Source organism: Erythrolamprus reginae, chromosome 2, assembly GCF_031021105.1.
Source record: "Erythrolamprus reginae isolate rEryReg1 chromosome 2, rEryReg1.hap1, whole genome shotgun sequence".
NCBI classification, from domain to species: Eukaryota; Metazoa; Chordata; class Lepidosauria; order Squamata; family Dipsadidae; genus Erythrolamprus; species Erythrolamprus reginae.
Window position 1 is genome coordinate 285,217,308 of NC_091951.1, and position 72,089 is coordinate 285,289,396.

The following is a 72,089-nucleotide window of genomic DNA, read 5'->3' on the forward strand; positions in this document are numbered from 1 at the left end:
TATCAGTAATTACACCCATCGACCACACTATGTTTCACCCACAAACTCAAACATTTTGATAAATCAGGCTACCAGTATTTTTGTTTAATGGGGGAAAGGTCTGTCCTATTAGTATGCATTAATGAACAAATTATGTGTACAGGCAGCCCTCAGGTTATGACCACAACAGAATGCAAAATTTCTGTTGCTAAGACAGTTGTTAAGTGAGTTTTGCCCCATTTTATGATCTTTCTTGCCACAGTTGTTGTGAATAACTGAAGTTGTTAAGTTAGTAACATGGTTGGTAAGTGAATCTGGATTCCCCATTGATTTTGCTAGTCAGAAAATTGCAAAAACAATCACATGACCGCCGGACACAGCAACAATCATCATATATAGGGGCCAGTTGCCAAGCATCCGAATTTTCATCACGTGACCATCGGGATGCTGCAGCGGTTGTAAAATGTGAAAAATGGTCATACATCGCTTTTTTGTGTGTGCCGTTGTAACTTCAAACAAATGCTTTTAAGTCAAGGACTACCTGTATGTAAAGTATCCCTATGAATGTAATGTAGTGCTGTGGGGAGCATTGAATGTAACTAGCTTTTTTCCAGGAAAAATTGGATTTAATTCTTGGTCCATGTCAACACTGCAGGTACTGAATATCTCAGTTCTATCCATTCCTGTTATTTTTTCAGGGTGGTTTTCAATATGATCATAGGTACAATTTCGTACACAGTTGTCCAACATTATGCAGGAAAACCAGTTAATCTATCTATGGGAGTGCCCAGCATCTTCTTAACCCCACCCCAAGAGATGGAGAACCCATAATATGCCTAGATAAACTCTCCTACAATTGCAAAAATTTTAGCAACAGGAAAATGTTTCCTTATATTTACCTGAAAGTTAAGGATCTGTAATTTACACCCATTATTTCTGGTCTGACCTTCTGTGGTGAGAAAAAAAATAGCCCTTTGCCATCATTCCTGGAGTTTTCTTTTATATACCTCCATTCAGCCATGAAACCTATTGGATGATTTTATTTTTCTTCTTCTCCATAACAAAGGGAAACTGCTTGGAAACTCCCAGCATGAAAACGATGTGATTAGTGATTAGTCATGACATGATGGATTCTAAAAAAATGAAACATCAATTGAGATGTCTGTTTAGGAGATTAAGCCTTTGCTATCAAACAATTCTTCCTCTCATGAGGCACCAGGGAATATTTCTGTTGTTGAAAAAAAAAAGGTGTTCATATGCTAATTTGTTGTAAGTGGTAGGGCTGAAAAGAAAGGACCCCTCCATCCTGGTAGTCCTGATTCACTTTAATTTACTGTTTTCTGCAATGAAAAAATTAACACAGGATGTAGAAAAATATACACTGTTTTATGCATCGCCTAGTTCAGGGGTGTCAAACTCAAGGCCCACAGGCCATGGGATGCTTAATTTTGGGTCTGAAAGCAGAGCACTGTTTTCTCTGGCAGAGAGCTGCAAGAGGCTGTCGCAGGCATAAATGAAGCTGGAGATAATGGATCCTTCCAGCCTCACCTGGGCGGCCACAGGTTCCCCACACATGAGTGATGTCAAGTTGGCCACACCCACCCCAGTCACAGCCAGCCCCGAAGTCTAAAGCAACCCTAATGCGGCCCTCAATGAAATTGAGTTTGACACCCCTAGTTTAGTTTGTTGATCAGCTAGGCTGTAGGCACACCAAGAGAACATAAAATGCTATGAATTTTCTGATTTTTTTTAACCAACCCTCACCATGCAAAATATCTGAATTCTAGCCCAATGTAGCCCAGCTTTTTCAATTTTTCAACCCTTGTTTTATTTAAAATTTGAGTAAAGGTGTGTAATGGAGTGAAACCGGTCTGTATGCCTTTCTTTGCTAGCTATTTACAGGGTAACTAGCATGGCCTCAGCTTCCCTCTTGCTCATACGGGTGCTGTCCTTGTCTCCTTCCAAGGCCTTCAATTCACACAAAACAGCAAAAGGCGACAGCAAAAAAAAAGTTAACATAGTGCAACAGCCTTTTCTGCTATTAGGATGGAGACAAAGAAGAAAAACTCCACCCAAATAGAACATTCCTCACTTATAATAATTGCTATTGGAATGTCTCTCTTTCACGCACAAAACCCAACTATACTGCAGATGATCTGTTTATGTAAACTTCTAAATATAAACTTCTAGAATGCTAGTTTTGAAATAAAAAAGGCGTGGGTCATCATTGTTTTATATCCATTTTTTTAAAAATCCCTAAGCAGTTTAAACAAATCTGCATTATCTATCCATCATATTCTCCTCTCCTTCTTTTTCTTCCAAATAATTCAGGCTGTTCCATTTTCAGCTTCCTTTTGTATGTTTTCCCATCATATGGTTCTTATACAGAGGGGCCTCACAGAGTTTCCTCAAATTTTTCTTTCCTCATTGTGAGAAGGAATGCTGGTTATACCCTATAGAATTAGAGAGGCGTTGCATCAGGGTTCCTGAGGTATGAACAGCATGCTGTTTCACTCAGCAGCTTTTGATGACAAGAATGTGTTCCGCGGTACAATTTATTTGCTTCACATTTTATTTCTTGGAGCCGAAAGAGCTTGGTCCAATCTTGTCTTCTTTGTCATTTCTGGGAATCAGGTGTTTGTTTGTTTGTTTGTTTGTTTGTTTGTCTGTCTGTCTGTCTGTCTGTCTATTTGTTTGTTCTTTCATTCGTCCATTCGTCCATTCATCCATTCATCCATTCATCCATTCATCCATTCATCCATCCATCCATCCATCCATCCATTTATTTATTCATTCATTCATTCATTCATTCATTCATTTATTTATTTATTTATTTATTTATTTATTTATTTATTTATTTATTTATTTATTTATTATTAGATTTGTATGCCCCCCCTCTCCGAGGAATTGGAACGGCTTCCAACAAACAGTACAGTCTACAAATCCAATATTAAAAACAGAACACATTAAGAAAACCTTATTAGAAAACTATCACACAACTCAACAAACCATGCATTCCCCCCCTCCAAGACAGAAGTCCCCAAACTTGACAACTTTAAGAATTGTGGACTTCAACTCCCAGAATTCTCCAGCCAGCATAGCTAGCTGGAGAATTCTGGGAGTTGAAGTCCACAAGTCTTAAAGTTGCCAAGTTTGAAGAAATCTGCTCCAAGAAAACAAAAAAGAAGAGAAAAAATATGATTTTTTTTTCTTCCACTATGTTCATCATGGGCAAAGGAGCAATTATCTGTAGACCATGTAACTGATGTTCTGGGTAAGAAAGTGTGCTCTTCATTCAACACAAAGCAACCTTTCTTTTTACAAAAATAGGTTGATCTTCAATTGGTCAACCCAACCAGCTAAATCAGTAAGTGATCCTCTAACTATAATATGTTCTGTCTGGGTGCATTAATTACTAGGAATAATGACCCATTCACACTTGGATTAAAAGGCAAAGTCTCTTATTTTATCAAACAAAGATTTGAAATACAAGACTTAATTCAAAGGAATGTGATCTTGGCCTCATCTCCCTCATTAGCTGGAGATAATGATGGCCCAGTTTGGGATGCTCACCAGAATAGAGTAATAAGTTTTCTAGTAATTGTCTCTTCTGCTTTGACAAGGTACTCAGACATAATTCCAGGGAAATTTCAAGACTTTAGCAAAGCACATGAAGGAAAATCCAAAGAAACAGACACGATAGTTGTCTATTCTGAGACTATGGCATCCATGCTGAATGTTGTCTTTCACAACCCGTTTCCCATCAGCCTCTCTTATATACTGCTAAAGTGTGGTCAAATGTATCATAGAGATATTCAATGCCTAGACCCCCTTCTAGAGAGATATTCATGTCTGGCTCTCATTCTTCTAACCCTCGCATCTAAGAGAAGGTCCTCAAAGTCCCCATCATCCTCTGATTCAGACAATACCTTAACTGGGGGTTCCCCAGTCTCCAATTCCCCTTCACTCTCACTCTCAGACTCAGATGGCAAGAACACTAGCCTGCAACGCCAGTATTCCTCCATCTCCTGGTCCTTGAAATCTGTCACTAGCTGAGCTGGATGTGGACCACTCACAACATAATCCAGACTTGGTATTTATGAGATAGCCTGGGAACAATCTTCTGTATTGTGTGCTTAATCTACATTGCTCCAATCATATAATTCAAGTCTCTAATCAGGGCTCTGGGACAGAAAAAGCAGCTACGCAATTCAAACCATCTTGGTAGGTGCAGCAAAATTAAGTGCAATATTTTGAAAAGGGAGGTTTGGTTTCAAGGCTTGATAACTATGACATGGACCTTTCAAATATTCATGACTACACATAAGTTTGTTGAATGGCCATGCTCCCGTGTTCACAACTTATATAGTGCCTTTTTACACAAATGCTCCACAAAAGATGAAAAACTTGTGGCATTTCTCAAAAATCATTGAGTTGAAAGGAATTTCAGAGTGCACTTAATCAAGTCCATGATTCTCTTAAAATATTTTGGGCAGATGGCTATCTAGCTAATATTTATCTAGTGAAGAACATTTGACTTCTTCTGTCCACTGGCTAATAGATGTTATTCTTTGCAAAGTTCTTAATCTACTTTCCTATAATTTTAGCCCATTGTTGTTTGTTCTGTTTTTCTGGGCAACAGAAAACTAGGCTATTCAGCATCATACCATTCTTACCTAATGTGAACATCAAAGTATAATTTTCCACATTTCTCTTCTCTGTTCTCTGTTCCCATTTGTTCTTTGATCACCAATGTACTAGGAATTATCAGATGTTTCAATTATTGATTTAACAATAATCTTTACTACTTCTTCACTATTCTAGGATGTCTTTCATCTGCCCCTGGAAACTTGGATTTATTCAAGATAAGTTATGTTCTTTTATGGTCTTCTTGTCTATCCTAAGCTGCAGCTGCATTTTTCCACTACAAGGACAATAATGGTTTTATTTTACCTTCTGAATGTAAACAGAAGTCAAATATTTTTTAAAATGAGCATTCTCCCCCTTATCCATTACTAATCCAACCCTTTTCAATTAACCCATTAATATTTTTAGTCACCTTTACTCAATATATAGTTGGTGAATTGGTCCTGGTGTTGTTGTTTTTAATGAATATATGGATTCAAAAAAGACAAAAACAAAAAGATCTGATTAAGAAAGATGTGAGATATGATGCGGGGAAGAACTTTTTAGAGGCTTAATATGCAGCTATTTCATTGCTTGGCAAATAACAGAGATAATTCTTTTAAACTGCACTATCTTTCCAAGATTTAGCTAGTTTATCATGAAATGGGATGGGAAATTGTCTAAGATAGCAAAGGAGTAATAAACATAATTGTTGGATCCATAATTGTAACATCTGGTAATTCCTAGAGTATTGGTGAGGTCCTAGAAGACCAAAGAGCAAATGAAATATATTTAAAAGGTATTCCTACTGCACTTAAAAAAAAACCCCAATAGTAGTGACAATGGGAATGAGGAAAAGACAGTATTTTGTTGTAGTTATGATCTGTCAAGTCAACTTTGACTCCTGGTCAAAGTCCCTGCAATTTTCTTAGCAACATTTTTGGAAGTGACTTGTCAGTACCTTCCTAAGATTGAGCAACAGTGACTGGAAACACAATTCCTAGATGACTACTATACCTAAGACAGAATTCTCATTCTTTACAGTTGTGGTTAGCTCTGGCCCAACTCCTGCCCCAAGGACTGTGGATGTGGGGGAGACATCCACGTGCTGCAGGCCTGTTTTGCCCCCGGTGGAATCTGCTGATGAAGGCTCCTCTGACCAAGAAGACATGAGTGACAGGGAGGAGGAGAGGGTGGCAGACAGCTCAGAAGGAGATCAATTATCTAGCTCCTCCTTGGATTCGGAACAAGAGTTAATGATACAGCCACGCATGCGGAGAGCGATGCATAGGCAACAACAACTGAGAGATTATTATCAAAGAAAATGAGGCCACCTATGGTTGGGTGGGGCTGTGGTAATTAGTGAGGCTGCTATAAATAGCAGCCTGTGGGTTTGGCCATTGTGGAGGATTATCTGATCGTGGTGTTTCGTGACTGCTTTACTGACTTTGACCTTTTGTGTGCTGATTTTTCCCCACTTTGAAACTAAACCAGGGCAAAGTGTGTTTCACTTTGTGAAAGAAGAAGGACTGTGAATTGCCTCACAGCTGCAAGCTAAGTATCACAGAACTGATAAGGGAATTGTACAAATTACCAGTTTGTTTGGAGAGCAGTGCTCTTTGCTATACCAGAAGAGGGCTTAGTTTAAGTGAATTTTCATTACTGTATAAAGAACATTGTTTTGAATTTTCAAACGTGTGTGTGTCTGAAATTTGTACCTGTGAATTTTTGGGAGGAGTCTACCAGAGAGCCCAACAGAACACTTTACAGAGGTCAAACGAACAGTACAGTCCCCCAAAAGAAGTCATGCTTAACCATTGGAGAACATGCCTTTTCCAACTTTTTTTTCTTCCTGTTGTAGGACACCAGGTTTCACATTCTCAGTAATTTTACTTTTTAGTGGCTGAGGTTCTGTGGTGACAGGAGTAGAATAGTTCATTGGCAAGGGTCTCCCCTCCTCACTTCCATGGAATAGAAGGCTATGATGAAATGTGACCTCTTCTGGTTATGATTTATTTGTCATGATTGTGGTTTTACAGCAATCTTCTGTGTCAGCAACTTAGAAGAAGCATAAGCAAATGAACTACAATGTCATAAATCTAGCCAGACCATAGAGAAAGAGGCTGACCAAAGGAAGATGATATTGAAGAGTCTTTGGTGCTCTCTAAGTTTGGATGTTTTCTTGCAGATGTTTCATTACTCAAACTAGGTGACATCATCAATGCTGCAGAGGGTGTTGTGGTTAGGTCTTATAGGCAAGTCACTAGAAAGAAAATGAGAGTTAACCCTATTTCCTACCAACACTGATAATATTACCCGGGTTGGGTAAACATCTGCAAAAAAATGACCAAGCTCAGAGAGCACCATGTTGATCTGCACATGGAGAATGTATTTATTCTATATTATATGAATGAATAGAATTCTTTATTGGCCAAGTGTGATTGGACACACAAGGAATTTGTCATTGGTGCATATGCTCTCAGTGTACATAAAAGAAAAGAAAGTATCTTTGAATCATGAGATAAGACACTTAATAATTATCATAGAGTACAAATAAGCAATCAGAAAACTATCTATATTAATATAAATTGTAAGGATACAAGCAGCAAGTTACAGTCATACAGTCAAAAGTGGGAGGAGATGAGTAATAGGAACGATGAGAAGACTAATAGTAATAGTAATGCAATGTAAGGGAATTATTTGTTTACTGAAGTGATGGCATTCGGGAAAAAAACTGTTCTTGGGTCTAGTTGTCTTGGTGTGCAGTGATCTATAGCAGTGTTTCCCAACCTTAGCAACTTGAAGGTATTTGGACTTCAACTCCCAGAATTCCCCAGCCGGCATCCACTGGCTGGGGAATTCTGGGAGTCGAAGTCCAAATATCTTCAAGTTGCCAAAGTTGGGAAACACTGCTCTATAGCGTGGGAGTTGAAACAATTTATGTCCAGGATATGAGGAGTCAGTAAATATTTTCACGGCCCTCTTTTTGACTCGTGCGGTATATAGGTCTTCAATGAAAGACAGGTTGGCAGTACAATTGTTTTTTTCTGCAGTTCTGGTTATCCTCTGAAGTCTGTGCCTGTCTTGTTGGGTTGCAGAACCAAACCAGATAGTTATGGCTCAGCATCCTTAAATAATCTAGAACAGGGGTGTCAAACTCAAGGCCAATGGACTAGATCTGGCCTGTGTGGTGCATAGATCTGGCCTGCGGGCCCACCCTGGAAAGAGCAAAGGACTGTGGTGCCTCTGCCAGTTAAAACAGAGACTGGGTGAGCTGCACGTGGCCTCCCCAAGCTCTGTTTTGGCTGGCAGAAAGTTGCAGGGGTCCATCACGGCTGAAAACAGAGTCTCAATGAGTGACATCAAACTGGCCACACCCACCCTGGCCATGCCCATCCTATCCCCTGAGGTCAAGTCCAACTTCAAGTTGCCAAGGTTGGGAAACACTGTGTTGGACTATCCTGCTGTGAGACATAAAAAGGGAAGATGTATATATTAGAGATAATTTTAGAAAGCCAAAGTTCCTTCTTCCCTGGATAGAATGAAAGGATTCTATCTATGCAACTGGGACACCTATTTTTCTTTCTATTTTCATCCAGAAAAGAGGGAGGAAAGAAAACCTGTTGGAAAAAACTGTATACTTAAAAAGAAATCACTGACTGGCACATTTATATTTCTGGCATGTGGCTGTAAAAAAAAAGTGTTTGGATAGAGAAAGGCAATGTTAGTGAGTCTGCTTTATGGTCAGCATTCCTTTCAACTATCAGTCAGTTCCAGTTTATTATTTAACTGTAATTAGATAATACAAAGGTTGTGCTTTTTTAAAAGAAACACCCTATCCAAGCTGTGAATGAAACGTAAATGAAGCTATTTATTATAATAGTAGGAATGTGATTATTTCTATATTTGATGCAATTTGGATGGCACCTGTTCCTTGTTAATGACAACGTATTTAATTTCTCTTTTTTGTGTGCTTTGAATGCCATGACTAGTAGGATACATAAAAGGGAGAACAATAATTTGTGTTTCCCAATGGCTAAGGTTTGTTGTGAACTCTCCTCATTATGAAATACAATTTTCTCCTGATTGCGTTCATTATATCTTCTTATCTTCCATAATAACACTCAAATCAATTTGTCTTGCATATCTATCTCCTGTTATATATTACCTGTCCTTGGTTTGTATAGCTTTGCTGAGATAGAATAATTAAACAGTGCTTTGGTTTTTTTTATCATATCTGTGGATGTGGATGTTCATGATCCTTTCATTAGGGGTGCAAATAATAGCAAAACGCCACTGTTATCCATTGATCTAATATTCCATTCAGAATGCATGTTGTACATTATGTATAGTACAAATGCCCATAAAGGAATTTTGAAACTGCTTAAAAGTTAAAACTTTCTTGAGTCATTTAATTTGGGTTGCTGTCACAGTGAAGCCTGGATTTTCTTCAATTAATTTAACTGAAGCTTTCATTCTGAATTCAGTCCCATAGTGCAATCATTTTCTCTAATTGACCTATGCACATTTCCATCCCTCCGATAAAAGAATCAAGATACTGTTTCAGAAGGAGTAAGGAAAAGATTTATTTGCTAATGAAATGTCTTCTCTTGGAATGCATTTGTCTCCTATCATATACCATGTATCATGTGTAAAGCCCTTACAAATCAATAGCATTAAAACCTACTCTGCAGAATCATTTTATGGGGAAAAAAATCATAATCTTGTTTCCCTTAACAGTCAGCAAAAAAACTCCACCTAGGAGGGAAGATTTGGCTATTTTAGGGTCCTGTTGCCTTGGACATGGTACAGCATTAGATAATTTACCAAACACATTCTCTTCCAAATGTTATATTCTATGATTATATGAATAATTCAGTACATTGGGGTGGGGGGTTATATAAGAAGCAATACTTCTTATGAACCAGTACGTAACAATCAGGCTTACAAGGGGCTTCTTTGGTAATTTTAATAGCTGGCAAAATGCAAAGTATTTCCCCTTATATCACAGAGCACAAATCCATGAATAGATGACACATTGCATAGTTACTTTTAGCATAAAGTCACATGGATAATAATGCTAGAAAAGCTTTGCTTTTGAAAACAGGTTAAAAATCATATTACTGTCATGTCAGTAGGGAAAAGAGAGCCAAGTGAACAGGCAGGATTTGCATAATAAGGGACATAGGGTACTCCTACCCTCCTCTTTCATTTTTTATGATCACTTCAATATCTACACATTTGGAGGATTCCAGCTGAGTTTGATGCCTTCCATGCTACTCTAATCCCTTCTTTTACTTGAAACTCTCCATTACCATATAATACCCAATTTCTCTGTGCTTGAGAGATCAGCTTCATCTCACATATCTCTTGTTAGTTAAATCTCCATCTCGTTCCCTTTGCGTTGAGAACCAGCAATGATGAAGCTATAGCCAAGTGGACCACAGTGAATACGGAAGGCAAAGATATAGTCATAGTTGCAGTTATTTGTTTTGTTATCCGTTTTCATGCTAATTTCCAAGTAATAAGATTGTGTACATCTCACTACATGTAATATACGATTATTTAAATGCTATCCCTCTTGTATTAGACTATTTGATCCTGTGGGATTTCATAAAGCCCATTTTCATATCTTTGCTCCATATTTCCCATCTGGAAAAATGTTAGAGGCAATTTCAGAGAGGAAGAATCTCCTTGGCATTAAATGAAACCAACATGAAAGACACAACACTTGATTAGATTTAGTTTCAATGAATGAATGATGTATTTCCAAAATTGCTTAGCCGATACTCTATAGCTCAGAGATCTAACATGATTGTGCATCAAGTCCGAATGTATTGTTGTCCATCCCTGCCTTGTCACAAATTCTAAAATAGTGCTTCTGGATTTTATTCAGGCAGATCAAACATGCCTAAAGTTTGACATTTACCCACAATTTACTTACTTGCTTACTATATTTATATGTACTTAGATACGTATGTATGTGCATACATACACACACATCCTGTAGATTTGTCAAGCAGCCTCTATGCTTACACAAATGGGTTATTTATTTATTTTTTAAAAAAGCTTTGTTGAAAGGTAATTCCTTTTTGTGGTTCAATTTCCAGATGCCCTTACCTATTTTCATTTTTAAAAAGAGTTTCAGTGTAAAGGCAATTTCTTCAATCCAGCTGGGGTAAAGTCAGAATATGCAATGGAAATAACCAAACAGATTTATTCCATTTACAATTCTCCTCAAAGTATCAGCTGTAAACAAGGTATTTTGTAGTTTGTAGTTCACCCCCCAAAGCTTATAATCTACTTGTAAATTTTCATTTTTAAAAAAACAAATTGTTTTAAATTTTAAAAATAAACTTTATTTAAACACACAAAATACAAACAATAAAACTCACACAGAAAAAGAAAAGAAGACATTAAAATAAAAGGTGGACAATTTGTGACGTGCCTGTGGTACAGGTCTAATGGTGCTTATTTACTATTACATGGATTGTATTTACATATATACATCGAGTTTTGGCAAAGATCTTATTCTGGTATATGTTTTGGTTTTCCTTTTGTGACCGATTCTCTGACATTTACTTCCCATATTATCTAACTTTTATTAACTCTCTGATTTTACTTTTTTTACTTTTTTCCATCCAGTGATAAAACCTACTCCAACAGTTAGTATACTCTTGCTCATCTATATTTTTTATTTCTTTAGTTAAACTATTCATTTCTGCACACATTATGATTTTTTTTACTTGTAAACCTTTAAACCCACTTAGAAGGAATGAAACCCCATTTATTTTAAAGGACCATAATAGAAGATGTTCTTCGCTTATTGTTTCTTATACATAAGTGAAAGCAAGATCCCAACAGGAGCAGCGACTACTGTAATTTGGAGTATAAGACACACCTTAGTTTTGGGGGAGGAAAATACAGGGGGGGGGGATTTACCTACCATATATTCCTCTGGCTAGCATCCTTAGCATGGTCAGCTTCAGCACATCACTTTATCCCTAGGTTAGGGATGGAAAAAACTTTTTCTGAGAGAATGTCAATGCAAACAAGCATTCAAAGACTTAGAGCTGGAAAAAAACTTTGGAGAAGCAATGAAGAAATCCTGCAAACCAGGAAGATCATTAGCACCTCATTAGGGCTGGAGCAGAAATGCTCTGAAAAAGCTACATTTGGAGTATAAGATGCACCCAAATTTTCAGCCAGCCTCTTTTAAGGGGGGGGAAGTACGTCTTCTACTCCGAAAAATATGGGTAATTTAAAAAGTGCAAGACTGTGCCAGTTGTTGGTTGGGCACAGTGATAGGACTTAGCTGACCTTGATGGATCTCAAAAAGCTAATTAGGTTAGTAGTTGGATATGAGATCTTACCAGATTTTCCCAGAATTGCAGGCTAGACTGGAGGGTTAAAAAAATTCCAGAAGGACGCAATAGCAAACCACTTCTATGGTATTAGCAAGAAAATTACATGCATATGTCAATTAAATAATCAGGAACTGAGCCTAACCCGAAGGAGATATTATCTGCTCAGAAAGTAACAGAATCTAAATACGTATTAACTCCTTCTAAATATGTAGCTTTGTCCCATTATCCCTTTATATGGGAATGGATAAATCCGTGCCAAACATAGCAAAGAACATAACAAGAAATCATGTTAGAACAATCAAAGAACCTTAACCAGTGGTGCTGCAAAATTTGAGAAGCTCCCTCACTTATTTAGGATTTTTTCCTCTCCCCCCCCCCTCTCTCCCATCATCGCTTTTCTATTTTTCTCTACTGTTCCTCACTTATTACGAGACAATATTTTCCCTTCGCTTGTCTTCCCCAGAGAGTATTTTAATTTTCTCTGCACATTTGGGACTTCCTTGTGATGCTCTGGAGAAAATATAAATTATCTGTCAGCTTTTGCAAAATATTTCTATTCCAGAATATTTTTATGAGGATTGGAAGTGGGGAGGGAACCTGCAGATGTATCTGCCAGATCAGATTGTAACAGTCAGGGTTTGGAGTCATTTCTTTAAATGTACAATGTGGCCAAGGGATCTTTTCAGTATTTTTGCAATTTTAAAAAACCTGGTGCACTTACAGAGGTGCCAGGCTCCTTGCAAAAAGGCCTTTGCTGGAGAGACGGAGTAACGACACGGACACCAGAGCTGGATTTAAAATTGGGTCATTTTTATTAACATAAATTTGCATAATTTATTCAAATACTTTGCATAAATTAGCATAAACAACTATGACCCGGAAATGGACCTGCAGGGTCAAACAAATACTTCCGGGGCAGAAATGACGTTATGCCAGTAAACATTCCTGGGCAACTCATGGGCGTATCTCGATGCAAGGTCCAGGTGAGGGCCAGGCCGTCACCTGTGACCTTTTCTGCCATGCTGTGCATGAGGGGGGTCCCACCGGCTAACCCGAATCAGGGAATTAAAGGTGCAGGACCCAAAGACAGGTTCCCCCCAGCTGCTCAGGCAGAAACTCCCTCCATGAGCTTGCGGAGAACCTGTCAATCATCCCCAAAGATGCCCAAGGGAGAACGCGCGGTTGCTAAACCACCCAATTTTCCGCCCCTAACCTGCCTACCCAAATGACCAAAGGTAAGCCAATTAACCTAATTAATGCAAGCACCCCCTAACCGCACAGCCATCACCCCAGTGTGGAATGGGCGAAAAAACAGCTCAGCTAAGAGGCAGAACTGCAAAAAATTCCCATTCGGCCCCCTAAGGGCGACCCCGAAGCACACTGCAAAATAGTGGAGGGCGGGCGGGTGTCTGCTCAGAAGCTCAGTCCGGGCGAAAAGGGAGAGCCCCGGGCCTGCTCGCCCTTATATAGGGCAAGCAGGCCCCGCCCGGACCAATCAGGGCCTGGCCAATCAGGCCCTGATCTCCCGAGCGAAGTCTCGCATCGCGAGACTTCGCCCGGGATCCAAAATGGCGGCCGCCATGAGGGACCGTGTCTCCCGGTCCCTCCAGCAAAGCCTGCCTGCCGGGTAAGTCCGGCGCTGCCCTTGCTGGAGAGACGGAGTAACGACACGGACACCAGAGCTGGATTTAAAATTGGGTCATTTTTATTAACATAAATTTGCATAATTTATTCAAATACTTTGCATAAATTAGCATAAACAACTATGACCCGGAAATGGACCTGCAGGGTCAAACAAATACTTCCGGGGCGGAAATGACGTTATGCCAGTAAACATTCCTGGGCAACTCATGGGCGTATCTCGATGCAAGGTCCAGGTGAGGGCCAGGCCGTCACCTGTGACCTTTTCTGCCATGCTGTGCATGAGGGGGGTCCCACCGGCTAACCCGAATCGGGGAATTAAAGGTGCAGGACCCAAAGACAGGTTCCCCCCAGCTGCTCAGGCAGAAACTCCCTCCATGAGCTTGCGGAGAACCTGTCAATCATCCCCAAAGATGCCCAAGGGAGAACGCGCGGTTGCTAAACCACCCAATTTTCCGCCCCTAACCTGCCACAGGAGCGGGGGTCAGATCTCTATCTTGGCCCCCCGACTCCCCCCTCTAGCTGCGCCAGCTCACGCAGAGACCGCTGCAGGTCCTGTAAGAAGATGGCGTTCCCCTGGTCAGACAGGTGAACGCCATCATCACGGTAGAGCCATGGCTGGTCTATTGATATAAGGGGATGAGGTATTACTACTCCACCCAATTCTCTAACCGTTTTACCCATAGCCCTATTCACCCGTCGCCTAGCCCGGTGAATGGCCCTAAGGGAAGAGGCATCCCTCCACACAATCCTAGGTAATATTTCTGACCACACCACTTGCGTGGTGGGCCAGACCTCACGAAGCCTTCGCAGGTCTTCGCGTGCCTGGATGAGCAGCGCCAGGCCTCCCAGTATGCACAGGTCATTGCCACCTAAGTGCAATACCAGCCACCTGGGTGCGGCCACAGGACACTGCCCACCCAGACCCCTTTGGGCGCGACTCCAGGAGCCGCCCCCCATATTGCCGGGCGCAGCCACAGAATGCTGACCGCCCAGCAACGCCGGTAGGAGACCCTCCCACCGCATACCTCTCTGGCCCATCCAGGTAACGTTGACCCACCGCCCCAGGGACAGGTGGGTCCCGATGGCGCTCCTGGCTGCCGCGCGGCCGGCCCAGAAAATCATGCTGTGGCCACACAGCAGCGCCGTCGGTTTCGTGTTAGCCTGGGGACCTGCAAGAGGACACAGACACAGAGAGGTTACCTAGCCTAAGCCCTGCCTGGGATCCTCAGCGGGCCTAACATAACCCAAATATGCCGCTGACCGCCAGCGGCCGATCTCCCGAATCCGATGGGCCGGGAAACCAGAAAGTGCCGCGCTAGTGGCGGCGCCGATACGGAACGAATGCGTTCCATAACCGGCGGGATCCATGCCCACCTGGGCCATCGCCCTAGATACTAAAGCCCAGAATTGGAAACGGGTCAGAGGGGTACCATCACAATGCCTAAACAGGTACCCCTGACCTGACCCCCTCATACCACAATAAAGCTGTAGGGCGGCCACCGGACACACCGACTGGTCGGTGGCCGCACTAAGTTGTAAGGTAACCCCTCTGCGTAGCTGATCCGTTTTAGACCTCCTCACTACAAGGGACACCCCCCCTTGTCTAAAGGCCAGATCAGCGAACTGGAAGGCCCGGAGCGAAGTGTCAGCCTGAGACGAAGCCATGGCCTCGCTGACCCGAAGGGCCCCAAAGAACATGACACAAGCCGCTGCCCTAAAAAGACGGGCCTCGTACAATGAGGAACACAGACTGCCAAAAACCACGTTGATTAAAGACAGCTGCTCCACCGTCAGAGCCTGACGAGTGTCACCTGGGGCCCCCGCTTGCTCCCTAAGCCAGCCCTCCAGCATCTTCCGGATGCGAAAGTCACCCGAAAGATCTGCAAACCCCCCCGCCTTGGACAGAAAGGCGAGGCCGGCTAACCGGGACCGGATCGTCCTAACTGACAGGCCACGCTGCCTGAGTTGGACGCAAAACTCGGCCAAATGCTCTACAGGGACAGGCCAACTAAGCTGGTAACCCCTGCCCTGCCTAAACTCCCCAAACTCCTTACCTGCACGCTGGTATGCCCTGAGGGTGCCGGGCGCTACAGACAAGGAGATTGCCCGGGATGCCTCGCCTCTCCACCACTCTGGATCCCTCCCAGACTCCAGAGGTGGCTGGGGAACGCTTCCGGCAATTCTCGGGCCCACGGGGCCAGGGTCCGAAACCTGGACAACTGACCACGGGACAAGGCATCAGCAACCCCGTTATCTAACCCGGGGACATGCTTAGCCAAAAACAATGCGTTTAGAGACAAGGACCTGTGCACAAAATGGCGGACAAGCTGCATGACCCTGTCGCTCTTTGAGGACAGGGCATTCACCACATGGACAACCGCTAGGTTGTCACACCAAAAGTGCACGGTCTTGTCCCTAAACTGCTCCCCCCAAAGCTCTAAGGCCACTATTAAGGGGAAGAGCTCCAAGAACGTCAGGTCCTTAACCAACGAAGAGGCACTCCATTCCGGAGGCCATGCCGACCAGCACCACTGGTCACCTAACACTACCCCGAAACCACAAGTCCCCGCGGCGTCAGAGCAGAGCTGCAACTCAGCTTCCAACAGAAGCTCGTGCCTCCAGAAAGACAACCCATTAAATCTATCCAAAAAATCCCACCACACGTCGAGGTCAGCCCTGACCCCAGCGCAAAGGCGGGTACGATGATGGGGCAAACGGAGCCCCTTCATCGCATCATACAACCTCCTGGAAAAAGCCCTTCCAGGAACAACTACCCGACAGGCAAAATTAAGAATGCCTGCCAATTCCTGAAGCTGCCGTAGGGTCACCTTCCGGCAGCCCAGGACCTCATCAAGCTTCCGCTTAATCTTAACCAACTTCTCCAGGGGCAATCTAGAAGATTGCTCCTCTGAGTCCAATTCAATACCCAGAAAGGTAATCCTGGTGGCGGGGCCTTCGGTCTTCTCAGAGGCTAAAGGCACCCCCAATTGAGCACAAAGGGCTTCGAAGTCCCGCATCAAAGCAAAACATTGCTCTGAATGCGCAGGCCCCGCCAACAGGAAATCATCTAGGTAGTGAACGACCGTACCCAGACCACTTTGCCTCCTGAGCGCCCACTCCAAAAAGGTGCTAAAACTCTCAAAAAGAGAGCATGAGACAGAGCACCCCATGGGCAAAGCTCTGTCCACGTAATAACCCCCCTCAAAATGGAAGCCCAACAGCTCAAAGTCGTCTGGGTGTATGGGGAGGAGCCGGAATGCCGACTTAATGTCGCATTTACCCATAAGGGCTCCCACCCCACACTTCCTAACCATAGTCACGGCTGCATCAAAGGATGCATACCGGACTGAACACAACTCGTCAGGAATGAAATCATTCACTGACTCCCCTTTTGGAAAAGACAAATGGTGAATCAACCTAAATTCACCACTCGCCTTTTTGGGGACCACACCTAAGGGAGACACCCGAAGATTCGGGAAGGGCGGCTCCGAGAAGGGCCCGAGGACCCTGCCTTCGGCAACCTCCCTCCCAATCTTCTCCCTAACAATGTCTTCATGACCAACAACCGACCTAAGGTTGTCAGACATGAAGGCCTTCCTAACACCCTGGTAAGGGATCCTAAATCCCTCTGAAAAACCTAGCAAGAGAGCGGCCGCTCTCGAGCGAGGGTGGTAGTCGCCCAACCAACCCTCAAGCACCACTAAATTAATTGGGCTGGGCCCCTTTTCCCCCAGCAGGTGGGGGAGGCTTTGGGAGACCCGAGCCTTTCTTTTCAATCCCCTTCTTGGGGCGGGGGCACACGGCTGCGGAATGGTTTCCCCCACAACTTCCGCAGGCGTGACGAAACCTGCAAATGGGGCGGAAACACGCCCCCTTTGCAGCGAACTCGTGACATACTAAAGAGGCCCCTTTACCAACGGCACCCGCCACGGCCTTGGCCGTCGCGGGCGTCGCAGGCTCCTCTTCCATAAAGTGACCGCTATCGGTCCTATCACAGCCCTCCTTCCCTGACATATGTGTGGCCTGGAACCACAGGTCCGGTACCACCATATCCCAAGGCAAGTAGGGGTCATGGGCAATACGCATCCTGAACCCCTTGTCGTAATGCCTCCATATGGTGCCCCCATATTCGAAATGGGCCCTCGCTATAAGGTCGATGTACTTCAGCAAGGCAGCGGCCCTACCCGGCTGCCTCTGAATGACCACCGACGCAAAGGTCAGAAAGGCATACAGCCACGAGCTGAAGCATTTCGTGACCTTTGTCTTTTTAACCTTCTCCCCAGGGACCACCTCCTTGTCCTGTTTAGGGACCTCCCTGTTCAAGATGGAGAAAAGATCAACATACTCCCCCCGCCAGATTGCCTCCTTAACTGACGGGTGAAGATGGTACCCTAAAGGCGTCGCGGGCAACCCACAAGGGATGGCCCCAGGCTTGATGCTGGCGAACGGGTCCCACACCGTGGTGGCCCCCGAGCCCAGCACCCCAAGCCCCGGTGGATACATGAACGGGACCGGTGGCATGATGGCCGGTGGAGGAGGGATCCAACCCCCCACCCCCCGCCCCAGGTGGGACAGGTATCCCCGGCGCCCCCACTGGCGGAGCCGGCGGGGACCAGACCTGACCACAGGTGCCTGCAGCAGACCCCATGAAGCTGTTACCACCCCCCAAAGCTGGCGGGATGAACCCGGGACCCTGGATGGGCAGGAGCGGTGATGTGCCTACATGTGGTGCAACCTCACCTGCCCCGTAAGGGGTAGAAGCCATCCACGGTGGGCCCATCCTGGTTGGGCCCTGGAACGATGACCACTGCCCAGGCTGGGCCATCTGCCCGGCGTGGCCCGTCTGCCCGGTGCTGCCCGTCTGTCCGGTGCCAGCCATCTGCACGTCGTGGGCCACTTGCCCTGCTGGTGCCGACTCCTCTTCGGGGTCTGCACCCCATGCTGCGGTGGCAGCCGAGGAAAGCCCCTCCGGGCCTGCCCCCGACCGCCACCTCTCCAAATCGTCGAGCCGCTCCAGGACCCTGGCCCAGGAGAGAGAAGGGGACACCTCGGGTTGAGGGACTGTGGGCATAAACCCAACCACCACCCCCACCGGGATCCCCCCCGGGGGCCCCTCTGCCGCTGCCCGAGCCCGGGCAGACGGCCTGGCAGCCCTCCTAGGCCGCACCACAGGTTGGGCCGGGAGGGCCTTAGCTGGCCGCTTTTTAGGGGCCATACCACCAAATCTAATTTTATAACAAGGAATAGGGCGGGACTAAGCCCTCCACCAACGGGCCCTGCACCCCAGGAACAAGGCCTGCCCGAAACAGCAGGCCTCAGTAGTGCAAACCCACCCAGGAAGCCAATCCCCCCTTCCAATGGGCGACAAGGCCCAACACCAGGCCTTTATCCCAGGCCTGAAGCCACCCAGCGACCCCCGCGGGCCCGCGAGGCCACCAGAAGGCAGCACACACCCCCCTGTTCAAGGGACAATGAGGCTCCAAACCGGAGCGGAGCCCAGCCGATGCTGGCTCCGCTGATGCTGCAAAAAGGCTTTTCGCCACTCCTCAGGCCACAAAATGGCGCCTCGCACGAGGTCGCCAAACAAATGGCCGCCGGAGCAGAACGACCAAACGTCTGCTCAGAAGCTCAGTCCGGGCGAAAAGGGAGAGCCCCGGGCCTGCTCGCCCTTATATAGGGCAAGCAGGCCCCGCCCGGACCAATCAGGGCCTGGCCAATCAGGCCCTGATCTCCCGAGCGAAGTCTCGCATCGCGAGACTTCGCCCGGGATCCAAAATGGCGGCCGCCATGAGGGACCGTGTCTCCCGGTCCCTCCAGCAAAGCCTGCCTGCCGGGTAAGTCCGGCGCTGCCCTTCCCTTTCTGAATGATTATGTGGCCATGTGCTATACATCAAGGGTCTCCAACCTTGGCCCCTTTAAGACTTGTGAACTTCAACTCCCAGAATTCCTCAGCCAGCTTTGCTGACTGAACTCTGGGAGTTGAAGTCCAAAAGTCTTAAAGGGGCCAAGGTTGGAGACCCTTGCTATACATGATCAATTCAGGGTGAATCAAAGAAGAAACATCTACTCTGCAAAGGGAGCTACACTGCTGAAACTAAGCTGAGCTTTTGGGAAATTAAAGAACGATGGGAAAAATCTTCATGATAATCTAGTATCATTTCAGAAAGAAAGGCAATTCCTATTAGTCCCCAATAAATTTTTGAAGGGCATGAAAACTAGATTTCATTCCTTCTTGCACTCATCCTTCAGTAGAGCCACTCTGAAGTATGGGCATAGGTTGTCAATGTGCACTCAAAAGCCCGATTGAGCTTATTATCGGGGGATGTCTTTTTGGGGGGGAAACAGGGAAAGGAAGAATTGGAAGAACAGCAAGGAACTCAACAAAATCCGATTCTATGTCTCGCTCTTTCCAATGTCATTTGAAACAAAAAGACTATATGTAATATAGTCTGCCGCCTTCTGCCGCATGAATCCCAGCGACCGGTTAGGTCCCACAGAGTGGGCCTTCTCCGGGTCCCGTCAACAAAACAATGTCGTTTGGCGGGACCTAGGGGAAGAGCCTTCTCTGTGGTGGCCCCAGCCCTCTGGAACCAACTCCCCCCAGAGATTAGAATTGCCCCCACCCTCCTTGCCTTTCATAAATTCCTTAAAACCCACCTCTGTCGTCAAGCGTGGGGGAACTGAGACATCTCCCCCTGCCTATGTAGTCCTAGTGCATATAACTGTATGTATGTTTTTTATATTGGGGTTCCTTGCTTTTAGATTTTTAAATGTATAATTGTTATCTTAGATTTTAATTATTAGATTTGTCAGTATATATTGTTTTTGTCACTGCTGTGAGCCGCCCCGAGTCTGCGGAGAGGGGCGGCATACAAATCTAAATAATAATAATAATAATAATAATAATAATAATAATAATAATAATAATAATAATAATAATAATAATATGCCCATTCAGATTCCAGCTCCAAATTTGACTCTCACCTCCAAATTTGGAAAGTCAGATAGTTGCGCATTGTGTACTTCTTTACAAACTCATCTGGGCATCTTTCTAAAAGTAGCAAAACAGTCAAATGACTTTCCCTGTCTACCAGTGGATTTATAAAGGTTTATGATCAGGCCTTCAGTTAGCTGAAATGTTCAGACAAGCAGAAACTGGCAACATTCCTGTAGGCTTTGGCAGGGACACCTAGTTTTCCCAAACTAAGCCTATGTTTCTCAGGCAACAGATGCTTTGCAATTGTCAACTTATGATTATGGTGTTTTCTGGGTATGTTTGGAAAAAAAACCCCCATCAAATATGTTGGCCCATTGCACATACAGTATTGCCACAACAGTAATTATATGCATGGTACATTTGGGGGTAATTATACTGGAACACATATCCAGCTTTTTCAGAATAGAGATCATTGGGTTTAGGTTAGAGTATAATTTCTCTGTAGGAAAGTTATTTCGTGCACAAGAATACCTGCATTTTGCCATTCTCGAGTCTTCAAAAACGGCTACATTTTGAGGGAACTCTCTCTCTGCAGATTGCATTTCTTATCAGGTAGCTTAGCTAATTTGCCTTTTGTGGTCATAGGCATCCATTCTCACAGGCTTCCATAGAAAAAATATAAGAATATACACAATTACTAGCATGCCTTAGCAAATAAAATGGAAAGCCCAATACTTTGAAATGAGAGAGGAAAACTGCCACAGGGAATAGAATAATTCCTTGCTTTTTTCAATTGTCGTAAGTAAGGGATTTCCTCCCCAACCCAAAAGAAAGTTTTCCCACATTCAACTAATCATATAACAATTGTTGTTTTTGTTTTTTGACTTTGATTTGCTTGACTTTACTGCATCCTGATTGCCAGGATGCAGTAAGGTCTGAAACGCAGGCCTTTTAACCGGCTCAATTTTTCTTTGAAAATGAGTCTTGCTGCTTACAAATACATCAATTGATCTAAAAAAAAATTGAAAGTGTGTGTAACATATATCACTCCCTGGAATGATTCCTGCAATTCATCAACATTAAACTGTAAGCAATAAATGAAACAATTGAAAGTGATTACAATGACAAGAGATTTGGGTATTTTTGCATGGGTAGGTAGGGAATTCACTCTAGTTCTTTCATGTTCTTGTACAAAATGCTGAAATGCTGATTCATTTATTTGGGTTTTTATGCTGCCCTTCTCCTTAGACTTAGAGCGGCTTACAATAGCACTTTTTAACAGAGCCAGCATATTGCCCCCACAATCGGGGTCCTCTCTACTCTAATTTTAGCATACTTGCATAATATCCCAAAATAAAATAAATAAAAAGCTTGGGAAATTTAAAAATCCTTTAAACATTGGAATTGTTCATTGCCAAGGCGGCACACATTTGTCTAGGCACTGTTCTGAAACACGAAGTGACACTGTTATTCTTATATAAGAACACTTCAGGCTGATCTCCCTTATAAAGTAACAAGGGCAGGATAAAAATCTAGTAAATAACTCACGAGTACATTGGAAAGTAGCAAAAATACCCCCTCAGATTTTATGAGAAAATACACAAGGTACAGAAAAACACCTTATAATTTATTTATTTATTTGTTTATTTTTTTGCCAGTTGCAATCAGCTTCCCTCATTGCCTCCTGCTGATTTCAGCTGTATTTGTTTCCAACCTTCAGTGAGGAACTCTCCGGTATAAGCAGAAGCAGTGGACCAATGTTCTTAAACCTGGCTGATTTAGATCTGATTTGGAGCCTATCATTCTATAGATTCTCCACCCTAATTCAGGGGAGGGGGATTTATTATTTATTAGTATTATTTATTTATGAATCAGATTTGTATGCCGCCCCTCTCCTCAGACTCGGGATGGCTAACAGCAATAATAATACAATGTAGACAAATCTAACATTTAAGTTAATTTAAAACCCCAATTTAGAAACCAATCATACATACTAACATACCATGCATAAATTTTATAAGCCTAGGGGGAGAGAAAGTCCCAATTCCCCCATGCCTGATGACAGAGGTGGGTTTTAAGGAGCTTACGAAAGGCAAGGAGGGTGGGGGCAACTCTGATATCTGGGGGGAGTTGGTTCCAAAGGGTCGGGACCACCACAGAGAAGGCTCTTCCCCTGGGTCCCGCCAAACGACATTGTTTAGTTGACAGGACCCGGAGAAGGCCAACTCTGTGGGACCTAACTGGTCGCTGGGATTCGTGTGGCAGAAGGTGGTCCCGGAAATATTCTGGTCCGGTGCCATGAAGGGCTTTATGGGTCATAACCAACACTTTGAATTGTGACCGGAAACTGATCGGCAACCAATGCAGACTGCGGAGTGTTGGTGTAACATGGGCATTTTTGGGAAAGCCCATGACTGCTCTCGCAGCTGCATTCTGTACGATCTGAAGTTTCCAAACTCTTTTCAAAGGTAGCCCCATGTAGAGAGCATTACAGTAGTCGAGCCTCAAGGTGATGAGGGCATGAGTGACTGTGAGCAGTGACTCCCGGTCCAAATAGGATTTGCAACATGGTATGGTCCACCAGTCATGAATAAGAAGAATCACTCAAACCTCTGGGAAAGGGGTGATTCATCTGGTTTTTGAGTCGTCCCTGTGATGAATTCACTCATAATCACTGTGAGAACTTGTGCGTGAAGTTAAAAACGAAACAAAGCTTGCTCAGAAAAGCAAGTACGTGGGGTGGAGTTTAGGGAAGGTAGGAACTGGATCTGGCCTTTCAGGAGTAGCTTTAGTAACCAGGCCACTCTCTCAGAAATAGCTGTTCCCAGGATTCCAGCAAAATAACTGTCTGCTTCCACCCCTATAAAAGTAAAAGAATTCCCCCAAGACCTCGTGAGGAATTCGTCATGTCGTTTCTTGCTTCCCCTCTGAGCAATATTTCGTGGCTGGTGCTGGGCTGAAATGTTAACAGATGTGTGGTTCCAATCCCATCAGGGATCTTAATCTGACCTCACTCTTCTTGAACTCTCGCAAGCTCAAAGGGATGCTGTTTTTGGTTTTGCAAAGGGGCAGATCGTAACCGGTGACCATGTCATTGGCAGCAATTTGTGCGGACTCATAAAAAAGGAGGGAGGGGGAATATCTTTCCATTGCTCACTGTAAGACACACACCCATAGACACACATCATGTAGAGGGAGAGACAATTATGTAGAACTTCTTGTTTCTTCCAATACACACAGCCAGAGACACACTTCACTGTGGACCTCTTTAAATGTTCCTTCCAAATATAAAGGTAGCCTATAAATCAAAGGATATAAATAATCTGATCTGTCATTTACCCTTAGACAATCTACTGTTACATAGAAACATAGAAGATTGATGGCAGAAAAAGACCTCATGGTCCATCTAGCCTGCCCTTATACTATTTCCTGTATTTTATCTTAGGATGGATATATGTTTATCCCAGGCAGGTTTAAATTCAGTTACTATGGATTTATCAGCCACGTCTGCTGGAAGTTTGTTCCAAGCAACTGCTACTCCAAGCAACTACTACTCCAAGTATAGAGCCAAGGTGGCGCAGCAGGTAGAGTGCTGTACTGCAGGCCACTGAAGCTGACTGTAGATCTGTGGGTCAGCGGTTCAAATCTCATCACCGGCTCAAGGTTGACTCAGCCTTCCATCCTTCCGAGGTGGGTAAAATGAGGACCCGGATTGTGGGAGCAATATGCTGGCTGTTAAAAAGTGCTATTGCTAATATGTTGTAAGCCGCCCTGAGTCTAAGGAGAAAGACAGCAAAAAAATTGAATGAATGAATGAGTGAGTGAGTGAACGAACGAACGAACAAACAAACAAACAAACAAATAAATAAATAAATAAATAAATCTAATACTGTTGACCTCACCCGATTCCTAAGAGATCAATAAGGAGTGTTCATAAGTGCACCATCGTGCCTACCGTTCCTGCCCTAATGATTCCCTCTTATTAGTAACCATCTCATGTATATAAACAGCTAACATATAAATATGTTAAAGGGTTAAATAAGGTCCAGGAGGAAAGTGTTTTTAATAGGAAAGTGAACACAAGAACAAGGAGACACAATCTGAAGTTAGTTGGGGAAAGATCAAAAGCAACATGAGAAAATATTATTTTACTGAAAGAGTAATAGATCCTTGGAACAAACTTCCAGCAGACGTGGTTGGCAAATCCACAGTAACTGAATTTAAACATGCCTGGAATAAACATATATCCATCCTAAGATAAAATACAGAAAATAGTATAAGGGCAGACTAGATGGATCATGAGGTCTTTTTCTGCCGTCAGTCTTCTATGTTTCTAAATGATAGCAACAATTGAACTGAAAGTTGCATTAAATGTTTTTTACACTGATACGATGAAGATGTTTCCACTCAGTGAACCTCAAACTAGTCCTGAAAACTGAAAGAGGTGTCACTAGTTCAATGAGTTCAAGGTTTCATATGTTGTCATGAAGTACCAAAAATAAAAAGAAATGAATTGTCCTTCCTCTTCTTCTATTTTCAGGGTAACCTGCAAAAAGGGGACATAAATGGACAATACGTTTTCTTCATATTCAGAGCATGCTTCCTCCTGGGCTAATTCCCCCATAGATTGCTCAGCAGTCCATTTAAAAGAAAATAATGGAGGAATTAGTTAGAAAAAATCCTTCCCTGTTTAGGCTGGATGATCACAAGAACAATTAAAACAGGCTACCAACAAAAAGCACTCGACAATATCAGTAAAGATGGAGAGCAGACAACTATAAAACTAAAGAGTCCCATCAACCTGCGAAATTAAAGTTTTTCAGACCAGATCACTGATTCTCAACCTGGGGGTCGAGACCCCTTTGGGGGTTGAATGACCGTTTCACAGGAGTTGCCTAAGACCATGGGAAAAGACAAATTTCCCATGGTGTTAGGAACTAAAGCTTCTATTCTGGCACTTTGGAACATATTTTTACAATCTGACCAATCAGGTGTTTACAGTGGGGGTGTCCCTCTGACCTGCCTGCCAATCAGTTTAAAGCTCTGTTGTGAGAATTGGCACTAGACTAATAGTTGGGGGTCACCATAATATGAGGAACTGTATTAAAGGGTCGTGACATTAGGAAGTTTGAGAACCACTGGACTAGAGATAAAATTCATAAGGGAGAGGGCCTGTTATCCATGTTCTTAAATGTGTTGTTGAACATGGGCCTCTTGACCATACTTTAAAGGATATTCTAAAAAAGATTTTATTTTGTGTTCCAATCAAAATATGACTCAATAATGGTGTGATGTGGTACCTTGTCTTCTTTAATGACTTGAGTGGATTGGTAGAAAAGAGATGGTTCTGCCAGCAATCTAGTTTCAAACTATTTTAGACTAGGGAAACAAAAGCCACAACATTGGACTCAATTAATTAAGGAATTCAAGACAATCCAGTTCATGGAGAAAAATAATAGACATTCTCATTCTCCATGCTTGAATTAAGATCCTTTCTGCTACATTCCAGAGCTTCTAAACTTTCCAGATGCAACCTGACAAAAACATGTATGTTCCTGGGCACATATAATACAAGCATGTATGTTCCTGGGCAAATCCTGCTTCTAGGAAGTTAATTGTTCTGGACTGCTTTACGTTCCCAATTAACCACCGCTATTTCAAAAACAATGGATTAAATCTCTGCAGTTCTGCTGCTTATTTATAAGGATTTAAATCCTTAAATCCAATAAATCAATTTTTGCTATAAAAGGGGGAAAGACCCTGTAGAAAAACAAACATAGGGATGAGGAAAGAGCCTTGTATCTATAAAACTTTTTCCTACAACGTCTTCTACCTATTTCAAAACGGGCACGCACATTGAAAGATCATTGTAGGGATGTAACCTGTGGGCATTTTTGGACTTAGCAATGGCGACTTCATAGATAAACTGGGGGACAAACACAATTTAAAGTGTTGGTTATGACCTATAAAGCCCTACATGGCTTAGAACCAGATTATTTATGGGACCTTCTTCTGCCTCACGTATCCCAGCGGCTGGTCAGATCCCACAGAGTTGGCCTTGTCCAGGTCCCATCAGCTAAGCAATGCTGGCTGGTGGGGTCTAGGGGAAGAGCCTTCTCTGTGGCTGCCCCAGCCCTCTGGAATCAACTCCCTCCAGAGATCTATACACCCTCCTGGCCTTTCGCAAGGCTTTAAAAACTTACCTCTGTTGGCAGGTTTGGGGTGGTTGTGCTTTAAATCTTGCTCCGGTCATAGATGTGATTGAGTAATGGTTGTTGAATGAATGCTTTTTATACTATTGGGGTCTTAACTATTAGTTTTGGTCTTAGATTGGGGTTCACTCATTTTATTGTATTGTATTTTATTCCTTGATTGTAAGATGCGCTGAGTCTGCGGAGAAGGGCGGCATAGAAATTTTACTGAATGAATGAATAAATAAATAAATAAATAAATAAACACAAACAAACAAGCAAATAAATATAGATCTTGAACTCTCATGCTTGCTCAATAAGAGAAATGCCATATAAACTTCAGGAGAGGAAGAGCATTAGTTGTGGCTAGAATAAATTGTGAAAAAGAAAGAAACATCTGTTATTGATCTAGACTTAATATATAGGGAAGGCCTGGAGTTAAAGGTCAAAGGTCAAGAATGCTATACCTTTGTTGTAAAAATACACTCCTTGAAACATAAACACACCAGAATTCTGACACTTTGGAAAATCTCCTTAGAAAAATTCCTACCTTTCCTGAGGTTTAAAATCATAATAGACTGTGGTTGCAAATTCATCTTATTCACATCTCAAACCCTTTGTCTGCAGAACAAAATGACTTCAGTGCCACATGATGGGAGTGGAATAATATTTCCCTCTTCCCAATCCTTCACTTTTCATTTCTTTGGATTTGTGGTGGAAAATGCAAAGTGGTTCATATTAAAGGGATATTTGGGTTGAAGCTTTCTGCAGATGGATTCTAAATAGGAGGAGCTGCAGAAAAACTGTTATTTTTCCTGTTTATGTATTATTTATCCTGGAGTAGGGATTCTGAGAATTGAAGCCCATAAGTATTAAAGTGCCAAAGTTGGACACCACTGACCTAAATGAGGAAGGTTAAGTTTTTGAGGACGTTAGTTAGCACTGAAAGAGCGCTGAGAGATATATTTGCTCTTTCAATTAATGCTGATTCATAGTAGACTCTTTATACATCTGGAAAAAAAAATCAAAATTTGTTAGTCTACTGACAGTCAAACTCCCTATGCTCCATTTTTCTGTCCACGTAAATCAATATTATATCATAAAGATGCCATTAGTTTCCACTAAGCTTTTCCCAAGAAAATTGATTGCTGACTAACCAGTAATACTCTGAAACTTCCCACAGCTTATGTAGAAACATAGTGCATCATTTGTGCTTTGGTATTGTATCCAATATTTTAGCTCCAAAGTTGACCATTTATTATTACACAGAACTGAGATTTCTAGGAATTAGCTCTGGCCTCTATTTGTCAACCCCTAAGGGGGTGCAGGAATAAATGATTTAGACAAATCTAAGCAAGAAAATGGCTAGAAGAAAATTGAAATGTTTTCACATGTTAATTACTGGCAGCGATAAAGAAGCACATGTTGACATAAACTTCCAATAATAATTGTTCTATGTTCTATAAAGTTTAACATTATAAATTCTTCATAAAATATTAGTGGTGTTATGGATTCCTACTAGCTAAGCAATATCACAAGATGCCACCAACTTGCATAAATTAAATAATTCTGTGGGAATATCTGGAAGGGACAACTCCTTGGTATGGATAAAGGGCACAAGGATTCCTAAAATAAAAAATGCACCCTTTTTTGGGGGGAGGGGCAGCACTAAAGTTTAGAAAGTTCACAGGCCTTTCAGGAATTTTTATCAATACAGTACTTACTTTTAGATGTTTGAAATTGCTCATTGAAGAATAAAATAACCTGCAACTGAAACAATATTTTTTAAAATGTGTGATAAATTAGCCAATTATGTTTTGAGTTCTGCAAACAATACTGTATTTTGCAACTTGTTACATGACAGTGAGTGCTGTCAATTTTTTTTTAAAGCACTTACTACTTCCTAATTTGACAAAGTACTTCTGCAAAAATTACATACAACTTGTATTTGTCATAACAATTATTTTTTCAGTTTGTATACAGACTACATGTTTTTTAATACAATGAAATTTATTTATATCTTAGATGTCTATTAATGGTTTTTTAAAAGTATACATCATATAACAATGTTTATATTCACAATTATTTGCTAAAGTGAACAAATATTTAACCAGCCTTAAATTAAACTACAGAACATAACAAAATTTCAATACCCTTCTCTGTAGTTTACATCCAACGCTATATAATAGTTACTTTACCAGTTGAAATTATTATCATTTTAAAAAAAGTCCTGGTGATGTCTAAAAGTGACTTGAAATCATATAACTGCTTCAGTTAAAACAGTAACGGAAGATTATTGCTAAACGTTTAGCATACCAACAGAACATGGCACAAGGTTCAGAGAAAGGACTAATACCAATTTTAAAGCTTTGTAAAAGAAATATTTATCATCCAGAACTGTGTTGACAATTTTGTGTGTTACATCTGGAGATATTCTTGGGGAAATGACAGAATGGATCTGTTTACGAGGTGCAGCAGGATATATACCTCACAATGCTTTGAATATAATCAACTCTAAATATGCAGGAATCCTGGGTTGATTCAAATTTTTCCATATAGATGCTAGCAGTACATGAAAAAAAGAGGTTTTCCAAACTGTTATTTGTCTGGAGATATTCCGTGGGCTTTTCCACGCTGTTCAAGTATCACCCATCCATCTATCCATATTTGAGTCAGCAGAAAATTACACCAGTATGAAATTGTGAGATACCCTCCTCCCACTGTTTACTCTGCCTTGGTTATTTCTGTTTCTAGTCATTGCAGTCAAATTATTTCCCTCTGAGATCTGTTCATTTGCAAGGAGACAATCAGGGCTGCAATGTAGATGTGATTTATAAATCAACCAATCAAGACCTTTGCAAGACCCAGAAACATTTATCTTTATAGGGCCTCCCTGCAAGCAATAATATGGATGCTTAGGATTATAATGGTAAATTCCTGGACCTACATTCTTCAAAAGACACACAGAATTTTCTTTGATCCAAAAGCACAGGATAATATGTTCAATTCAATTCACTTTGGCTAGAGTCTTTAGAGAGGGGTGGCATACAAATCTAATAAATTCAATTCAATTAAGTGGCACAGTATTTGTTCAATGTATTCCCTGGAAATGAGAACAAATGAAAAGTCCTGACAATAGAAACAGCCTGAATGCCTGTTTTAGTGAGAAATTATGGGTGTCCATAAAGGATATGCAGACAATTCCCTACTTCTTGCTGCTGTTTTCCACCACCAATATTCATATTAAATTGATTCTGAATTAGTGGTGGCATCACATATCCTAAGGCAACATGGCGGCATAGCAGTTAGAATGCAGTATTACAGGCTAACTCTTGCCACTGCCAAGAGTTCAATCCTGACCGGCTCAAGGTTGACTCAGCCTTCCATCCTTCCGAGGCTGGTAAAATGAGGATCCAGATTGTTGGGGAAAATATGCTGACTCTATAAACCACTTCGAGAGGGCTGTAAAGCTCTAGGAAATGCTATGTAGAGTAGGTCTAAGAGCTACTTGACTAGTAGTCACTGAAAGCCTTATCCTCCATACATTTGTCATTGCATCTTAATATATTAACTAATATTTGAAGTATGAAGTACAGTGATCCCTCGATTTGCGCGTTCTCGATTAGCGCGAAACGCTGCAACGCGGTTTTTCAAAAAATATTAATTAAAAAATAAGTCCGCGTTTTTTTTGCTATACCACAGTTTTTCCCACCCGATGACGTCATACGTCATCACCAAGAGTCACTTCTCTGTCTCTTTCTCTTTCTTTCCTGTCACTATGCTTCAATCATTTTCTCATTTCTCTTTTTTTCTCTCCTTTTTTCTATCATTTCTCTCTCTCTTTCTTCCTCTCTCACACTCTCTTCCTCCCTTCTCTCTCCCCCCCCTCCACTTGCCCACGAGAAGAAAAAAAGCAACCTCTGCCGGGCAGCTCCCCTTGTGCCCCCGCTTTGTGCCTGCCTCTTTTGGGGATTTTTTTTCTTTTCTTTTTTGCGCTGGCGGCGGGAGCTGTTGGGGAGGGCTCCGCCGGGAAGGCCTCTCAGCTGCAGAGCCGAATGGGGGCGGAGGCAACAGCGGAGCCCGGCGCTGGGGCCATGCGAGGCTGTTCATCCAGGGGGGCGTGGACTGGCAAGTCGCCCTCCTTTCTCTCTCTTTCTCAAGATCGCTTGCCGCTTGCCTATTGCAGCGAAGGAGGCGAAGCAAGGCTCCAAGCTGCAAAGCGGCAAGCGATCTTTCCCCTTTGCCTGGGCGGCAGGAAGACCAAGGGAAGGTTCCTTCAGCCGCCCAACACCTGATCCGCTCCGCAGCGCGGCAGCAGCGAGGAGCCGAAGATGGGGTTTCCCCTTTGCCTTTACCCCATCTTCGGCTCCTCGCTGCTTCCGCGCTGCGGAGCAGATCAGCTGTTGGGCGGCTGAAGGAATCTTCCCTTGGTCTTCCCCGCCGCCCACACACAAACTCCACCATCTGCGCATGTGCGGCCATGAAAAAAATGGCGCACATGCGCAGATGGTGGTTTTTACTTCCGCATCCAGTATAACGCGGAAATCGGTTAGCGCGGGAGGTCTTGGAACGTAACCCCCGCGCTAACCGAGAGATCACTGTAATTGCATGTGATTTTCTTAACCTTTCACCACTAAAACTCCCACTCATATGCTGGAATTTATAGAACATGATATTTAATACACCTAAGGATATCAAATTATAACAAATAGGAGGAAAAAACTCTTCTACTCTCCTTATCAGGCAAAGTTTTTACAACTTTGAAATTTTCTATTGACATCAATAAATGTTTAAATACATACAAAAACATATTACATGCATGTAGTTCTTGACTTATGACCACAATTAAGTCCAAAGTTTCTGTTGATAAGCAAGACATTTACTAAACGAGTTTTGCTCCCATTTTATAATCTTTGTTGCTACAATTGTTAAATGAATCACTGCAGTTGTTAAGTTAGTGAGACAGTTGAGGCATCCCATTCAGGGGTAAAAAGCTCCCAGTTTGTGCCAGGCTCATGCCTGTCAGTCGTCAGAGAGCCAGTTGCGAAGGGAGCGTGAGGCTCTGCCCACCCACCTGGATGCCACCCTCTACGCCTGCAAAAAGCATGTGCAGAGGGTAAAAGAACCCAAATGGCGGCATCCAGGCAGGTGGGTGGAGCCTCACGCTCCCTTCCCAACCTGCTCTCAAACGACTGACAGGCACAAGCAAACCAGCAGCATTTCACTTCATTCCCATTTACTTATCAGAAGATCACAAAAGGTGATCACACGACCCAGCAACATTGCAACTGTCATAAATATGAGTCAGTTACCAAGTATCCTAATTTTGATCATGTTACCATGGGGATGCTGCAATGGTTGTAAGTGCAAAACAGTCATAAGTAGTGCTGGGCGAACCCAAGGAAGTTCGGGTTCGGTGAACTCGCCATGAACTTCGGGTGAGTTCGCAGAACCAGAACCAGAACCAGAACAGCGGCAAGCCGCTGCGGCATCCTTTTCTGTAAAAATAAATAAGGAGGTGGGGAATTCCTGGTTTGCTGCTGGTTTGCTTTCTTTTATTTTTACAGAAAAGGATGCCGCAGCGGCGATGCAAGCAAAAGGAGGTGGGGAATCCCACGATGGGATTCTGGGGGCAGGGCTTTGACATCATGGAGACTCCTTCCTTCCCGTTTCGGCTGGCCAGGAAGTAGTCTCTGTAAGGTCAAAGCCCCGCCTCCCCGGAATCCCATGTGGGATTTCCCACCTCGTTTTGCTTGCAGCGCCACAAGCAAAAGGAGGTGGGGAATCCCACGGTGGGATTCCCCACTCTCCTCCCGGGCAGCGGCGTTTTGCGGTGTTTGAGCGAATGCCGAACCCGAACCTGAACTTTTAAAAAAGTTTGGGTTCAAGTTCGGCATGCCAAACACTGCAAAGTTCGGCACGAGCCCAAACTTTGCAAGTTCGGTTCGCCCAACACTTTTTCCCCTGCCATTGTAACTTCAAACAGTCACTAAATGAACTGTTATCTCTCCTGCAATATAAGTGTGATTTGTCTTCCCCTAATTAGAGATCCAGAAGAGTTGCAATTAAGTTTATCATTTTCCACAAATTGTGTATTTGTATACATAATTTATGTACTATGTGTTTATAGTAGACTAAAGTAAAACTGAAAGTGCAATATTATGTATCGTGTACCTTTGACGACATCCACAAGTTGAGGTTGATCACTAGTGGTCTCCATCCAGTTGTCTTCACAGCAATTTTGAAACATCTTGACATTGCTTTTTCTTCGATTTCTTTTTTCAGTTTCTGGTCTTGCCATTAAATTGGGGATTCCAAGGTGGCCATCCTTTTAAGTAATAAACAAGGGCCACCTGTTTATTTCTGACTATAATCAAGGCTGGGTAGATATTGTACCCTACTGAGATGTTGTTTTCTTAGCCATTAGAAAATAACCTCATTCCCCTTCTCCAAATATTAAGTGGCTGTTGGGTTTGGAAATCTCAGCAGGAATATCTCCCCCGGAATTTTAGAATGGATCATTCTGATTGACCCCCATGACATTCCTGATCATTGAACCCAGACTTTGACCCAAATATTTTCAAACCAGAGTGAAACAAATAGAATGCACCCAATCATGTAAATTAAACATTGCCAGCAGGTCAGTCTGGTGTACTTTAAAATGATGGTATCTGGATATGCCAGTTCTATTAAAACCTGTCAAATTCACTCAAACACAACATTATCTAGTTAGGATATTGGTTTCCTCCACAAGCTGCTGCAAAATCCTTAGCAGAGAACTTGGAGACAAAGATGGATTTATAGAATTACATCAGCCTTCTTCAGCTTGGCATTCCATGGATGATTGAGACAAGCCAACATGGCTAGCGAGTAGAAATTGTGGAAATTGACATCTTAATTGTCTGGAGGACATCACTTTGGGAAAACTGTCATAATATTTATTGATCTTATCTTAAGAACTGTTTCTATATGGATGATATTCTGCATTCTAAAACTTTGTCTATTCTGTATTCTATCATTACAAAAACATTGCTGAGCATCCTTCTATTAAGATCTATGCTTTTTTTAAGAAATAGTAATTGCCATTTTTTTCAAGGTGTTGTGAGAAATTCTGGCTTTGACTGATACTGTCTGGTTTTCAATCCTCATTATAATTGTTAATATGGATGTGCATTTTATTATACTGTGATATACTTTTTTATATTTGTGGTACAATGATGTGTATGTGTCCATGTATGTATATAATTACTGAACTTTTTTTTTTAAAAAAAAGATAATTCAAACTAATTCAAACTAATATAAATAAGGAAGAAAAAAGAAAGAAATGAAAGAAAAATCAAAACATGCAAAAAATGAGGGAAAGTTGAGGAAAAATAGAAAAGAAAAAAGATACAAAAAAAGGTAGATTCTACAATCTAACATGTATAATTATCAAAGCCATTAATCATATGTTACTTTTTTTTACACAAAAGTCATATAACAGGTTTCTCGTCACCATAAAACATAGCTACAGTGTTGCCTTTTCTGTTATTAAAGAATTTATCTACCTTAGCAAAATCTGTCAATTTCACTAACCATGTTAGTGCTCTGTACAAACAATTGGATTGACAATATATAAACAAGTCAACTATGTACGTTTGTATGTATTAAGGTAACATAGCTTTACATACATTACTGAGTTATGATTGGCTCTGGTGTTGCAAGTTACCATAAGAGGGTGATAGAGATCAAAATTCTCTCTCTGCTGATTCATTTGTTATTGACTCTTTGACTGATATAGTGAGCTCTATGTTATTCTATGTTAGTTTGGTTTATTTGTATGCTGTAATGTATGTTTGATATGTAAGATAAAGACAGGCTTGTAAGATTATTGTATTGAAAGATATTGATTGATTTGAATGGGCCCGACCTGGACTGTTTAACTTGACTGTGCTATTTTTAAAAGTAAACACTAATCACATTTTAACGTATCTGTGTGTATGACTGGATAATTTTTCCTATCTCCTGGATATCTACTGCAAACCCACATTTTCTCTGTGCATGTCCTTGATAATCAAGGTTTGCTTTGCATCCTCCTTAACAAACCATTCTTCTATGGTAGCAGCGGCGGGTTGCACATACTTGCAAATCAGTGCACTGCATGTGCATCCTCTCATTCAGGTGTGCCCACATTCACACCTGCACATGCATCCCTCACACGATTTTGCTTCCGAGCATGCACAGGAAGCAAAAACGTGCCAAAACCTCATAAGGGGATGCTCATGCATGCATGCACGATTTCGGCAATTTTTGGCTTCTACGCATGTGCAGAAGCAAAAAATCACCAAAATCTCACACCTGCAAGCATCCCCTAGTGAGATTTTGCTGCTGCGCATGTGCAGGAAGCAAAAAAGCCAACAAAATTCAAGAAAAAAGATGGTGCCGCCCAACAGACCAGCACTGGAGCGATCACATGCAAATTGCGCAATCTAGCAGCCACTACTAGTCACCAACACACCGGTAGTTAGGTAGTATCAAATCTTTCCACCTTTGTGCATATAATAATTTCATAATTGTTTTACATTGTAACCATTTTGTATTCATTTTTAAAGAAAAAAATGGGATTTAATATTCCAACCACATGAAATGAAATGTATAATCAACTAAATATTCCATTTGTTTTGCAAATGCCTGTCGGGGCTCATACTTATTCCAACAAATTTTGCAAAATCATTTGAAGACTGATGTAGACCAGTCATTGGGAGTCAGATTCTATTCGCAGCAGGACATGACATCCATGTCCTAATTGATGTGGCTTTGATTTCATGTGTGTTAAAAGGTTTTGCTTTCTCAGCATGCTAAACATAATACAGATATGGAATATTGCCAAGTAAGTTTTCTTATGTCTTGTTGTTTGGATCATTCTACTAAGTGTTCTTGAAGGTAACATTATGTATGGCTTGTTCCAAATTGTGCTGCTGGAATGATTTCAAAAATTATGCTTTGAAGATGATACTCTGTGCTTTTAAGTTAACAGGAATATCAGGAAGTCAATGTGGTAAACTTATTGTTGTTCTGAGGTTGTGACTGTTTTACATTGGCAGCATCACGACTTTACTGATGTTGGATGGGATCCAGGTTTGTAGATTCTCTAATAGGATTTATTTGTGACAAACTGAAGACCCTCTTGATTTCAGAAGAAAGACAAATTCATTATAGTGTAGAGTCAGCCCATTATCTTGTGTGGGCTGATTATGTTTAAAAACTGGTTCTCATGGATTTTAAGTGGTCCCAATACAAATTGCAGTAATTGTGTGGGTTTTAGCCAAATGAACATTTTAAAAGAGTGATTTGCCTTATATAGTTTGAAAGCAATTTTGTGACAGGACTATACCATCCTGGAGGGATAAATTCATTATTTTCCATACAACTCTACCTTTCAAAGATATTTTAATAAAATACATTTTTACTCCTAGACAGGTAGTCCTTGAAGCCTGCCTAATATTATTATTATATTTGTCAGCCACAACAGTTATAAACAGAGACATCACATAGCCAACCTGATTTTATGACTGCTGCAGTCATTAAGAAAACCAATATTCACTGTTTTCAGAAAAACATTATTAAATTTGGTCATGTGACTACAGGATGCTGCAAATAGCAAATGTCACTGGTAGGAGGCGCTACCATCAGAAGTTCAGAATGGAATCATAAGTACCTTGTTGTAACTTCAAAGAGTCATTAAGTGATGCATCGTAAGTCAAGGACCACCTATAATTAATGTTAATGCAATGTTTCTACTTTTCTGGTATAATTCAAGGACAGTGAAAATATTTAAGTGATACAGAGAGATAGCAAGGGGGGGAAAGACAGGATGTTTTGACTCATAGAAATTATGAATGACTTAACACGTGTATTTCAATGATAAAGTATTATTTTGGAAGAGACCACAGTGCAGTTGGTAGTGACTACCCAAAACATCATCCCAAATTCAGTCAGTGGCATTTTTACATTTTAAAAAAGCCTTAGGAACTAGCTGTATGTATGTATGTATGTATTAAATATGTATAGCTACTCATGTCATATGTGACTCACATTTTGCTCCTGCCAAAATATATTGTGGAAATTAAATTAAACAAATATTGTGGTTAAATTTGATGCATTTTTAAAGTATGGTTATCATCATGGAGGTTAGCACCTCACTATTGTTTATTTCTATTAAAACTCATGGAATGTCATGGAATACTCTTTAATATTCTACCTGTTACAGGATGAATATATTAGGAGCAGTTCATAATAAGCAGTTTCTCAGAAAAGCCAAATTTGAGCAGAAAAATAATCCTTGATTTGTAATGAATAACTATACAAAATTGTTGTGTACAAAAATTATCTTCAATAGGATAGGATAGGATAGGTAATAGAACAGAACAGCATAGAATAGAATAGAATAGAATAATTCTCCATAATTCACAAATAGGATCCCACTTTAACAGGATTCTCTGTCAAAACAAACAATCCTGTGTTCACCTTCTGATTAAAACTAGATAACATGAGTGGCTGTTGCAAGGATACACTGATACTCCTTCAATATGCAAAGAGGTGAGAATTTATTTGAATGATATTTTAAAAGTAAAACAGGGTTTATTTTGGTTAATTTGGCCCAATGAAGGCCATATAAGCTAAGGAAAAGAAAAAGTCACAGCATGGACTTCCAAGGCAAAAATCTTCTGCAAATTGCCCTGCTTTGGTGCCCCAAGTACTGCTGAAATGGAAAATTAATGTATCAGTCTTTCCAGAACTGCTGCCTAGCATCAAGCTATTTTATTTTAAAAGTAGATCTAATCCTAAATTGTATAGATGGGTAGGGATTTGTGTTGGGAGTCCAGGAAATGGATAATGGGTCAAATCCTTCCTTTGAAATACAGTCATACCTCGTCTTACGAACCTAATTGGTTCCAGGGGGAGGTTCGTAAGACGAAAGGTTCGTAAGACGAAATATTGTTTCCCATAGGAAACAATGTAAAGTCAATTAATCCGTGCAACCAAAAAAAAAACCCGCAAAAAAACCGCTGCCGCCCGGCTGTGACCTTTTAAAACAGCTGCGCGACTTCCCAGCAGCCTCCGAATGTTCAGAAAAAATTTGCCTCTTCTTACGAACTTTTTTCGTGTTACGAACGCCAAACCCGAACTTCCGGGTTTGGCGTTTGGAGGCTGCTGGGAAGCCGTGCGGCTGTTTTAAAAGGTGACAGCCGGGCTGGGGGGCTTCCCAGCAGCCTCCCGAAGCCGAACGCCAAACCTGAACTTCCGCGTCCAGCATTCGGAGGCTGCTGGGAAGCCCCCCAGCCCGGCTGTCACCTTTTAAAACAGCCGCGCGGCTTCCCAGCAGCCTCCGAACGCCAAACCCGGAAGTTCGGGTTTGCCGTTCGTAACACGAAAAAAGTTCGTAAGAAGAGGCAAATTTTTTCTGAACCCCGGGTTCGTATCTCGAGTTGTTCGTAAGACGAGGGGTTCGTATCTTGAGGTACCACTGTACTGTATATCTAATAAATACCATATGATTTGGCAATATGCTACTAGAACAGAAAGAAGATTATGTAAAACATTTCCTTTTATGCCACGAAAACAATTCCTGTTATTTTAAAACACTTTATAATAGGACCCCCAAAAGTCAGAAAAGTGGTTTATTTAAGGTTTATTTATTTATTTATTGAATGACTTGCCAAATTCCACTACATCAGGATTAGCCACTTGGTACCTTTTATAGGCATTTTGACTATAACTCCATCAATTTCAACCAAAAAAAGCTAATAACAAGAATTTTAGTCCAAAACATATAGATGGCACCAGGGTTGCTGGCTTATAGCTTCAGACATGTGAGGGGGAAGAAGTGAATTTTGTTTTAAACAAATTATCTCTCAGGCCAAGAATGCATTTCCTGCAGATGCTATTTGACTGTTGCCTAGAAAAGGCTTTCTCATAATGCAATGACTTCATCAACTGATTTTCTCTTCCAAGTAACCTTCATCGTGTATTTTACTATGTGTATATAGATATATACCCACTAAAACCCTCATTGTGTATTGGACAAAATAAATAAACAAGCACGTCTTGTTTAATAATGCTGTTAGTAGGAATTTGGGTAATAATCTAAACTTGGGTAATAATCTAAAACACAGAAGAGCCTTACATTGAACAGAGAAAAAAAGTATATTAACTTTCAAATTTCCTGATTATTAATATCTTTAGACCCAAAATATTTAAAGGCAATTATTTCATTTGGTGAGTAATAATATAGAAAGATTTATGATCCAGCGATAAAGAAGGGATGAAGTATAAACATTATAACTGATTGAATTTACCTACTTATTTATATCCCACCTTTATTATTTTTATAAGTAATTTATTGCAGCAAACATATTGAAAACATCTTCCTCTTCCTATTTTCTCCACAACAACTCTGTGAGATGAGTTGGACTAAGAGAGGGTGACTGGCCCAAGGTCACCAAACCAACTTTTATGGCTAAGGAGGGCCTAGATCTCACACTGTCCCTTTTTCCATTCTGGTGCCTTAACCACTAGACCAGGATGTAAAACTCAAGGCCCATGGGCCAGATCCAGATCCATTTTTGCTGGCAGAGGGTCTCAGGAGGCCATCACAGGATGCCATCACAGCCAAAAATGGAGTTCGTGAGGGCCACAGGCTGCCCGCCCAAACTCTGTTTTTTCTGGCAGAAGGTTGCAGGAGGCTCTCGCAGCCAAAAATTGAGCTATGGAGCCCGTTTTCACTGGCAGAGCGCTTGGGCCACCATAGGCACTCCGAACACAAGTGACATAAATGCCACCTGGCCACACCCACCCCATTCCCTCGTGTCAAACACAACCTTGATGCGGCCCTGAATGAAATTGAGTTTGACACCCCTGCACTGAACCAAACTGATCCTCTGATTAGTTACAATAATTAACCAATTTGGAGTAGAATCTTCACAATTTTGTCTGATAGGAAGTATTTAAAAGGATTTTTTGTTTACACAAATTGTGTTACAGATGTCACTTAGAATTAATTTAGAATTTAGAATTTTATTGGCCAAGTGTGATTGGACACACAAGGAATTTGTCTTGTTGCATATGCTCTCAGTGTACATAAAAGAAAAAAGATACATTTGGCAAGAATCATATGGTACAACACTTAATGATTGTCATAGGGGTCAAATAAGCAATGAAGAAAAAATCAATATTAATAAAAATCTTAGGATACAAGCAACAAGTTACAGTCATACAGTCCTAAGTGGGAGGAAAAGGATGATAGGAATAATGAGAAAAACTAGTAGAAATAGAAGTGCAGATTTAGTAAAACGTCTGACAGTGTTGAGGGAATTATTTGTTTAGTAGAGTGATGGCGTTCAGGGAAAAACTGTTCTTGTGTCTAGTTGACTTGGTGTGCAGTGATCTGTAGCGACGTTTTGAGGGTAGGAGTTGAAACAGTTTGTGTCCAGGATGCGAGGGGTCAGTAAATATTTTCCCCACCCTCTTTTTGACTTGAAATGTAAGTTGAATATTTATTGAGTGCTTTCAATTCCCACATACAGCCTAGAATCTATTTTTAAATTAAAATACTGTAGTCTGATGGTAGGCAGCAGCTTCTGAAAAACTACTGTGTGATTTAGTGTTTGACATTTTCAAAGTCTATTCCAGTGTTTCCCAACCTTGGCCACTTGAAGATGTTTGGACTTCAATTCCCAGAATTCCCCAGCCAGTGAATGCTGGCTGGGGAATTCTGGGAGTTGAAGTCCAAATATCTTGAAGTAGCCAAGGTTGGGAAACACTGGTCTATTCCACAGTTTGTAGTCTTTGAGGGGGAACTAGAAGCAAAGGAGAGATATAAGAGAGAGGAATGAAACACAGGAATGGAGAGTAAAATATTGTGTTTCCATTTTTAGAATAAGACAAGTTGGGAAACAGTGAATCTAAGGAAATATTGTTATTCTGATATTTCAGGAAATTTCTGGGAAAGAATTCAGTAAAACAAAATTATACCAAAGGACAAAGACACTACCCTGATTCTTGCCATTCATACCCTGAGTGTATTAAAATGAATATAACATAATATACCAGTTTTGGACTTGTGAAATCATTTGCCCAACAAAATCTGTTTCTAGCAGAATGTTGTGATATCATGTGAAGAAATAAAAAGACACAAAAACGAACAAAAATATATTCACTGGAGAAATATGCAGAAATGAAAAAAACTGTTGAAAAGTATATACAAAATGTATGGTATATATTAGAAATCTGTACAGTAAGTTGATTTGGATATTCATATATACACTCTCTACCAAATTCATAAACAAAGAATCACAGGAGAAATCACTATTAGTGAAATGAGAAACTTTGCAAAAAAAATATATGAAATTGATAGGTTCAGCCATATTTGTCCAGTAATTTGATCTCTCCTGCTCTCTGTATTTTAAAATGTCACATATGAGACATATGTTAATCAGAGTTTTTCTTTTAATACCAATTGCATTATAGGAGAATTAGTTGATGATCACATACAATGATCTATAATCCTGATTACCATTGGCTTTACATTGAATAAGCATTCTACATTTGATGCATTGTTTTCAATCCATTCAGAATGACAGATTTTGTTTCCAGTCACATTAACAGGCAACAATTTGCAATATATTGCAGCAATTTGCAATATTCATGTCTATCAAAATTTACCAGAGTTGTTGGAAACAATACTGGGAGCAATTAGTTTAGATGATCCCAAAGAGAGTAACATTGGCTGATTCCAGCTTTAGTTCTTTTTTATATATAACAGTAATGGTATAGGATAGAAATGGAAAATAAGACCAAGCACTTATTTCAGGGTTAAAAAAAAAATAAGACAGGGTCTTATTTTGGGGGAAACACGGTATATAGTATTAGTTGAATGGCTCTAAATAAATCAGTTAATGTCAAATGCTGTTTAACTATTTATAAAAACACTATTGCATTTCATTGTCAGCCTAGAATCTAAACTCATATAATTTCCTGTGCAATAAACCTAAATATAAGGGCACTACACGACAACAATATGGTGAATTTTGTTTTGCCCTGTCAGCTAACCTAATATAAAACTTCATGACAGGGAATGACTTGGAACTCATTCAAACTGAATTCTTAGCTAACGGGACCTTTGAAGTTTTCACTCACATGATCATTTCAATATGTGCCCAGCTCATAAATCTTCCACATTTGTTTCTGTGGATCGCAAAAATCTTGGCAGCTTTGCTGTGTTATATAGGTAGAACATGTAAAAAAATGTTGCAGCCTGTTTATCTGAAAAAGTAATTTCATTCTCAAAATCTAATTCCATCCTTGTAATTATTATGAATTATGAATAAATATTAAATTATTAAAATATTTTTTAATGATGATTGGCCTTCTCAAGGACCAAAATTACAAAACTCTGTGTGTGTGTGTGTGTGTGTGTGTGAGAGAGAGAGAGACAGAGAGTGAATGAACAAATGAACAAACAAATAAATGAATAAACGAATAAATGAATAAACGAATAAACAAACAAATAAACAAACAAACAAATAGTAGGTAGAGAAAGCTGAATACATAAATAATATTCCATCAGGTAATTTTTTACTTCTAGTGACAACTTAAATAACTCTTGATAAAATTCAGTCTTCCTAAAAATAATATTTAACACTCTTCTGTAGCAGGATTCCTGCAAAGCTGAATTCTGTCTCAAGAGTTTGGTTTTCTAAATGCATATCAAAAACAACATGGATATGGTTTTCTTTATGGTCTTCTTGCTCTTGTAAGAAACAGATGAAACATTTCAGAATGCAGTTTGTGGTGAGGCCAAATCTATGTGGTTTGCTATAGTTTATAGTTGACCTTCCAAACTTTGGATTAACATTTTATAAAACTCAACGTTAAAGACAAAAAAGAATGAACTCAACCATTTCCAATGAGGGCAGCTTCGCTCATCCAGTAAATGTGACTTTTACCAAGAATTAATTGGAAAATGGGCTTCCTTTGTCTTTTAGAATATACACTACTGCTATGTGTGTTATGTGGCTGGACCACTGAATCTGAGTAGTTGTAGCAGAAGAAGACATACAGATTCAAATGAAGCAACAGTTTTGTTGTTGCTCCCCATGGAGAAGATCATTTGTGCACAATGATAATGGGCTATATGCTAAAATAAAGCAAAGCTACTACAGCATACACTTGAAAGAAAACCGGGAAGCATGTATTTGAGGAGTCTGTCTGGCAAGAACAAAGAATGTTTATTCACAGAAAATATGCACCTATAACACTTGTATCCATTGCTTAGAGAACTGATAATAGTAACAAAGAGTTAGGCATCCTGCATACCTGAGCTAGAGGTTAGAAGTAGGGATGGCCTGAAGCAAATAGAATGTGTATGAGATACCTCCTGGAGCATTCACTAGCCAAGGCTTAGGAATAGAAACAGCTAGAAACTATTCTGCCGGCGTGTTTCAACCGCCCGTAATTACAGGGTAATTAGTCCAGGAAGACACACACCACACGATAAAAGGAACACCCAAAAGTTTTTATAAACAGAAAAACAGAAACAGCTCCCTTTTTAAATGTCAAAGGAATTTTCTGGTACACACAAAGCACAGGTTAAATGCAGTCCAATTGCTCACCCAATAACTGGGAAATTGAGTCCAATTCTAAAGTCCAGAGAGTCCCCACACAATCTTGAACAGCACAAAAACCACAATCTTGATGAAACAATGAATCAGATAAACAGCCATGAGGCTAAAACACCAACCTGCACTTTTATCTGTAGCACTAATTACAGCAGCCCCACCCAACCACAGGTGGCCTCATTTTCTCTTTTAATAATCCTTCAGTTGTTGTCTCCTATGCATCACTCTACGCATGCGTGGATGTGTAATTAATTCTTGTTCAGAATCCAGGGATGATACAGATGATTGATCTCCTCCTGGGTTGTCTGCAAAACTCCCCTCTTCCCTGTCACTCACGCTTCCTTGGTCAGAGAAGGCTTCATTGGCAGATTCCATTGGGAGCAAAACAGGCCTGCAGCATGTGGATGTTTCCCCCACATCCACCTGCACATTCCTTGGGGCAGGAGCTGGGCCAGAGCTAACCACAACAGAAACCAATGGTTAGATCATTGCTTAAATTAGATGATATTTCTTATATATCCAGCCTTGTCCCACCTTCTGCTTTAAAGCTTTCTTAATCCCTTGCTCTGAGTTCAGGCATTTTGCTGACTGGGACTCCAAAGTCTTCAAAACTCACCTCTCCTTTCAAAATGCCTCATTTCTCCTTGCTGCCTTTCTTCACTCCATTTGCCTTAGTTAGGACCTCAATTTGGGTGGCATAGGAAGCGGGTGGAGGGGCGATTTTAGAAGCAATTTGGTGCAAGATAGGAAGCTTTTGGAATGGTGATTTTTGGAGCAATTTGGGGCAAGATAGGAAGCTTTTGGAGTGGTGATTTTTGGAGCAATTTGGGGCAAGACAATAAGCTTTCGTAGTGGTAATTTTGGAGCAATTTGGGGCAACGTAGGAAGGTTTTGGAGGGGCAATTTTGGGAGAGATTCAGGGTGGCATTAGCCTTCATTAGGACCTCCATTCCTCGCTTCTCCTCGCTGTCCATCTCCACTCCATTAGCCTTCACTTTGTCCCCCTGCCTCTTTTTTTTTAAGCCTTAAAGTTTGGATTTTCCTAATAGGTTTGCATGCATTATTTGCTTTTACATTGATTCCTATGGGAAACAATGTTTTGTCTTATGAACTTTTCACCTTACGAACCTCGTCCCAGAACCAATTAAGTTCATAAGACAAGGTATCACTGTATTAAAGAATAGGTGATGAGATATAAGAATAAAAGAAACAAACAAAGAAGGTATGTTAAGAAACAACTAGAAGAAGAGTATAAGAAATTAGGGAAAGAACTTCAAAAAGATACTCAAAATAAGAGAATTAAAAATATGATGCACCTGAAGATATATAAATTGAACATGATAGAAAATGAAGAGGTAAGCAAGGAAAATAAAAATGACTAAACAAACATGCAAATAAATCAGGGAGAGAGTTAGTCTATAAAAGGGAAAAGGGAAAGGAAAACTGGATTAAATAATTGAAAGATACAGATGGGAAATTTACAACATAGAAATGCGGAGATAAAAAAAGATAGCATAGGCATACTATGAGGATTTCTACAAACAAGTGTAAATAATTGAGATTACACTACAATTATTTGCATCAATAATGGCAAATAGACTTTAAAAAAAATTAAATTTAAAAGCAATTGCAGAAGACCAGTAGGGTGGGGACCTCTGGAGGTAGCTGGTTCCAGACAACCAGAGCCACCACAGAGAAGGATCTTCGCTGCTGCCCTGCCAATCGACATTGTTTGGTTGATGGGACCCAATGAAGGCCAACTCTGTGTGGCCTTATTGGTCCCTGGGAGCTATACGGTAGAAGGTGGCCCTGAAAATAGTCTGGCCCTAAGCCATATAGGGCTTTATAGGTGATAACCAATACCTTGAATTATATCTGAAGATTCAGCTCACAGAGAGTTGGTGTGATGTGGGTGTACCTAGGTGCACCCACAATAGCTCATGCAGCTACATTCTGGACCAGTTGAAGTCTCCAAATGCTTTTCAGGGGCAGCCCCATGTAGAGCACATTGCAATAATCTAACCATGAGATGATAAAGGCATGAATGAAAATACAAAGGGCCTCCTGGTCCAGGTAGGGTCACAATTGGTGTACCAGGTGAACCTGTACAAAGGTCCCCCTAGCTTCAGCTGGGAAATATTGATCTAATTTCAGCTGAGGATCAAGGCGGACACCCAAATTGCAAGCCCATCTGAGGAGGTTATTTTTTTTTCCCCAGAACCACATTTGGAATACTGTGTTCAGTTCTGGAGACCTCACCTACAAAAAGATATTGACAAAATTGAACGGGTCCAAAGATGGGTTACAAGAATGGTGGAAGGTCTTAAGCATAAAACGTATCAAGAAAGACTTAATGAACTCAATCTGTATAGTCTGGAGGACAGAAGGAAAAGGGGGGACATGATCGAAACATTTAAATATATTAAAGGGTTAAATAAGGTCCAGGAGGGAAGTGTTTTTAATAGGAAAGTGAACACAAGAACAAGGGGACACAATCTGAAGTTAGTTGGGGGAAAGATCAAAAGCAACATGAGAAAATATTATTTTACTGAAAGAGTAGTAGATCCTTGGAACAAACTTCCAGCAGACGTGGTAGATAAATCCACAATAACTGAATTTAAACATGCCTGGGATAAACACATATCCATCCTAAGATAAAATACAGAAAATAGTATAAGGGCAGACTAGATGGACCAGGAGGTCTTTTTCTGCCGTCAGACTTCTATGTTTCTATGTTTCTAACCAAGGATGAACAGTCGTTATAGTCCTTTGGGGGCAGTACCCACAGCCACTCAGTCTTGTTGGGTTGAGCTTGAGCCTGTTAACTCCCGTCCAGATCCTCACAGCTTCCAGCCACTGGAACATCACATCTACCACTTCATTGAACTGACACTGGATGGAGATGTATAATTGGGTTTCAACAGCATATTGCTGGTACCTTACCCCATGCCGATGGATTATCTCACCCAGTGGTTTCATGTAGATGTTAAACAGAACCAAAGGAAGGGGCCTAGGGGTTGACTTCTTTCCTCCCACAAAGACTGACTGTGACTGACTGGAGAGATAGAAGGAGAACCACCGCAAAACAGTGCCCCCACTCCCAACTCTCTTAGTCGTCAAAGAAGGTCAATGGTATCGAACGCTGCTGAGAGGTCAAGGAGCACCAAGAGAGAGGAATGACTCCTATCTCAGGCTCTCCAGAGGTCATCCATCAGCATGACCAAGGCGGTTTCCCACAAAGGGCAGGTTGGAGACTGGAAAAAGGTTCTTCAACTCAGCTGGATCCAGGGAAGACTTCTTGAGAAGGGGTCTCACAATCACTTCCTTTAATGGTTGCAGGAAAGACTCCTCACTCAAGGAGGCATTGACCAAAGCCTGGAACCAGCCTCATGTCACCTCCCTGCTGGCCAAGACCAGCCAGGAGGAACACGGGTCCAATAAACAAGTGGAGGAACTCATCGCTCCCATAGCCTTGTCCACTACCACTAATGGTGTGTTTAATAGATTGGTAATAAGCTTCAATGAGATATATATGTTAGTTCATATGATGGTGTAGGAAGTTAGCACCCTCTTCCCTAGAAGCAATATAAACTGTCAGGAGTCCATTTGTAGTTGACAATATACAAATGCTATAATAAATAAATGTGTGTCTAAAACTGAATTAAGCCTGTACAGATGGCTTGTCTCATCCTTAATAGCTTGAGAAGTTCACCCCAAAATTTATATGGCAGAAGATCAAAAACAACTGATAAAATGCAGATGTATAGTTGTTGCTTTAATCCAGACCACCAAAAACATTAGTAAACAGCACCTAACGATTTAGAAGTGTATGATTTGTAAGCAGCCTTAAAAGCAAAGTATAGCAGATTATAATATCTGTCCCTTCCATTTTCCTTCCACTAAATGGCACACTGCTGAATTCATGCTCTATACTTAAGCTAAGAATTATAGTGTTGCTTTACCAGTGGCTTTCCAAGCTGGTGCAACATAGGAGAGAAAAGGGCTGTTTTGTTTAATGTTTTCCATTCTTTGTCTTTCTTTGATTAAGATTATAACCCGTTCAAAATTCAATTTTTAATCCCAATAACTTTGTATGCTGATATATCATGAGCGAGGTCTGGAGAATTTTTCAATGCAAGCAATTGAAAACTAGAATCTTTTAAGGATGTAAATTGGCTTCAGCTAAAATGCAGGATTCCCAACCTTTTCCCAAGACTAGACATTATACTAAAGCTTTGAAATGTGAATATAAGAAAGAGAGCTATTCTTGAAGTTGAATTATCTGAAATGTTAATATTTATCCTTTCAATTAACTGGAGTTAATTGAACCAAATATAGTGAAAGAAGGCAATTATCTGCTGCTGGATATCAATCCTTCTTAGGATACCAGTCTGGAGAACATGGGTAGTATATCACCATTCTTCATTCCAAGTCTTAATAGCATCTCTACAATAGATTCGTACTGCCCCCACTCTCTTTACCTTTAGAAAGGCATTGGAACTCACTACCAGACTCTGTAGTATCATCACCCAACCACCAAAACTTTACCCTTAGACTATCCACTGTTGACCTCTCCTGATTCCTAAGAGGTCAATAACGGGTGTGCATAAGTGCAACAGAGTGTCGTCCATCCCCTGTCCTAATGTTTCTTTTACTAGTATCATGTATATAAATATTGTTACCGTATATCTTTGTATACCACCAATATGTATTTGACAAAACAAATAAATAAAATAAATAAATCATGCCATGAAAATGAAATTGAAAAATTCTGTGGGTTTTTGCATCATATCTTTGTGTTTTTTATAAATAAATATTAACAATGTTTCTATTTTGAATACACGCTGTATGTATATATGTGTGTGTGTGTGTGTGTGTTTATGTGTGTGTGTGTGTGTGTGTGTGTATATATATATATATCAAGAATAGTCCTAAAAATGCGAGTTCCAGGTATATGTGTGAATGATGAGGCAGCAGCCATCTCGATCACCGGAACATAAAAAACTTTAATAAAACAACTTAGCTTTCGTTAGCGTGCTGCTAACTTCGTCAGAGTATTAAAATGCCATGGGAGACAATCACATTTATAAAGCATTACTCAGTCTGCTCATAGCCCGCGTCACTGGGCCACACCCTTCCCTCCCCTCTGCAGCAAGCCTAATTGTAGGCTTAATCATGCTGGTTAAAGGGGGAACTACCGCTTTTACTCGTGTCTGTTGCCTATTTCCCTCCCCAAGGGAGGAGGTGGAGTTACGAGGCAATGCTTTAGAGGTATTTGATATTACTTCCTTCCACCCATTACCGTTGTTACTTTCTATGGTGGTACATGTCTGCTCTTGCAATTTTTTTGCCCATGCCCTCGTCCTAGGTCTGCACTGTTCTAATCCCCCCTTGTCCCCTGCGTTAAACCTGCATTGTGCCCCTCCCCCTCTACCTCCGTGTTGCTCCAGTATGTTCCCTTGTTTCCCACTAGGGGTTGCTCCACCCTCATTTAGCTGGTTTCTATGCCTGACCTGGAGAATTCTGTTAGGGGCTTTATCCAATCTTAATGACCTATCTCCTTTAAGTCGTTGTTGGTGCCTTAAAGCCTGGTATGCTGATGGCATATCAATATGTCTATTTAAAGAATTTTCGTTGGAGAACCAGGCTTCTTTTAGGAGGCGACCTCCCTTGGTTTCATCTCGCGCCAGAATCTCAGTTCCCTGGAAATCGAAGCCATGATCCTGCTCCTCCATGTGTGTCCAAATCTGGGAGCGTTGTTCCTGACGTCGGACCGCCAATTTGTGTTCGTGTATACGAGTTCTCAATCTTTTAGCCGTTTCACCCACATAGTGGTGCGCACAATTATTGCAGTTTATACGGTAAATTACTGAGGAGGACTCCTCCTTCACTAAGGTTTCCTTCGGGCGCATTACTGATTTTCTCAAAGTTTGATCCGGCCTGTGCGCTACTTTGACCCCATGGGGTGCCAGTATGCGTGCGGCTGTTTCGGATACCCCTTGTATGTACGGGAGTACCCTCCACGCTGATGTTTCGTTTGCGCTTTCAGTAGGTTGTCGGGGTCTGGGTGTGGTGCACCGTTGAATAAAAGCTCTCGAGTAGCCATGACGTATAAAAGTTTGGTAAAGATACGCTCGTTCTTTTTGTTTGGCTGCCCGTGTGCTACAGTGAGTATTGATTCTGTTAAATAATGTCCGTATACAACTGACTTTATGTGCGTTGGGGTGATTGCTTTCGTTGTGTAACATGCGGTCCGTGCTGGTGGTCTTCCGGTATACCTCCGTGTCGATGCTTCCATCTGGGTTCCGGTTGATCTGTACATCCAGAAAGGCCAGTTTACCATTGGCCTCCTCCTCCATCGTGAACTGAATATCCGGATATATGGAGTTGAGAATTCCCATGAACCTAATTTTATCACGTTGTTTAATGATGGTAAACGTGTCATCGACGTAGCGTGTCCAGAACTTGGGTTTGTATATTTCCATGGCTTCTCTTTCCAATTGCTGGAGAACTGCTTCTGCAATCACGCCCGAAATTGGGGATCCCATCGGTGTGCCCTTTACTTGTTCGTATATCTGGCCGTTTAATGTAAAGTATGTTTTTAGGCAGAATTTCAATAACTGGATGAGGTCATCCGTGCTGGGGGCCTTACAATGTCTTGGTTCTGTTGTTGCCAATAAATTGTTAATAGTTTGAATTGCTAGATCCTGGGGGATAGATGTAAATAGTGAAATAACGTCAAATGATACCATTACCTCATCTTCCTCCACCACCACCCCTTTAAGCTGTTCTAAAAAGTCTGTAGCCGAACATACGGTGGTGGTGGTCCCTTCAATCAGACATTGTATTTGGCCATGTAGCCATTTGGCCAAACCAAATGTAGGGGTACCACGGAGAGAAACAATGGGGCGTAAGGGTACCTCCGCCTTATGAATTTTGGGTAAGCCATAGAATCGTGCCATGGCTGAATCTTTCGGACGGATCCTTCTTATCACTTCCTCATCCAATTTGCCTTGTCTCTTAAGTTTGTCCATCATTTTATTAAAATTTTACAACAGCACGAAGCTTGAAACTTCAGCCTGATGATGGTGAATGTGATTTCACCGAAACGTCGCATAGACATGCAAAATATTACACAGGGCAAAACCCGAACTCAGAACAATCTACATACATATACCCGTGAAAATTTACGAAAACAAATATATATATATATATATATATATATATATATATATATATATATGTCACATGTTTTTTTGCTGAATTTGAAAATTAAGGGAGACTAGGATAGATCTATTTCGGCCTTATTTGGTCTCATCAGCTAGCCATATCCACTGGGACTTGAACCTGCAACCTTTGCCTTGAAAGACAGAGAATTATCCTCTTTGCCTATCCCTGCCCTATACCATTTCAGGCAAATCATTGTCAAAACTCTTCTTTAAAACCTCCAGTATTGAAGCATTCCCAACTTCTGGAGGCAAGTTATTCCACTGATTAATTGTTATAACTGTCAGGAAATTTCTCCTTACTTCTAGTTTGCTTCTCCGTTCGATTAGTTCCCACCCATTGCTTCTTGTCCTGCCTTCTGGTGCTTTGGAGAACAGCTTGACTTCCTCTTCTTTGTGACAACCGGAGTAATTGAAACATTGCTATCATGTCACGCCTAGTCCTTTTCCCCCCATTAAACTAGACATACCTAATTCCAGCAACCATTCTTTATAGATGTTTACATTCTGCTCCAGTTTATTAGTTTCAGGAAATGTCAAGGGCAGTATTGCAAACGATACCCCATTGTGCATTCCTGGAATGGAGGCACTTTATGTCGGAATCAATTGGTGCTCTGAAAAAGCAAAGCAGCAAAGCCTCCTTCGGTTGACCATCATTTCTGTAGGGAGGCAGGTTAGCAATTCCCATCGTGCTGAGAACCGAGTTCATCAGCGAATGAGTCACCCATAAACGATGCTCTTTTTATATAAGTTGCATGCGATGTTCTTATTGATGAGCACTTCCTGTGATGCTCACTCATCCTCAGGGGGACTTTGAATGAGAGTTCTGTCCACTCCCATCAATAAAAAGGAAACTCTCCATTAAAAAAAGCTAGCATGCATTTTGTAGCCTAAGACAGAGAAGAAACATCTGCTGAGCATTTCCTCTTTGCTAATGCTGCAAAGTCTGCAATTTTTCAATAGCTGTTAAGTAACTAAAACAAAGAGAATTCTTTCAGATCTTTGGGGAATTCTTTTGCTGGCCATTTCCATTAATAACATTTGAGAAAGCGTGGAGCCTTTCATTGACGCGGTCTGCATTCCCATAGAGCGTTCCAACCCTATAAAAGCAACTAATAAAAATATATCTGGCTCTGGTTTCCACAGTGAAATGGCTCCTCTGACTGCAGCACAATTCTCTAAGAAAGATGAAGAATATTTTACCAGCACTGTGTCTCACAAGTGTGAACTGTCTGCTCCGTTTAAATGGATATGCAAAATATAATCTCACCTGATTTTGTTTCTCATTCTTCCCCTTCTCCTTCCATCTCCTCCTTCACAAGGTTGAGACAATAAAAGAGATTCTTATTGACATGTCTGCCCATTTCTTTCCTGTAAACCTTTCATCTTATATTTGTAACTGGCCTTATTCTTTTTTTTATTGCATTCTTCCTTCTCTTCCCTGTCTGTGCTTTGAGCAAGATCCTGTTTTCTTTGATATATCTTTTAGCAGTCTCTCCAATGAACTGTAAATTCCTCTTGCCGTTTTTCCCCCCTTTTTCTGTTTTTCTCGGATCTATTTCCACTCTCTGCTGTCATATTTTTTAATAATTTTTCTCCACCATAAAATAAAACAATACATAATCACAAACACTAGAGCCATGCTTATAATCAAACATATATAAAACTTTTATTTTTCTTATTAATCATTGAATGGAGGCTCTTATCTCTCTTTCCTTATCTAAAAAATTCTATAAAGTTTATACGTTATCAATTATTAAATCTCTAAATAAGAAATATTTTTCTCCACCTTACTGTAAAACCTTACATTACATCAATGTGAACATGTTACAAAATCTCTTTTATCTGAAACTTAATACAGAATCATATAACTAATAGAGATTCTACATGTATCTGAAATAGAGGAAACTTCTCATAATGCATCACCCCATCTCTTTTGCTTTCCAACAAACTGGACCGTAAATTACTGTTTCGTGAGAAGTGAAATACTCTGAGCGTCTCCCTTATGAAGCTGTTGGAGGCTTCATGGCTTTAAATCAGTGGTGGGTTGCTACCGGTGGTGGAAATTTGCCCCCGGTTGCCGAACCAGCAGCCATGGCCAGCATGCCACATCCCTGAAATAGTCCTCCGGTCGCCGTGGCTGGCAAACAACCCTCTGCGCATTGTTCTGCCTGGCTCTCTGATAGAAGCCTCCCGAAAGTTCAAGGATACAAATTTCAGACACACAAATGTTTGAAAATTCAAAACAATGTTCTTTATCACAAAAGTCAAAATAAACTAAGCACTCTTTTTGTATTGCAAAGAGCACTCTTCCCAAAACAACCAGGTAGTCTGTACAATTTCCCTTAAGCAGTCATTAAGTACTTAGCCAGCAGCTGTGGAGAAACTTCACACCCCTTCTTCTTCCAACGAAGGGAGACACACAAACACGCTGCTCTGTTTTGATTTCAAAGGCGTGAAAAAGCAACAAAGTCCAGCACACAAGATTCCTGATGAAACAGCAACAAATATTATTCCACAATGGCCAAACCCGGCTGCTGCTATTTATAGCAGCAGCCCTAATTACTGGAGCCCCACCCAAGCACAGGTGGCCTCCCTTATTTCCTGTAATATGTTCTTACTTAGGAAACTAAACTCTGAACTGATTCTGTCGGCAATAACACAGGCCTGTGACATGTTGAAGTTTCCCCTGCATCCACCTCCCCATTCCCTGGGGCAGGAGCTGGGCCAGAGCCAACCACAACAGCTCATGCACTTCTGACATGATGCACACTGGTAGGGAAGATAAGTGGAACCCACCAGGGGGGAATCCAAATCTCATGTGAGGATGCTCGTGCATGCGCAATTTAGCCGATTTGGGGAAATTCTTTGCTTCCACAAAAAACCACCAAAAATTGGCAAAATCTCATGCGCGTGAGTATACGCACATGAGATTTGGCTCCCTGTGCATGTGCAGAAGTCAAACACAGGGGCACCTGCCCACCATTCACACTTAGCTACACATGCATCTTCATTTTTACTACCACTCTATAGAGTGGCCCGTACCGGCTGCAACCCATTACTGTAACCCATCCTTGCTTTAAATGTACCCTTGGATATCTCAAAGGTGCTTTTTCAAAAGGCACTTACACTATGCTTTTTTTCCCCCTTGAGGAAGAAGACGAGATTTCACTTCTCATCCAAGAAACTTCATCAGTTCTGGCTGGATGGTGAAGGCATGGGGATGGGTGGAAGGATTAGTTCTGACAGGATGTTGTGTGGGTGGTGGAAGGATTTTATTTATTTGCAGTCATCTGGTCATTAGCACTCTTTCTGAGATCCATTGAAACCACTTAGGGGGTTTCCTGTGCCCTAGGGTCAGCTGAATCAGAGTGCAAATGGGTGTGGAATCTTCTTGGAACTGCTGAAAGGATTGTGTTGTGGACAGAAGATAGGAAGGTGTCATATTCCTCCCTCTCTGTTGAGGGAGGGCTATTCAATTCTAACATAGATGACCTTTTTCACCCCTCTTTCAAACTGTTACGTATGGACCAGTGATGGGCTACCAAAATTTCTACTACCACACTGTGGGCATGGCTTATGCATTTTGTTTCAACATCTTCCAGTGCAAATTGGGTGCTTTGGAGTGGAGCTTCAAATTTTGCTACCGGAACTGTGTTCCTGGCCATTCCAGTAGGAGCGCATCAGTGGTACGGACATATGGAGCGAATATTTGCATAACTGCCACTGATTGGCTAATCTAGCAGTGGGAGATTTAAACCCCTGTTAGTGGCTAGCAGGCTGCAGGGAAGCCCTTAAAAGTGGCTTCCCTGTTGTCTCCCAGCAGTCTGTATTAGCTACAGCTGAAGTTCAATAAAGGTGCTGAACTGTTCCTATGCCTCACCTCTTCATTGACGCATGAATCTAACACAAACCAAAGACCTCTCTATCCAGAATGTGGACAAAATGTGCCCAGATTGAAGCCAATCTTTCTTCCCAAGGGGTCCAGCAAGAATTACTTGCCGCAACTTCTCTACTTTGGTTCTGAAATATCTCCCAAAAGCAATAAGTTTATCAAAGATCCTCCATTTCTCGGTATTTTTTTTATCAGCAGGGTAATTTATTTGTTAGGCCTGCAGCAGAAAATAAGTCTTGCATTAATTTATGTAGACATATAATTCAAGACATAAAAAATGAAACCAACACAAGAAAAATCCTATTCTTTTCTACCTAGAAAGAATGAAATATAGTGATGTAGCTTGGGAGCAGGAGTTCATATCTGGAAAAAAATTTACCCTTAGATTATCTACGGTTGACCTATCCAGATTCCTAAGAGGTCAGTAAGGGGCGAGTACAAGTGCACTAGAGTGCCTTCTGTCCCCTGTCCTATTGCTCTCCTATATCTCCTATACCTTTCTTCTATTCCTATATCTCTTCTTCTATTCTTTCATTGATATGTTCTATTCCTATATCTTCTTTTCTATTCTTTCTTACATATATTTTACTATGAGTATCTCCTCTATAACCTTCATCATGTATTTTACTATGTGTATATAGATATATACCCACTAAAACCCTCATTGTGTATTGGACAAAATAAATAAATAAAATAAATAAACTTGTATTTTACACTCAGGATATATAATGTTGGTAGCCAAAGTAAATTTCTGCCTTTACCTTAAAGCAGCACATTATTTAAAATGAACAATGTGTTCCAAATAAGTTAGGTCAGCTTTTCTCAACCTTTCTATCCTGGAGGAATTTTTGAAATAATTTAAAGGTCTCAAGAAATCCCTACAAAAAAAAAATCACAAATGAAAAAAAAATGAAAACACTTCACCACACAATTCATTTCAAATGTATACAAACCACATTTTACAATGTTAACAATAACAGCAAAGAAACAGGTCAGCAGTTGAGTCACGGGATGTAAAAATGCTACCATTGCAAATGCTAGTGTTGCATAGCGTGCAAAGTTTAAAAAAAATATTTATTTTTATTTTAAATCACGTTCTCTTAGCACCCCTTACAGAAGCCTTGGGGTTTTTTTGGGAATCCCAGTTGAGAAATGCTGAATTAGGTAATATAAAAGATTCAGATTTTCCAGATGTGACAGATGTTTTATTAAAACCCTCAATATCTGGAAGAAGAATATAAAGTAGAGATTTGGTTAATCAGTATAAGGATCTGGAAATCTACGTATGAGTAAACTTGGGCATCCTCCTCGATCCGCAGCTCACATTAGAGAACCATCTTTCAGCTGTGGTGAGGGGGGCGTTTGCCCAGGTTCGCCTGGTGCACCAGTTGTAGCCCTATTTGGACTGGGACTCATTGCTCACAGTCACTCATGCCCTCATCACCTCGAGGCTCGACTACTGTAACGCTCTCTACATGGGGCTACCTTTGAAAAGTGTTTGGAAACTTCAGATCGTGCAGAATGCAGCTGCGAGAGCAGTCATGGGCTTTCCCCAAAATGCCCATGTTACACCAACACTCCGCAGTCTGCATTGGTTGCCGATCAATTTCCAGTCACAATTTAAAGTGTTGGTTATGACCTATAAAGCCCTTCATGGCATCGGACCAGAATATCTCCGAGACCGCCTTCTGCTGCACGAATCCCAGCGACCAGTTAGGTCCCACAGAGTCGGCCTTCTCTGGGTCCCGTCAACTAAACAATGTCGGTTGGCGGGCCCTAGGGGAAGAGCCTTCTCTGTGGCAGCCCCGACTCTCTGGAACCAGCTCCCCCCAGAGATTAGAACTGCCCCTACCCTCCTTGCCTTTTGTAAACTCCTCAAAACCCACCTTTGTTGGCAGGCATGGGGGAATTGAGATATCTCCCCCGGGCCTATATAATTTATGTATGGTATGTTTGTAGTTATGTCTGCTTAAAAATGTGGTTTTCTAAACTACTTTAAATTTTAAATTGTAAATTATTAGATTTGTTATGAATTGTTTTACTATGTTGTGAGCCGCCCCGAGTCTATGGAAAGGGGCGGCATACAAATCTAATAAATAAATAAATAAATAAATAATAATGTTTTATTTTTTTGCTGAGAGACTTGTAGGATTTCTCTCCTGCCTTTTGTCCATAAGCTAAAGCCACCCATAGAAGTCTTCGAAGCATAATAATTCATTCTTCTTATTTCTGTTATATCGTTCTCAAAAAAGATTTCCAGGTTTACCTTTCGACTTCAAAAATTGCTCTCAGACAAATTCATCAGCTGCAACTGATGAGATAAAGAAACAGAATTCCAGAAAGTGTACCCAGTAATATGACACTGATGAAATGTCAGCCAGAAATTAAAATGTCACTGAGGCACATCTCTGAAAAGAAAAAATGGAATCCAAAGGGCAATATTTTGCCGTTTCTGAAGTGGGAAATATATCAGCAATAATAAACTACCTGCATCCACAGAGTAAATGAGATTATAATCAAAATATGATTGTAGCTTCATTTGATTCATGACATTCTATGGTTGAAAGAACACATTTATCTGTAGGACTTTGCATAATACATTCTACTTGATGGATACTAATGAAACTCTTTCCTGGTACTTTTTCAACATTTTCAGAGTCTTCGGAAAGGGGCGGCATACAAATCCAAATAATAAATAATACTAATGTGTGTGTTTATATAAATACATTTTTAAAACATTGAATAACAGAGGAACCTTGGAGGTCTTCTACTCCAACTCAATGCTCAAGCAAAAGACCCCATAGAATTTCAGGCATCTCTTCTTAAAGCCTCCAGGGATAAACCAACCACCACTTCTGAAGGCAAACTATTCCATTGGATGATTGCTCTCACTGTCAGAACTTTCTCCTTAGTTCTAGGCTGCTTTTATCCTTGGTTATTTTTCATCCATTGTTTCTTGTCTTGCCTTTTTGATGCTTTGAAAAAAGGTTTGACTCTCTCATCTTTATAGGAGCCCCACAAATATTGGAACACGTTCACGTGCCAGCAGATATGGCTCCATGTGCTACCTGTGGCAACTGTGCCATAGCTTTGCTGGACTAGACATACCTAATTCCTGTAACCATTCTTCATATGCTTTAGCCCCCAACTCTCTGATCATTCTTGTTCCTCTTCTTTGCATGCCTTCCAGAGTCTCAACATCTTTTTTATATTGTGGTGACTAGAACTGGATGTGGTAGTCCAAGTGTAGCCTTGCACAAAAGAAATAGAAAAGTCCTACTAAAAGTGCCCCAAATTTTAAAGGCTTTTGTCACGCTTTATAGTATGAGGAAATATTCAAATGTAGCCGAGTGGCTATTCATATTTTTCATCCATAAAGTTGTCATTCATGAAGTTTGGCTTACAGTAAAATATCTGGTATCATTTGACTGGAGAACATCATCTACTACTACCAAAAAAGAGCGTATTATAAAAATCAAAGAAGTTGATGAAAAAAAAGTAAAATCTGCCCATACAAAATATATTCATTTCCCTTAAGATAATCAGTAGAAAAAGACATAAAGGTTTCCTTTACAGGTGATGCAAACTACGTTTGTTCTGAAAGCAGCTCAAAATCATCAGCTATTGCGGGAGCAAAAATAGATGTTAATAAAATCTTCTCAAAATATCCCAATACTTAGTACTGCTCGACCACAAAGCTGAATCACCGTAAAGCAGCTTCCTGTTATAATACATAGTGTGCAAGTAAGCAGATAAAAAATTTGAGATATACGGTAAATGGCTTTCATGTCAATGATACGTCATTCTGAATTTTTAGAAGAGCAAACACATGACTGCTTAAGGTTTTACTGAGCACCTATTGAGGCCGGGGATTAACTCTTGGCCCATAAGGAGTACCTAATTGGTTTAATATTACACTCAAATAGTGAGAAGAATGTCACCATTCAGATTATATTCATGGATGACATTTTAGCAGGCAGTGTTAAATGCCAAGGGCAGGTTATTTAGATAGTAAAATTCAAAATTATTCCTCTTAGATGAATGAATTGGTTGCTTGGAGCCAAGATCTGTTAACACAATATCATTGTGGGGAGAAACTACCCACATATGTATGACTTTGTTACACAGAATAAAAGACAGGTGCCCCGTGTTGGAAAGAATTATTTCCCTAATTTGTAATCACTTTCAATCCTACCTCTATAAATATTGTGCTAGAATACAGGTGCCGTGGCGGGACGCAGGTTGCACACAATTTCTTACCCATTTTAGTCCTCGTGCCCAGAGTTGCTTTTTGTGTAACATGGGTGGCTATATAAATTAGAATTAATTCATATGAATTCATATGAGTTTAATATTACAAATACCTCAATTACTGGGCAGTGTTTACATCACAATAGTGTCCCCCCCTTTTTTTATCAATTGCATAGCCAATGTACATTTTTGTGTAGATCTGTAGAAAGGCACTATCTCTGTGTTGCTTTGTCGGGTTACAATAAAAGAAAACTACATCACAAATGTATCTTTTTGCTAATATATGCAACAGATGGTGCGGTCTAATTTATGTTTGAGTAAGCATAAACATAAACATCTACTCCAAGACAGAAATGCAAACCCATGACCTTTTGTACATACATCTTTTGTGTTATAAATATCTTGAAAAATATAGAGGCTATTCTAAACTACATTGAGAAATAATATACTAACTCGACATTAGATTAGATGAAGATATTACAAAGGCATAAAAAGGCAAATAATTTCACAAAGGGTTTGTTCTGTTTTCAAGTGGAACAGAATGTCATGGCTTTGTCCAGCTTCTCACATCCCCTTTCCAATCCCAAACCACATTTGTAATAGGAAACAAAACTGGAAGATTTTTGTGCAGCAGTTTTATGTCTTATTAGAGCCAACACAAGTCATAAATATAGTTAAAGGGATTGGTGGGAACTGTGTGACAATCCCATCTTCAAAAATTACATACTGAATCTCAGCAAAATTGGACAAATTAGATTTAGATTTAGATGTATTATTAGAGTTAGAAGGGACCTTGGAGATCATCTAGTCCAATGATGGCGAACCTTTCTTTCTTCAGATGCCGAAAGAGTGTGGGTGCGTGCTATCACGCATGCACAAGTGCCCACATCCATAATTCAATGCCTGGGGAGGATGAAAACAGCTTCCTCCACTCCCTGGAGGCCCTCTGGAGGCCAGAAATGGCCTGTTTCCCAACTTCTGGTGAGCCCAGTAGGCTTGTGTTTCACCCTTCTCCAGGCTCCAAAGGCTTCCCTGGAAGGGTAGAAAGCCGTCCCTCATCCTCCTGAAGCCACTCTGGAAGCTAGAAACACCCTCCCAGAGCCTCTGTGTGAGCCAAAAATCAGCTGTTCAGCACACAGGAACTGAGTTAAGGCAACGGCTCGAGTGTCAGCAGATATGACTCTATGTGCCACCAGTGGCACCTGTGCCATAGGTTCACCATCACTGATCTAATCCAACCCCCCACTCAAGCAGGAGTTTCTACACCATTTGAGACAGATGGCAGTCCAATATATCCTTGAAGAATTGATTGATAGATTAAGATTTATTCATTCATGCAATTTGAAAGTGACCCAAGTCAATAATTAATAAACAAGTAATAAACAAACAAAACAAAACAGAGCCAGTAGCATATACGTACTGTATATCAAACATATTTGTTGTTGTTGTTAGTCAGAAGTCATGTCCAACTCATTGCAACGCTATGGACAATGTTCCTCCAGGTTTTCCCAACATTAAGATCTTCTCCAATGAGCTCTTCCTTCTCATTAGGTGGCCAAAGTATTTGATTTTCATCTTCAGGATATGGCCTTCTAAAGAGCAGTCAGGATTGATCACCTCTAGGACTAACTAGTTTGATCGCTTTGCAGACCAAGGGACTCTCAGGAGTCTTCTTCAGCACCATAGTTCAAAAGCCTCAATTCTTTGGCATTCAGCCTTTCTTACGGTCCAATTTTCACAGCTATCCATTGCAACTGGGAAAACCATTATTATATGTAGTTTTGTTGGCAGGGTGATGTCTCTGCTTTTTAGTATGCTGTCTAGATTTGCCATAGCTTTCGTCCCCAGGAGCAAGTGTATTTAATTTCTTGGCTGCAGTCCCCATCTGCAGTGATCATTTATTTATCTATCTATCTATCTATCTATCTATCTATCTATCTATCTATCTATCTATCTATTCAATTTTTATGCCGCCCTTCTCCTTAGACTCAGGGTGGCTTACAACATGTTAGCAATAGCACTTTTTAACAAAGCCAGCATATTGCCCCCACAATCTGGGTCCTCACTTTACCCACCTCGAAAGGGTGGAAGGATAGAAGGCTGAGTCAACCTTGAGCGGGTGATGAGATTTGAACCGCTGACCTTCAGATCTACAGTCAGCTTCAGTGGCCTGCAGTACAGCACTCTACCTGCTGTGCCACCCCATGGAGCCCAGGAAAATAAAATCTGTCACTATTCCATTTCTTCCCCATCTATTTGCCAGGAATTGAGAAGTCTGGATGCCATGATCTTAGTTTTCTTAATGTTGAGTTTCAAGCCAACTTTTGCATTCTCCATTTTCACCCAGATCAAGAGGCTCTTTAGTTCCTCTTCACTTTCTGCCATTGATGTTTCCTCTTGGCAATCTTAATTCCAATTTTTGATTCATCTAGCACCGCCTTTCTCATGATGTGCTCTGCATATAAGTTAAATAGACAGGGTGACAGTATACAGCCTTGCCGGACTCCTTCCCCAATTTTGAACCAATCATTGTTTCCGTGTCCAGTTCTCACTGTTGCTTCTTGACCCACATATAGGTTTCTCAAGAGACAAATAAGATGGTATACAAATCTAATTAATGGTGTGGCATACAAATCTAATTAATGGTGTGGTACTCCCATCTCTTTAAGAACCTGCCATGATTTGTTGTGATCCACACAATCAAAGGCTTTAGCATAGTCAATGAAGCAGAAGTGGATTTTTTCTGGAACTCCCTAGCTTTCTCCATGATCCAGGGTATATAGGTAAACTTGTTCTCTGCCTCTTCGAAATCCTGCCTGCACTTCTGGTAGTTCTTGATCCACATACTGCTGGAGCCTAGCATGTAGGATTTTAAGCATAACTTTACTTGCATGTGAAATTAGTACAATTGTGTGATACTCTGAACATTCTATGATGTTGCCTTTCTTTGGAATTGGAATGTAAACTGACCTTTTCGAATCCTGTTGCTACTGTTGAATTTTCCATATTTTCTGGCAAATTGAGTATAGCATTTTTACTGCATCATCTTTTAAGATTTTGAATAGCTCATCTAGGATACTGTCACCTCCGCTAGCTTTGTTGTTCTTCAAATGTCCTAAATCAAACATATGCAATGCACAAATTTTCTTCTTATTTACTTCTCTTTTTTTAACCAAAATAGCAACTAAGCAACATAACAAAACAAGCAAAAAGGAACTTTTATTGAATTGGCCTGTAATGCCTCCAGGAATAATCAGATTTCAGTGGTTTTCCTAAAGGTTAGTACAGTTGGGCCCTGTCGGGGTTAATTTTCCCCAGAAACAGAGGCAATCCCTTATTAGGACTAGGCATGCTTCCTAGTCCTATAAAATGACAAAATTTAGCAGAAGGAACCTGGAGTATGCCTCCCTATGGGAGCAGGTGGAGCTGGCATATGTCCATGGGAGAAGGTAGTCCCTCAAGTAAAATGGACATACTCTATGCCATGTAAGGCTTTAAAGATGATTACCAGAACTTTGAATTGCAGCTGAAAGCCTATTGCAAACTAGTGCAGTTGTAGTGAATGTATATGGGCATCAGTAGATGCACTCTTATGCTGCTGCATTCAAAATCATTTTAGATTCTGGATTTAACAGATCTATGAAAGGCTGGGCTAATAATGAAGTATCTTACTCCACAATGTGTCATGACAACTCAGCTGCCTGCTCATTCTGATAAATGAGATCCCATACTTCTACCCAAAGTCCTTTCCTGAAAGTATTATGAGATATTTTAATACTAGATTAAAACTAAATGCCGCATGAATCTCAGCGACCAGTGAGGATCCACAGAGTTGGCCTTCTCCAGATCCCATCAACTAGACAATGTTGCTTGGCAGGGTCTAGGGGAAGAGTCTTCCCTGTGGGGGTTCCGGCTCTCTGGAATTAGCACCCCCCCAGAGATTCGTACTGCCCCCATCATCCTCGCCTTCCGCAAAAGACTCATCTATGCTGCCAGGCTTGGGATAATTAAACCCTAGCCCCCTGGCTGATGAATGTTACATGTGATTGTTGTTTGAGTGGGTATGGTTGGTCTTTTAATAATACTGGGTTTTATAGATTAGTACACTTAGTTTTTAAAAAATTGAATTTAGATGATTATATTGTACTGTTCTTTTTATATGTTGTAAGCTGCCCTGAGTCTTCAGAGAGGGGTGACATATATATCCAATTAAACAAACAAACGAATGAACAAACAAACGAATGAATGAATGAATGAATGAATGAATGAATAAATAAATAAATAAATAAATAAATAAATAAATAAATAAATAAATGTATTATCAGATTTGCTTTTCGTCGTATGCTCATGAAATATATAACTCTCTGGTTCTTTTAAAGTTGGAAAATTCGGCTTATATATATAGAAAGATATTTCCAAAGCTATGCAATTTAGTTTTCAAAGTAAAGATATAGAGATATAATATCAAATCATTAAATCTGTTAATATAATTATTATTAATAAAAGTATTCAACTGTGTCAATCAATTAAGCAATATAAAAATGGAAGTTAATAAACAAGTTCAATACTTAAACATTAATTTACTTGAATTGAAATTCATTTAAAAATTGAAGAAAAGAGTACATTGTTAAATTCATACAACTGTTTATAAATCTGTTTTGGCTCCAACTCTATTTATACTCTAGGAATAAAAAAAGTCATAAAGAAACTAATAAAATATTTAAAACAATTTCTATATAACTCTAAGCAAGTTCTAAACAAACCTAAAATAATACAATCCTGAAATAGAAAAGAAAACTTACCGTAATATCAAACTAAATATAGAAGGAAATAGGGAGGGGCAGGGGTCCATCAAACCAATACAATCAATCAAGATACAATGTGATCTATACATCACATTGTATCTTGTACTTCAGTTCATACCATCATGATATTCTCTTAATTGTCATTTTATAGTTTCAAGGTTCAGCCTGTGTTTTAATTAGCTTTTGTATGAAAAAAAATTTTTCCCCCTTATAATGGTAGAAGGCAAGCAAATATGAATACATTGCAAAGAATCACCTGCTGCTCAGCAAACAGATAAAGCTCCGGGATCAAATTAATAATGTCAAGCTTCCAATGTTAAATAGGAGTAGAAGCTGTAAATTATAGCACAATGTTACGTTACTGAAGCAATAACTATGAGAAATTAGCAGACCAGATGTTGTATGCATACCTATTAACGTGCTGCATTTTCTAAAAGAGTAATCTAATGACAGTGACATTTTTAGAACTGCTGAGTTCCCTAATTATAACAGCCATGTGGCCTATGAATGCTGTAGAATTGCTATCTGCAGCAATTTAATTTTAGTACTCTGGATGTCTTCATTTAAAGCTTCCTACATCTAAATCTTGCTATTAGACATGAGCCAAGGAACCCACTAGGGTGGCTAGTTGTAGAGTTGTTTCTCACAGTGATCCATCTAATGGTCTGGATGCAAATTTACCTCCCACTGACATGTAAATGTTGAATTAAATGCGGCTAGTTTAATTTACTGCCAGGTCATTCATCCTGTTTCATCCTTGGACACATCATGAAAATAAGCTTGACTTGCTTGCCAAGGTCCAATATAAGAACTTTTCTGGTATTGCAATTTGAAGCCGAGGCCAGGCAATTGAAATTTAAAGGACTCCTAATGAATGGAAAGGGGGGGGGGAGAGAGAGAGGACTGCATAATTGTCATTCATCTGTCCCCCTCTCCAAATAATCAATGATTCAAGTCAGAGGAGTATAAACTGATCCCCTCTAAATAGTTTGGATTTTTGTTATCGTGAGCCCTGGGCACCATGGGCAATGGCTAAATATGATGGCATATCTAAAACAACCTTTTTCTGACTCCTGACTTATGGATTCAACTTTAGTTCATTTTTATATTAATCTATGCTTTCTGGTTACGTGGCAAGAAATGCAGCCAAGGTTCAGTAAGTAGCACTTTTGTTTCAGGAACCACATCCCCGTTGCTAACTAAAACCATAACATCAAAAAGGAATTGGGTAGCATCTTTTCCAATTAACAAATTTTATTAAAAGGCACAAGGAACTATACAGCCTAAAAACAGATTCTTGCCAGCAACTAAAACAAAGAAGAATTATTCTTTAATTAACCCACAGTTACACTAACAGCACATCACAGTCAATTTCACCCATAAGATTAGAAATACTTTCACATGCTTCCCCCAACCCTATGAGATATTCTATTATTTGTCTGCAATGCCCCTTTGAATCCTAAGCTAGACAAACAGGCTTTACATTTTACAAAATAATTAATGGACACTCATTTAATTGGGACTCAAATAAAGATAAAGTAATATCACCACCTCTTAATCTTCCAGGTCATTTGAATGTAGATTTCAAAGTCACTGTTTTAGAACAATATCCGCCCCGAGTCTTCGGAGAAGGGCGGCATACAAATTTAATTAAATAAATAAATAAGCAAACAAACAAGTAAATAAATAAATAAATGTGACTAGCATCAATGGAATGGAATGGAATGGAATGGAATGGAATAGAATAGAATAGAATAGAATAGAATAGAATAGAATAGAATTCTTTATTGGCCAAGTGTGATTGGACACACAAGAAATTTGTCTTTGGTGCATATGCTCTCAGTGTACATAGAAGAAAAAGATACATTTGTCAAGAATCATGAGGTACAACATTTAATGATTGTCATAGGGATCAAATAAGCAATCAGGAAACAATATTAATAAAAATCTTAAGGTTATAAGCAACAAGTTACAGTCATAACTGGGAGGAGATGGGTGATAGGAATGATGAGAAAAAACTAGTAGTAATAGTAGTGCAGATTTACTAAATATTTTAACAGTGTTGTTGAAATTATTTGTTTAGCAGAGTGATTGTGTTTGGGGAAAAAGTTGTGTCCAATTGTCTTGGTGTGCAGTGCTCTGTAGTGACGTTTTGAGGGAAAGAGTTGAAACAGTTTATGTCCAGGATGCGAGGGGTCAGTAAATATTTTCACAGTCCTCTTTTTGACTTGTGCAGTATGCAGGTCCTCAATGGAAGGCAGGTTGGCAGCACATTCATAAACATAGAAGGGCTTTAAGCTATATCAGTAAGTCTTAACAAACACAATTAGTTTTTTAGACATTAGATACTCATCATCTGTCTCACAGGTAATCTGTCTCACAAGTAACTCGTTTCTGCATTATCACCCCTTTTTTTCTTCCCCATCTTCTCTCCTTATTGTTTGTCAAATCCTACATCAGTTTTACTCGCTTTGTACATCTGATGAATAACTTCCAGCACTGTATTTTAATTGTGCATTTTTCTTTCTTTTATACCTGTCCACCTTAACTTTATGCAGGAGTAAAAAGATGATTCTAAGTGGAGCTGACACCATCTATTCTTCACAAAATGCTATGATTGAGCACTGGCTGCTATTACCAATTCCAAAGAGTCATTGAATTCTATCCACTTTATTTAAAGGTGTTAAAATAATTTAAAAAGCAACTAGGTTGCCAGATGTTTTTCATGTTGCTGGCATTCATATCAGGTCTGTGATTTAGCTTTCAAAGGATGCTTTGCTTCAACAATACTTGAAGCAATCCCTTTCATTCTATGAAGCTATGAAGCCCCCAGGCACAAACAGAATATGCTTGGTTTGGATCCTTCCTGTTTTGTTTTTAAAATTGACTTTTATACATAAATCTGTCACTTCACTTATATCGTCAAATATATATCCCTATCATTCTTTAAAAAGTATGCAATGCACTATGATCATGAGAACGTCCTAAATTGAAGTTCTTCAAGTCAATTCAAGAGCAACCAAGATGATTAAGGGATTGGAAACCAAGACTTACGAAGAGAGACTGAGGGAACTGGGCATGAATAGCCTAGAGAAAAGAGGGCCAGAACGGACATGATAGCAGTCTACAAGTATACGAGGGGATGTCACAGAGAGGAGGGGATCACTTTATTCTTCAGGGCACCAGAGGGCCGGATGAGGAACAACAGCTGGAAGCTGACCAAGGAGAGATTCAACATGGAGATAAGGAGGAACTTCCTGACAGTCAGAGCGATCAACCAATGGAACAACCTACCAGCGGACGTTGGGAACTCCAACACTCTGGACATTTTAAAGAGAAGATTGAACTGCCACTTGACTGGTGTACTATAGGGTTCCTGCTTAGGCAGGGGGTTGAACTCGATGACCTTCATGGTCCCTTTCAACTCTAACAATAAATAATTAAAATAAATAAATTGGACTTCAACCTTCGCTGTGGGAGCCCCGGCCCTCTGGAATCAACTCCCCCCAGAGATTCGCACTGCCCCCTCCCTCCTTGCCTTCCGAAAGAGCTTAAAAACTCATCTTTGCCACCAGGCTTGGGACTCTTAGATCTTCCCCTGACCACTGAATGCCTTAAGTATGATTGGTTAATGAGTTAATTTTTTAGGTTAATCTTCTCTTTCTAATTGTTTTTAATATTGTAGTACTAATTGGATTATATTACTGTTCTTTTTTATATATATGCTGTGAGCCACCCCGAGTCCTCAGAGAGGGGCGGCATACAAATCCAATTAAATAAATAAATTAATAAGTGAGTGAGTGAATGAATGAATGAATGAATGAATAAATAAATAAATAAATAAATAAATAAATAAATAAATAAACAAACAAACCTCCATAATCCCCAAGCCAATGAAACTATTGACTAGGTTGACAGGAGATTAAGAAAGTTAAAAGACTCCAGTTTGGGAATAGATATATTAATAGCAGAATCAGTGAGTGTTTTACTGGTTTGTTTTTGAAACAATGTGAATAGCTGTACTTTCACATGCTGTTCACTCAATGATATATGAGCTGCTATTCCTAAAAATTGAGTAAATAGAAAAGAAGAGGACATATATTCAAGTCAACAAGCTTTAATGTTAATCTTGAAGCTTTAAATCATACTATAAGTCAGAAGGCAGAAGTTGTACATCAAATAATTTGTCATAGTATATGGACTATTAATGGTACTAGTTTATGCCTTCAGAACATTTTTATCCTATTCCCAGAAGAAAATAATGTAACCTTGCAAGACCTTGGATAATTTTTTTTTTCACTAGCAAAAGTGGGGGATTTATTTCAAAGCTATGTTAAACAGTATTTTAAAAAATATTTGTATGATAACTGGAGACATTAAATCACTTGATAGGATATACAGAGAAGGGGAATACAGTGTTATATTAAATGCTAAGCAACTGTTTACCAATTTAGAAACATGTTTTATTTTCAAGTATACGCCTGCTTTTTGATTTTGGGGAGATATAAGGATGCTTATCTTAAAATAACCAAATTGTTTTGTTGTGCTGTGCTTATTGGTGTTTCTCAGAAATAATGAATTTGAGCTGACCTTTAAGTCCAATATTCAGATTCCTAGAGAAGCCCCACAGAGGCTTCTCCCTGCCTTTCCCAGCCCTGTTTCCTCCCAGGAAATTCCTAGAGAGGCCCCACAGAGGCTTCTCCCCTCCTTTTCTGGCCCTTTTTCCTCCCAGGAGATTCCTAGAGAGGCCCCACAGAGGTTTCTCCCTGCCTTTTCCGGTTACAGTTTTGGAAGCTCGGGTTTGTAAGTGGAAAATGGTTCTTGAGAAGAGGCAAAAAAATCTTGAACACTGGTTCTTATCTAGAAAAGTTCGTAAGTAGAGGCGTTCTTAGTAGAGGTACCGCTGTATTTCATTTTTCTAGCAGAAGGGTGAGCAGTAACTTTCTACAGTGGGCAAGAATATGGATGAGGATGGATGTATTGATAGATCTCTAATTATTTTGAAGTAAATTAGCATAAAATTATTTTTAAACTTTTATTTATTTCATAGGTGTGTGTTCCAAATAAAACAAAGACTTATGGTGGACAAAGTCTAATGGTGTTATATCTGATTTCTTCATTAAATTCCAGCATTCTAAAGAAGCCATGTTTTTTATTATTATTATTATTATTATTATTATTATTATTATTATTATTATTATTTATTAGATTTGTATGCCGCCCCTCTCCGTAGACTCCTAGACTTATGCGAATGAGTAATTTTAAGAAAGTAAGAGAGGTGGCAGAACCATTAGAACTTTCCAATTTATTAAACAAAAATAACCCTTGATCCTTTGTCTTTAGACAATGTTTGAAAACACATATTTGATATCTCTTCCCAAAGTTACAAAATTATACATTTTTTTAAAAAAGAAGCCCACTGTTGTTTGTTTTGCATCTTTAAATTTTCATATCTTGCTTTAATATTGTATGTGTTTATGTCCCTTTGAGAGTTGATTAGTAATAATCCTAAGTAAATAAACAAGTTTGCAAAATTTTCTAAGGCTCCTTGAGAGCAAACCTTACTGACAAAAGCAGACCTGACTTCTAAGTAAATATGCAGAACATTGAATTGTAAACTACTACTCTAATACATCTCCATTAACACATTTATAAACACAAAGCCTCTATCTCAGATAAAACTAGTGGCTCTTGAAGGTTGGTTTGAACAGTTACCCTTCTCATCTAATATATTCTGTTTGATTACTTTATTTGCTTTTTTTTTTTTAAGGTTATAGATGCCATAACTGAAAGTTAGCTTGAATCATTTGTTATCTACATAAAGTAAATATTTGTTTTAAAGAACTTTCTGAAGGTGAAGGGTACTTAAACAAAAGTCCTGTAAATTCTTTGAATTTAGATAATTTCAAACTTGTAAACAAAAGCTTTTGCATGGTCTGGAGATCAGCAATTAACAGCAATTAGTGATTGCATCTGCTGTTCTCTGCCAAGTTCACAGTTGCAAGTAAGTACAAAAGAAGTTAGAAGATCACTTTGGATACACTACTGTGTTTCCATTTCCTTTAATAATCTGCCTTGAAGGCTAATAGAGGTCTTTCTGCAGGGATTTGGGGGGGGGGGGAATCCATTGTTGTTTATATGAACCTTCAAGTAATTATCACTTCACCCTCTCTTGAACAGATTGGAAAGGATCAATTTCATAATTTGTAAGACAGCACAAAATATGGCATTTGTAAAACTATTAATATAGAGGGGCGTGTGTGTGTGTGTGTGTGTGAAGGAGGGAGAGGGGGAGAGAGAAGGAGGGACAGAGGGAGGGAGAGAGAGTATAGGTGAGCTTCATAGACAAATTAGCATATGCTTTATTTAATAATATTTTTAGTTAGGAATGCTCAAAGGTCATATGACAAATGAATAAAGAAATGTTTTGAAATAAATAGAACCCAAGTAAAACATTTAGAACAAGGAGCCTGACTTTTTATATACTCTGTATATGATTCCTGTTACCTATTTCAGATTTGTAGATGAATTTTTTGCTAGTCAGTTAACTAAGGTATGTAGGAAGCACATCACAATAGTAATGGGGGATTTTAACTGACATCAACAGAGAGACAAACTCTGCACCAAGTGGAAGATCAAACAGATTCTTGACAAACCTAGTTTGTTGGCCAAAGAGTAGAGAAGGAAAGAAGGAGATCAGCCACATTCAACTTAATTCTCCTTAACAGAGATGAAATGATAGAAGGTATTGAAGCTATAGGAATCTCGGGGGTGAGTGATTATTTATTTATTTATTTATTTATTCATTCATTCATTCATTCATTCATTCATTCATTCATTTATTTATTTATTTATTTGTATGCCGCCCCTCTCCATAGACTCGTGGCGGCTCACAATACAATAAAAACAATTCCTGACAAATCTAATAATTTACAATTTAAAATTTAAAATAGTTAAAAAAAACCACTTTTAAGCAGACATATCTACAAACATACCATACATAAATTATATAGGCCCCGGGGAGATATCTCAGTTCCCCCATGCCTGACGGCAAAGGTGGGTTTTAAGGAGTTTGCGAAAGGCAAGGAGGGTAGGGGCAGTTCTAATCTCTGGGGGGAGCTGGTTCCAGAGAGTCGGGGCCGCCACAGAGAAGGCTCTTCCCCTGGGGCCCGCCAACTGACATTGTTTAGTTGATGGGACCCGGAGAAGGCCCACTCTGTGGGACCTAATCGGTCGCTGGGATTCGTGCAGCAGAAGGCGGTCTCGGAGATATTCTGGTCCGATGCCATGAAGGGCTTTATAGGTCATAACCAGCACTTTGAATTGTGACCGGAAATTGATCGGCAACCAATGCAGACTGCGGAGTGTTGGTGTAACATGCAATACTGGAATTCAACATTATGCAAGCATAGAACAAAGTGAAACTCCAGCCTTGGACTTTAAGAGAGCTCATTTCAATAAACTTAGAGAAAGTTTGGGAAGGATTCTGTAGATGACAATCTTCAAGGGAAAAATAACCAGAGAAACTTGGGAAATTTTGAAAAGTGAGATTATAAAAGCCCAGTCCACCACAATAACAATGAAGAAGAAAAATAACAGCTCTCCAAAGATACCAGCATGGCTACATAAAGAATTCTCTGACAAATTGAATGACAAAAAGAATAAGTATAAAAAGTGGAAAGAGGGGCACATAACTAAAGCAGATCAGCAAATAACACAAGCCTGCAAATATGAAATTAAGGCTAAGGCTCACAACCAATAAAGGATTGCAAACAAAAGAAAATAATAACAAAAAAAAAGCTTATTCTAAAATGTTAAAAACAAGAAAAATGTCAAGGAAACAATTGATCCATTGCTGGGAGAAAGTGGCAAGAAGGTGACAAGCAATGAGAGAAAGCAGAACTACTCATTTTTTTCAATCTGTCTTTACTTCAGTACCGCATTTGACAAAGTAGACCATAACCTACTACTTGATAAAATAGAAAAAAGTGTGTTAGACAGCATCACCACCAGATGGATTCATAACTAGCTGGAACTACTTTAATGAAAAGAAGGACTAGAGAAGACATGATAGCAGTATTCTAATATCTCAGGGGATGGCGCAAAGAAGAGGGAGCCAACCTAGTCTAAAAAGCTCCAGAATGGCAGCACAAGAAACAATGGAAGGAAACTAATTGAGGAGAAAAACAACCTAGAACTAAGGAGTGTTCAACAATATCAAAATGGCAGACACAATCAGGCAACCAAGCTATGTCCCTTTTAATATGCATCACACGCATCACCAAATATAAAAACGGGTTGGACTTTGATCATCCTGTCACACCAGCCAATTTAATAAATAAAATCATGCTCACATGAACGTCTCGCTAGTGACTATCTACAAAACTTTTTTCCCCCCAGACTAACCTATTAAACAAGAAGAAATGAGGGAAGCACAGAAACTACATGGACTATGCAAAGAACAAAGTTCCCCTAAAAAAAACCAGTGAGCCATATGCATCTTTGAAAAA